We start from the raw sequence: 54,661 nt of genomic DNA, 5'->3' as shown, positions 1-54,661 counted from the left end.
ACTCACTGACAGACATACTCACTGACAGCACTTTCACTAACAGACACACTTACTTACAGACACATACACTGAAAGACATTCACTGACAGACACTCTCATTGACAGACACTGACATACACATACACTGACAGATACACACATACACTGACAGACACATTCACCTACAGATACACACACATACACTGACAGACGCACTCACTGACAGACGCACTCACTGACAGACAAACACATACACACTGACAGACACACACTAACAGACACACACACACTGACAGGCACACTCACACATTTACATATTCTTGCACACACACTCAAAAATGATTTTTATATATTGTGGTTATATTTTATTAGGCCTATCCAACCTCCCTACCTTTGAGAGAGCTGGTGTGGGTCCCGTCCCTGGGGTCCAGTTGGGGTCTTCTCCCTATAATCTTTCAGTTCCTCACTGCTCCCTCGCTCCTTGTTTAGTGATACTAGGGCCAAACTGGCGTCATATTGGAACTGCGAGCACATGATCAGCGCTCTCTAGCTGCCTGCCTCCTCTCTCCTCCCGGTTTATTTTGGCATTTACTGTTCTCGAGTACAATGATACCCTACACCTTTTGCTATAAACCTGCCCTTAAACGTATCCCTAATGTTGTCCCCTTATCTTATTCCTAATGTTGTCCACTAATCCTACTCCCAATGTTGTCCCCTAATCCCAGCTCCTAACCTCACCCCTTTAGGCATTCCTCTGCTTAGGTCAGTACCTACATAAGCAGAGGGATTTCCTAGCTCAAACATAAATACATAAATAACCCATAAATTAACATATTAAATAATACATAGTGTCATATAGTATTTAACTAAAGTAAAACATCCTTGCCAATAGAACTGACCATATGCCTATGCACAAAATTGCCCCAGAGGGTTCTCACCTCCCCCCTTGTCCACCAAATTCTCCTTTCCTTCCAATGCTTACCACTAGCAGGCTTCTAGCTAAATGGGAACGTCCAAATAGGTAACTTAGACGTTTACCCTATAAAGCAGGAGAGGTTGAGACCCAAAAGAAGTAGGAATGCCCAATCACCCAAACCCTGAGGGGAGCTGGACCTGTGGAGAGAAACATCAATTCAGAAGACCGGCAGGGCAGACATAGAAAACAAAGCACTCAGACTTTTACCTCCTGATCTACCTGAACTACCTGCGCCGGCATACCAAGTCGAGAGGACTCTGTCTCAGTCCTCCATACACCTTAAATCCACAAGTAATCCAACCCCAAGCGGAAGACCTGAATGAACTGAAAATGGGAGTAAAAGCTTCCATCCTCATGAATCAAGAGAGGGCCAGAGTAATTCTGGTGGAGGGCACAGTACTAGGTATACTAGGATACCTATATGTTAGGAGCTTTACCCCTTCCTATGATATTAATCTAACAAGTCAGTACATATGACTTTTTACCCTTATACCTAACATATGCTCACATTGGCCAATTGCATTTATTAAAGCCAGTTGTATGCATTTTTGTTTGATTTCCTGGTTTATTTGTAGATTATAGGAATTGCCTTATATGGTTTAAATAACGATATTTATAGCTATTCCTTCATATTGAAACATTTGGCAATGTTATTTCTATTATAACCATTTGTTAAATGCACTTTTACTGTAGCTATCTACCACTTTTCATTATAAGATACTGTTTTACATCCAGGGGCCTTGCTCTCTTTGTTGTGAGAACATTTTGGCTCTATGCTTTTTCTTTTCATGTTTAAACAGCAGCAATAGTTTTTATCCATAACTTTGAACTGTTTTTCCAGATTTAAGGTCTTAAGTTTTCAATGATCAAGGTCACATTATCTTGTACATTTTGTATGGTGACATTCGTTAATAGCCTTTAACCATATCTACAATATATGCTCACATGCCCATTAAATCACTAAATTTATAAAGGAGTAAGAACTCAAATGGTTAAATTACTCACGTTACTATTAGGTATTTTTGTTTGGATTGTTATAGACCAATCATATTTCACTAATGTTTATAAAATCTTAATTTATTCATTTTATTAGAATGTGTCTTTCAATTCTACGTTTCAAAGCTTAAAAAAAATTTCTGTTGAGATTTTGCATTCTACTTTGTGCCGCCACCCTCAGAGAGACATGGCAATGCCTTTATGTGAAGGTTATATGTAAAAAATATATAACTTCAAAGTAAAAGTGACAAACCAAATTTCTTCTATCTGAGGCTCCCTGGTTATCATCATGTGATAAACCTACACTGTCTGTTTGTACAACCTCTCAGTCCCTGTCCTAACTCTAACTTACTTTACCTGGCAAATATTTGCTTTGGGTCAGAACAAAGTTTATTATTTTACATTTTAAAAGAGAGAGATCTTATAAACTCCACCGTAACGTGAATTTCGCCTTATTTGGTGTTTAATACCATAAGAAGGCCAGAAGAGTTCTCTCTGGCTTCAGAGTTGAAAAATGCTGCGTCTTTCGTTTTTTCTTCTTTTATTATTTACTTCTGAAATTATAAGTTTTGACTTGTACATAGAAGAGTCGCCTGATTCTGATGTAAGTATGTTATAACATTAATTTAGCGCATAGTTCGTATTTTGGGTTATACATGTATAATTTTTATTATTGTTCCTCTAAATGGTTTTGCTACAATGGAATGTATCATTCTCAGATACATTTATTATAATTACATGAAAAAAGAAAAAGATAAAATAAGTGATATGAGTTTAAATAATTTTAGAATAATATTTTAATATTATATGCATTTTATGTATTTATATTATACTAATTTTCTATATTGTTATTTTATAATATGGAAAGCTTATAAGGCTGTTCAGGATGATACACTTGTTTTATATTTGTATTATATTTATATTTGTTTTAGTTACATTTTTTTCCTTTAAATCTTATTTAATACTAAAAAGCTTCCATGAAATACCAAGTTAACGTTCACAGTTTTGGCAATGAATTTCAGTCTAGTAGCACTGTCATCTTTATTTTGGATAAAATCCATATTCTTCTTTTGTTAAAATCTGTGTTTTAATCTGATGGACTACTGAGTCTTTTTTTTATAGCATTTTGATGTATTTTGTTATAGCAACACTTCTTTATTTTAATTTAATATTGAAAATATTTTTGATCTTTGAAATTTGTTTGAAATTAAATATGTGGTAATCTTCAAAAGGATATCTGGGTCTCTTAATAAAAAGATATCACTAATATATATGTACATATCTGTCTCTCAATGTTTCCTTGAGGTACATGAAGTTTAACCCCTTAAGGACACATGACGTGTGTGACACGTCATGATTCCCTTTTATTCCAGAAGTTTGGTCCTTAAGGGGTTAAAGGCAAGAAAACACAAGTATTTATTAGAATTCACTTGAGCTTCAGTAGATATAGTTACAAATTACAATGCATTGAAAATAGATGAGAGATAAATTAAATATTACATATTTGTATGTATATATACATACATACATACCATTTCTAACACATAAGGTGGCCTGCAATAACCATTAAAATATTATATTCACAACTAATTCTTAAATGAAATATTCAAATTGTTGCATAATCATTGTATATTCTTTAGTAACTCATCAAGTAATCTCACAGTCTGTTCATGCTTTGCAGGGACATTACATGAAAAATATGCACAAAACTTGACTATGTGTATATTTCATTTGAAATATTTCCCTATCCTATTGTCTATATTTTATTGTTTTCGAATATATATCGTAACTGAAGACAATAATAATGAAAAAATATTTTATATGAAAAGGAAATAGTGGTATTTTCCAATGCTTTAAATATGTCCTGGGATATAAATGTTATATTCTATAATAATAGTAATAATAGGTATTAAATTCAAATAGTAGAGTATCAAGTAAGCAAAGAAAAAGTCCTTCAATACTCACATCCTTCTGCTCAGTAATTGTGCCTTGAATGTTAATCGTTTTATTCTTTAGCTCATAATGATTTCGATTTATATTATTCTGTTTAGTATAGATCATTTCCCTGTAAGGCATTTCGCAGGAACTGATGGGGTAAAATGTATTTATGTTCAAGGCACAGTTACTGAGCAATAACTGGTTCTGAAGATGTAGTGGGAACACCATGTTTTTTTGTTTGCACATTATAGTGGTATCATAATCATGGTTATGTGGTCCTGGTCAGCTATGTCCTATGAATTTTCTACAGTAACTACCATCATTTATTCACATTTAGCCTGGTTATTGCTTGAATTGCATATAATGTACAGCATGCTTCACCTAAACAACCCAAGTGAAGTGGAAACAAAATATATAATAACTTAACATAATATAACCATACAGCTTCCCAAAGGTACCTCAGAGATAGCAACCTCTTATAGAACCATATATACTCATAAAACAATTGGGATATAGCTGTTAAAAAGTAAATGAACAGTACATGTCAATATGTCAACATAAATAAATAATGCCACTTTTACTGGTAGCACTCACTATAATGTGAAGCTAATAGGGAGCCTCTACCGATGGTATTGGGGGGCTAACGCCTTCTCTCCCTCTGTATGGACTGCTTTGCTGGAACCAGGATGTCACAGAAAGACAAATCAGGAATCCAAGGAAGGGTTGATAATTGCTTTATTTGGCAATAGGTATAAATAAAAGTATACCCAAAAGATTGAAAAATCACATAAAGATTTTTAAAAACGTAGAATAAAATAAGAGATAAAATGGTCCTACGCGTTTTGTCCAATGATTATGGACTTCCTCGGGGACCAACAATTGAATTGCATGTGCTTGAACCATTTGTGCCAAAAAATATAACTTTTTTGCATGATTATCATAGATTATTTAAATATTTGCTTCTCATTTAGGACTTCGGAGATCTCTTGGAAGAGTTTCAGACTAGCTTTAAAGATAGAGCAAGGGTAAGTCCCTAACTAAATACCTGTATGTAACCCATATTGAGTATGCTGGAAAGAAACGGCTTCATAATAGAATAATAGAGATATTTGACTATCTGCTAACCTTATGCATGTGTACTGCAATTTAACTTAATACTTTATGTGCAAGGTATAATATGATACACTCGTAGAGCAAAAATGTCACTGGGTGTTTTTTTTGTTTTTTGTTTGTTTTTGTTTTTTGCTTTGCATTTTATTCAAGCTTACAGGTGATAGATAGCTCCATATAAAATTAAAAAACTGTACAAAATAACATATTTCGATATCATTTTCTCTCTGCAATTCCTTGTTTTGGCAGTGCCACCTTAATGCATCTTATTTGTAATTAATAAAAATACATATTCATTAAAAATGTTTCATGTCATAATATGATTCATAGTCTATATTAGGATTTAGGTTTGGTCATAAGATGTGATATAGGGCGTGATTTTAGAAGGAACTTAAGTAACTGTATATGGGAGGAGCAGTGGTGAAACTAGTATATAGAGGCCCTGGTGCAAAGACATTTTTGGGCCCTCTATAGAGTAGGGATGGACATAGATCTCATCTGGCATTCAACTCTGATGCATTGCCAGTTTTAGATCTACAACTTGCCCATCCATTGTGGGAAAGTATATGTGTTAAGTGATTGATTGTTAAAGAATGCATGTTTTTGTATAGTGAGTTTGAGTGTTTATGTTGGCGTTTGAATGCATGGGTGTCTTTGTGTGTAGCGTCAGGGTTTCAATGCAGGGGACACATTTGTGTGTTGTGTTGGTGTTTCCATGCAGGTGTATGTTCACATATACACAGAAATTGCCACACAAAGATACACACACATACACTGCCACATAGAGATGAACACAGACACCTAAACACACAGATATGTTCTAAGAGATACACACTAACATTGACACAGATGATATATAGTGACAGATTGACACACATGATATATAGTGACAGATTGACACACATGATATATAGTGACAGATCGGACCCATATGCACATAACACACAGACTCATATACACTAATCAGAACCCAGCTCTTCTCTAACCCAGAGCTCTGTCTCCCCCATGCCACCATGTGAGCCTCCCTGCAGCCCTGATTGTATTTTGGCACCTGAACATCTGGCCAAGTTAACATGACCAGGAGGTCCCCATGAGGGCATAGTAATTCCACTGACCCGCTGGGGCCCTAGTGTTATTACATTGGCTGCGATGCTGCTAGTTCTGCACTTGGGGAGGGGCCATAAAATGTACACTTGGCTGAATCCCCAATCTTTTTCCACCCTAGAAACTCCCCTGTTTATATCACGTTTCATTATTACAGGCCTGATTTGTTGCTGGTCCTTGACAAAATAAAGGGAAAAAAAGAATCTGATTGTTGTGATACTGGCTGTATAAATATTTCTATGTTCTTATTATAACCACATAAGTGATCATTGTCACACTGGGGTGGGGGTAGTTCTAGTATTGAAAAAAAAACATAGCACATGCCAGAGTAAATAAATAACAAGTTTTTTTTAATGTTCCTTCCAATTTGGAGTTAATGTTTTGGACAAATTTCAGCCACTTGGCAGTATGCACTTGCTGGCAGTATCGTACAGGATGTTCCAAGCAGTCCTGTACCTATAACTAACATTTATTATACGATCCATAGAAACAAAGGATGAGTAATATATTACAGGTTGTTCTTATTGTTACATAAATTATAAACAGTTGAATTGTATGTAGCAATGGGTGCAAAGATTGTGTTACAATTCTAAGTTTTTGAATAATAATTTATTAAATGTTTTTTTTCCAATTACACAATTTCCCAATTAAATGTTTCTTGTTTTTTTTTTTATGATTACAACCTGTCATTTAGTGCAGTATTTTTAGCAAATGCTCACCTTAAAAGAAAATATTTGATGTTCACCGTAGTAAAATGTGTAGTTCAAAGCAACAGTATAGCGTTAATAATGCTATAGTGCCCTGTTGGCTGTTAAGTTCCCATGGTCCTCCTGCAGGGACATATATATATATATATATCTTATGATACCTATAAAACTATTGATGAGACTGAACCGCCTAATTCTGTTTCCCATTCTTTTTGCAGCGGAGTGTGAGTGAAGAAGATGATGTGCAGGTATGTGACAGCTGAATGTGCAAGGTCAACGTTAGATAACCTATCATGGTGTTATTTCTGTGACTGGAAGGTCACTGACCTGCTTCATGAGAAAAACATGTCTGTCACTAACTAGGCCCAGTGAAAAAAATCTGATTTTTTTAGGCAGACATTGGAAAAAAAAATAAGGTCAATGGTAAACGCATGTGTTTATGCTTCAACCAGTTCATATGTGATTTTACTGTACATATTTAGGAAAGGTCAACAACTAAATGAGAAATAATTCAATGCCTATAGTGTTTATGATGGAGTCCTTAATATATTAGATATTACGCTTAATATATTAGATATTTGTTTAATTCACTGAACTGGAAATTACAGTTTTAAACTGAAATCACAAACTTTAGGCAAAAACTGCTCATTAACAAAAAATCCCCAACTGAGCATTACTCGAAACTTGCCAATTTAAGCATACATTTTTAACTTTAGCATACAATTTTCAACTCTTTGATGTTTAGTGAATAAGTCCCACAGTTCTTGTCATCGATATTGACTACTAATTCCCAATACAGTTCTGCTGCTGGGTATAGGTATGTTGTGTATATGTAGTTATTGTCTGTAATTACATAGTTACATAGCTCTCGTCTGCTTTGCTGTTGATACAAAATAAACTTGGGTGAGGGGAGAAAATCATTACAGACCCCAGAATGACAGGCAGACTTCTCCTTTGATTAAGAACCTGTTACGTCACATAATAACAACCTCTTCCTGTTTATGAACAGTTCTCCAGATAATGGTTTGTATTGGCCCTGAATATATTTGTACAATACTATCATGTCCTCTCCGAGGCACTGTTTTTCTCAACTAAACAGATTTATAATGTGTTAACCTTTCTTCATAACTAAAATCTTCCATTCCCTTTATTCATTTTGTAGCATGCTTCTGTACTTTTACTAGTATCATAATATCCTTTTTTAGAACAGATGCCCAAAATTGCATAGCATATTTAAGAAGTGGTCTTACCATTGATTTATGAAGAGGCCAAATTATATTTTCATCCCAAGAATTATTCTTATTTATAAAGCGCCAACAAATTTCGCAGCACTGTACAATAGGTGGACTAACAGACATGTATTTGTAACAAGACATGCTGGACGCACTGGAGCAGAGGGTGTTGAGGGCATTGCTCAAACAGGCTTACATTCTAGAGGCTAATGCCCCTTTTTAACGTAATGGATGAGCAGAAATATATACAAATATTTATTAAATTGAACAGCATTGTTAGAAAAGGATAACTTTCCGGCTTCAGCGGCATAAGAGGAACATCTGGCTTTTTGTTTTCATAACAGGCCATTTCATCAGATGCAGTCTTGTTGCACAGCTATAAAGTTGAATCCACCATCACATCACATTTTGCCAATACCATGATCCGAAGCAAAGTGGTGAACAATGACAAAACCACACGGAGCCTTGCGTTTGACATCCAGATTCCCAAAGGTGCTTTCATCAATAACTTCACCATGTAAGTTCTGCAACTCCTGGGACTTGACTGTCCATCACATCGCTAACATTTCTCATCTTCACTAGGAAGAGTATGATGACCAGGAGTCTTATAATTATTGAGAGCTAGTATTAATAAGAACCTGTTATTGACTTTAGCTCTCTTAAAATAACCTAAAATTCCATCCATACTTTGTTCTTGCCGTTATCTTTGCAAATGTGTAGATTTGGATATTTAAAAATATCAAAATGTGTCTCGATTCCTTGCCAGACACTGAATGCTGAGGAATCGAGAGACAGGGAGAGCAGAGGAGACTTCCAATAGGACGCCCCTCTGCTCTCCACCTGTAGCTGTGGTTGCTATGTTGGCTCCCTAACCAGCGCTTATAGGCAGGGCTGGACTTGGAACGAAAAGCAGCCATGGAAAAAAATTTAATATCAGCCCAATAATGTGCTGCGCCAGCATAATGTGCAGATATAGAGGCGGAAAAAATAACTTGAAATTAAAAACTAAAAACTATTACTCTAACGTGAAATAAAGCACTCGTAGGGCTTCACTGTAAACAAAAGAGCAAATTTATTTTAAGCAGATGTGTATTTGCATATAATCAATGTTTCAGTCCAACTATCTTGACATATTAACCCCTTCAGGACCGCTGACGGTTCAGGACCGTCAGCGGTAAAACGTGCGTTTGGACCGCTGACGGTCCTGAACCGTCATAACGGTTTTGGGCTACTTACCTGATCGCCGTCGGTCCCACAGCGGCGATCAGCTCTCCTCCCGGTCCAGGGGGACTGCCTGTCTGCCCGGGCAGTCCCCCCTCGGCAGATCAGGACCCCACGGCCATGTGATCACTCGATCACATGACCGCAATAGGGGTCTTTGTATCTGCCTGCAGGGGGACTGTCTGTGCTGACAGGCAGTCTCCCTGCAAGTGTAAAATCATAAAATAAAGTTAAAAAAAAAAACAATCAGTGTAAAAAAAATTATAATATGTGTATATATATATGATATATATACATGTATTATATCTATATATACCTATATATAATATATGTATATGTATCATATATATAATGTCACACTAAGTGTATTTTTATATTTATATATACGTATATTAATATAAAAATACACTTATATTTAAATTACACACGAATATATACAATATATATAATAACTATATATATGGTATATATATATTATTATAAAATACAAATAATATGTTAATAAAAATAAATAACCAAAATTAAAAATAATTTTTAATAATTAAAAAAAAATTATATATATATATTCAATTTTATTCTAACAGTATTTTGATATTGATATATATATATTTATATCAAAATACACTTAGAATGTAATGATATATATATCTATGTATAAATAAATAAATAAAAATAATACGAAATATACATATGTCCACATACAAAATTACATTAATAATTTCATAAATATACACGTAGACGTCAAATATATAAATATGTATATATATTAAAATTCTACGTGCATATTTATGTAATATTTTTACCTAATTAAGTAATTTTAATGATTGCAATTTGAGGGACCTGCCTGCCAACCCAGGCCAAAAGTCCAGATAATTTAATTTGCTAGCACTGTGCTTAACCCTGTAACTTTCTATGACACCCTAAATCCTGTACATGGGGGTACTGTTTTACTCGGGAGACTTCGCTGAACACAAATATTAGTGTTTCAAAACAGTAAAACATATCACAGCGATGATATTGTCAGTGAAAGTGAAGTTTTTTGCATTTTTCACACACAAACAGCTCTTTCACTGAGGATATTATTGCTGTGATATATTTTACTGTTCTGATACACTGATATTTGTGTTCAGCGAAGTCTCCTGAGTATAACAGTACCCCACATGTAGAGGTTTTATAGTGTTTGTGAAAGTTACAGGGTCAAATATAAGGCTTGATTTTACTTTTTTTTTTTTTTATTGAAATTTGTCAGATTGGTTAGGTTGCCTTTGACAGCGTATGGTAGCCAAGGAATGAGAATTAGCCCCATGATGGCATACCATTTACAAAAGAAGACAACCCAAGGTATTGCAAATGGGGTATGTTCAGCCTTTTTTAGTAGCCACTTAGTCACAAACACCGGCCAAAGTTAGCGGTTTTTGCATTTTTAACACACAAACAAATATAAATGCTAACTTTGGCCAGTGTTTGGGACTAGGTGGCTACTAAAAAAGACTGGACATACCCCATTTTAAATACCCTGGGTTGTCTACTTTAAAAAATATGTACATGTTAGGTGTGTTTCGGGGATTTATGACAGATAACGGTGTAACAATGTCACTATTGATACATTTAAAATATATATATATTGAAACAGCAATTTCCTACTTGTATTTATAGGCCTATAACTTGCAAAAAAAAGCAATAAAGCAAGTAAACACTGGGTGTTTTTAAACTCGGGACAAAATTTTGAATCTATTTAGCAGTTTTTTTCATTAGCTTTTGTAGATAAGTAAAAGATTTTTCAAGTAAAAGTCCAAAAACATGTTTTTTTTTTTATTTTTCACCATATTTCATTATTTTTTTTAAATACAATATATGACATAATATAAATACTGGTATGTAAAGAAAGCCCTTCTTGTCGTGAAAAAAACAATATATAACTTGTATGGGAACCGTAAATGAGAGAGCGGAAAATTACAGCTAAACACAAACACCACAAAAGTGTTAAAACTGCTCTGGTCCTTAACGTACAAACATCGCAAAAACAGGCCGGTCCTGAAGGGGTTAAGAAAATATTGGTAATGTGACTGAAATGGTGAATGTATGCTGTGGCACAGCTGTAAAAAACAAATCATGTTATCTAGTTGATTTTAAAGTCCTATGAGTGTGTTCTGCACTTTGGCTGAGATCATCAAACTTGATGATCTCAGCCAATCCAATGCTTTCCCATATGAAAGCATTAAGAGGCTATTGTGTATAGGTGGCAAAACACTGCGTGGCCAATCAGTATCTCTATGGCGAGCATTCAGCACCTCTACGCAGACCCAATCTAATAAACTTTCTCCTGCCCCCCACTCTAATACACTGTACCCCATCTACTACACTTACCCTGAATCTAATATACTGCCCCCAATCTAATACACTACCCCCCTCCCACCACTCTAATACAGTGCCCTCCCTCCCCAATTTAATACACTGTCCCCTCTCTCCCACACTTTAATACACAGCCACCTCTCTCCACCACTTTAATACACTGCCCTCTCTCCATACCCCAATTTAATACACTTTTCTCTCCCTCCCCCAATTTAATACACTGCCCCCCCCCCACAGTTTAAGACACTGCCACCTACCTCTGCCACTAATACATTGCCCATCCCCCCAATTCAATACACTGTCCCCTCTCTTCATCCCCCAATTTAATACATTGTCCCCCCTCTCTCCAACCCCCAAATTTAATACACTGCTTTCCGTCCCCCCAATTAAATACACTAACAGAAGGTCCACCAATCCCCTCTTCCCCTACCTTAAGATGAGTTGTCTTCCAGTTCCAGCCCTGATCGTCTCTGCTCAAGCAGGCACTGTGAGCAGGAGGGAAGGGGGAGTGGCTGGTCTGCACTGCACGCTGCGCACTGTAGCACTGCCGCTGCGCACCCATGAGATATGACTTCATACGCTGTATGCGCATATCTGGCGCCCGGCATGGACAAGTGCTTTGTGTTCTTGTGGCCGCAGGAGCACTCGATCAGCCGTTGCAGCCACAGTGCAAAGTGGCCACAAGGCAGACGGCCTAGTGGGAAATTTCCCGGTGTGCCCGGTAGGTCAGTCCAGCCCTGTTTATAGGAAAGGAGTGCCGTGCTTTCACTCTGTTAAGATGCTGGCACGCTGTCGACAAAGCCAGTATGTCATCATCATGGAGGTTTGCCCTGCTTGTGGAAGTGTTGCCAACCAGGGCAAATCAACAAAGACTGAGGAGGCGTGCAGGCAGACCAGTGTAACACCCACCTTTGTAATTCGACAGTGGTGGGGGAGTGAACGATCAGATTTAAAGTTTCCCTTTAAAGATCTAATCCTTCATTATGACAATCTATTCTACATCAATATTGTGCTATCATTTTAAACAAATATTTTTTAAAATGTATATATAATTTCAAGTGCATTAGCCGTAATCTTTAATCCGTAAAGAAAATATTTCCATTCAATTCTGAATAGATCCTAGTAGTAAGAAGAGCGAACCTCAAGAGTGTTTAGTTAAAATGCTAAAATGTTAAGATCTTATCCTCTTCGTTACAAAAAACACCAAGCACATAATTACATGCAGTCCTTAACCTTATTTAGTAAAACATTATTTTTGAAAATGATGTGGCATGTGTTTTGTTTTACATTTAGGAATGTCAATGGAATCGTATTTAGTGGATCAATAAGGGAGAAGACAGAAGCAAGAAGTTTGTATTCCAGAGCTAGAGCAAGAAACAAAGCAGCCGGATTAATGAGGTATGTAGGATTAAGTCACTTTATAATTTTTTTAGGCATGCTTAAAGGGGCACTATAGCCACCAAAACTTTAGCTTGTTTTGGTCTGTACAGCAAGCCCATGTATTCTTGCCATTTAGAACTTAAATTACTTTTGTTTCTCTACATGAAGCCCCATCCTCTCCTCCCCTGACTGTGACTGACACAACCTACATAAAAAAGTGAAAATTTTTAATGTGATGTTAACTTACTTTAGAAATGTTTTATTTCCTGAGCTGTAGATTGAGTTTTAATCACACCAAGAATGGTTCAGCAGATTCTAGAAGGCTATTAAGAGACTATTAGGCTATTAAGAGAGCAGGAGATGACCGATTTTAGATGAAACAGACTGTGCAATAAAGGTTTAAACATTAGATCTCACTTTATAGGAAGTGTTTAGGAAGGTTTTGTGAGTTATGTGCAACAAAATGGCAGAAAATTGAGCAGTGAGACTGCAGGGGAATACACTATACACCAAAACAACTAAATTAGGTTAAAGTTGTTTTGGTGCCCATAGTGTTAAGATGTACAGACACAATGGAGGAGATTTATCAAAGAGTTCTAAAACTCCAGCAATCACCATGGAAACCAGTGGAACCACCAGGTATATTCCATTAGTGATCCATTTTACACATTTGCACCATTTTTTTAACAAAACACTGATAAATCTCCGTTGTTGTGTTCCCAAAATATAGCTTTATTGCATATTTGATTAGCTGAAAGACTTCTCACCTTGTCTGCCCCATTAGACAACGGCTTATCCTTCTGCAGTAGAATAAGTGCAACTTAAAGGGATCATGTGCCAGTGAATGCTATCTTGTAGCTGCTTTGCCAGCAAATTTCTGTTGTAGGTGTGGGAGCAAAGGAAAAAAATAGGAATAACACAAAAATCTACATGCAGGGTTAGTTAGTGACGTGAGAATTGTTGGAAATTTAAACAGAATTCAAAGCGAATTTCAAATGTAAGATCAAAATAGCTCAACTGGAAGCATAGCTGACTTGGGAAATTGCTCAGTTTGGATATTTTGGTATTGAATTTGAAATTCACTTTGAATTGCTAACAATTCTCACTTTAGGACCAACATAACTTAAACACTAACAAATTGTTTCAGACCTCACACTATGCAGTTAAATATGTGAATTCCAGGATGATGGGGAGCTAAAATAAAGCCATGCTCTATCAGCATTAAACATGTGTTAGGGTGACCACATTCACCTCCCTTAAGGACCAAACGTCTGGAATAAAAGGGAATAATGACATGTCACACATGTCATGTGTCCTTAAGGAGTTAAAGGAGTTTGTAAAATGCTTATGACAGGTGCAAATTAACATCACTGTTGCCTTCCTGGATCATTTAAATAAGTGATTAAAGACAGTGCTTCACAAATTAATTTAAACACATGAAGGAGAACCTGCCTCTCCTTTCTCATGTTTCCAATGTAAATACTCTAACTGACAACAAAAAAAATTCAGTATTGTAGAAAAATGTACACTGCAAAAAATACTACACTTGAAATATTTGACTATTTTGTCATAAATTTTGCTAATTGATTGTCAACTCAACAATTCTCTAAAAGCCCCCATAATGCTCTGTTTGTTTATGTAGAATATTTCTTTTTTAGCCCCTAATTTGTGGTTGAGCAGGTGAGAAATGTGATTCATGAGAAATAAATAAAGAGCACAGGTGAACTCTAACCATTCACTGATTAAGACATCCAAGAAATAAAGTGGAGAGTTTTTTTTAAAAAAAATTGTCATCATTAAAGGAGCTTAATTTTGCTCGCCTGAGATAATAGGTTATGGTGGGGGAAGTCTGTGGATAGTTAATACAATGTTAAACACATATCTGCACACCAGTCGAGCCATAAGACTTGCTTTTCCCACAGAAATCACAAATCTGCAGTGATGTTACTACGGCAAAAGATTCTGAGTGGGCATATGTAAATTAGTTTAGCAAAGAATCACATTTTTGCCTCATTCCATTTTAAACATTGGTTCCTTTGAGTCTGTGTTTGCTCTATACAACAGCTTTGAAACACAACTTAGGAAAAGATGCAAAGCCAGTGAACCACTCATGGACAGCTGTTTCATTGTTAATGCCTTGACTGGTGTGCAGATTTTTGTTTAACATTGTATTAATTATATATATAGTTTGTATATTGTATTTTTGTAATATTGTATCCTATTGTAACAATGCAATGTTTTGTGGACCCAGGACATACTTGAAAACAAGAGAAATCTCAATGTATCCATTCTGGTAAAATATTTTATAAATAAATAAATAAATATGCAAATGTAACTATATAAACCTTCTATAACTTTTGGATAACATACAAACGGTACAATGTTATACCAATTTGCAACAACACACTCCATGGGGTACTTGGCAAGAGAAAAACCAGTGGGCAGAAACACCAGCACATCAACCATCTCCGTAGAACTTCAGCCGCAAATCCCAGGTTTTATATTCACTAGACAAGTGATGCTCCATTTCTGTAAATGTATCCATCAGTTTGTTATTGTTAATTGTGTTGATTACAGCAACAGTATCAAACAGAGCCATTTAAAATGTAAGAACCAAATAGTAAAAGCATTTTAATAACTTTTTTTTGTAATGTGTGTGATAAACAGGACCAATTCTCTTGATATGGAAAAATTCAAAGCAGAGTTGACTGTACCCAGTGGAACTAAGGTGGAATTTGAAATTCATTACCAAGAAACCATTCGTCGGAATTTGGGAGTTTATCAGCATGTTGTCTATCTTCAGCCAGGCAGACTGGCAAAACATTTTGAGGTAAAAGGGTAAAATTTACGAGTGAAAAGTGTAAAAAATAAAACAAACAAAAAAATCACCTACAACATAGTATGCTTTGTCTCAAATCTAGTGTCTTTAATCATTGTAAATTCATATCATTACTCTGTAACTTATCAAAAGAATATTTAAGTTTATATTACATGACTATGATTTAATGTGCTATTAATAATGCATTAATAATTATATGCTAGTTAACTTAGTTATAATAACAAGGAGATTAGTCAGTGCTAGGAAATTATACTAAAGTTTTTCAAATGCTCTACTAATCATTCATTACAGATTAAGGCTTAGAGAATTTTAAACAACTAAAAAAACTTACAAATCTAAGAAATTGTTTTTGTGTGTGTGTGTGTGGGGGTGTTTATGGATCCTGTGGATATAAATGACATTGTTTCCAGGTTGATGCCATCTAAAATGTAGGAGAATGACAGGCAGACATTGCATCAATATGCAATTCAGAGCTCAGGGAATTCGCAATATTTCCAATAGCCATTACAAAAAGAGAGATTTATTAACATGCATTCAACAGAAAAATAGATGTCGGGAAACAAAATTGCCATGAAAAACGGTTTCTGTTGAATCCATGCTTTTACACTGTGATTGCTCCACTTTTGGACCTCTGCTCTTTTACGAGCATTTTTCTATAATTCTTCCCTTTCTCCCCATTTCTGTTCTCCAGGTGGACATCTACATCACGGAGCCTCAGGGTATCAGCTCTGTAAATGTGCCTGTAACAGTTTCGCCGAATTATGCGCCGCTCGTAAAGACAACCAAAGGAGAGAAAAAGGTAAGTAAACTGTCTTTAATTTTTAACTGAAGACAATATTTTCATGGCTCACTCCATAGCTGGAACATTTAATCTTATTTTCTCTGAAGATTTTCCTAAAAAGAAATTGTGAATCTTGAAATCCTAACTAATAATTATTTTCTTATACATTAAATCTGTAGTCTGATGCTCATTTCCCAGTCCATTCCTACCCTTCAATATTTTATTTTGTTGCAGGAGGTCAGTTGTTGGCAATTATAATACTTGATCAATAATGGTTTATATAGTTATACAAAATTAGCCTTCCATGGCATTGATCCCATGATACGAGAGCTGCATTTGATTGCTCTATAATGTCATCATACCAGTTTATATTATTATTATTAGTTTTGATTCATTTAAACAAGATTTAAACTGTGCAAGTTGACCATCTTTTTTAAAAGAAGTGAGATTCTCAACAGGAACAGCAAACCACAGCCCCCAAAATCCAATGAGGTCAAACTATTGTGGGTTGAAATTGTTGGGAATTACAAATCCCCATCATCTGGATCCCACAATGCTGTCTGTGCACTTCCTGATGGTTTATCAACTTTTCTTCTAGCTATGGTTCACTACAAGGAAGAGGTGGCAAATGCTGCTCGTTGTACATGCATGTGTGTGATTATTACAGTGTAGTGATTGTAGCATGCAACATAAAATGTATGAATGTGGTGGGTAGGGATATTTGGTGCATACAGAGTTCTACAGAGTCATTATTTTGTGCTACATGACTCATGTAGAGTCAACAGTATATAATTTAGCTTAAGGAACAGTGCACACGTAAAAATACATCTTTAAATTTGATAAGGCTACTTAAAATCACCTCATCTCGGCAAACAAATATGGGGATTCAGTATCATCATATGGCTATATTGTGTTAAGCCAACCACTACTTCATAGTACCCCAATATTGCTGGGTTTTACACTAATTCAAATGTTTTGTCATTATAACAACAGTGTATAATGTGTGAGAGCACAGGTAGAGTTAGATAGGCATTATACTTCCCATATCTACCATTGTCCTTATAATATAACCATATCCATCCCATTTTTCCCCATATCCAGTTTACCAATCACCACAATAACGTTACAATTCTCATTGCGCACTTTTTGAGCCAATATCATAGTATTTCATCAATATTATGTAACTATTAACTGTCACATTAATCTCTCTTTTATACAAGGCTCATATTTCCTTTAAACCATCTGTGGATGAGCAGCGAGAATATCCTGGATCTTCCGCTACAGCAGTGGATGGCAAACTCGTTGTACGATATGATGTTAAGCGGGAGCAGAGCAGCCAGCTACAGGTAAGCTTATTGTAGGAGCCACCATTCTAGTATGGCAGGAACATGGTCTTCTTGTGTGGATAAACATTGGTTTAATGGCTAATATAAACAAACAAAAGAAAACTGGGGATTCCTTGTGAACAGGCCAATTTAGAGTTAGCTGTCAAAAGCTCACAATTTGCATCTGTGCCTTTTTAAGCATTCACAGATATTGCAGACATAAAAAAAACATTGTAGTAAACTGTCAGAACGATCTGGAAATGGTAACAAACTGACACAGAAGCTGATGAACATCAGTTAGTGATAAACTGTAGTGGCTCACAGGTAGTGTATCTGACTGGCAACAGTGAGGACCAGAATTCAAATCCAGCCAGGCCTCCTGAAGTGGTGGCAACATCTGTCAGTCTGTAGAGAACGGGACAAACTGTGACATAAACGAGTAGAATGCGTCTAGAAACTGTAGTCATGTTCTCAAGGACTTTATATGAGATTTGGAGTTTATGTTCTTGAAATGTGCATTATTCATTCAAGGTCCATGACCTTGTGGCAAATATCTATAATGTTTTTTGGCTTTTTTTAAATGCTTCATTTATGGTATGCAGAAACCGACATAAGTGAAAAATCAACAAAATAATTTTGCACTATTTGCAACAATCATGAGCAATTATGAAAGAGATGCAGCAGGTATTGAATACTAGGAGTATTTGTTGTTGTTGTTTTTTTTGGGGGGGTTTTAAAGCAAAAGTATGCAACAACAATACAGTGTGTCTAAAGGAGCTGGATTGGCAGGATATAAAACAAAAAATAAAAACAAAAATAGAAAGAAAACATGGAGCCGTCAAAAATGGGTAACAGAAATAGAAAGGTCCACATCAGAGCCTGTAATGACTGATCTTTAAAAAAAAAAACTTTAAAAAAGACCAGGTGGGCCAATTTATACAGTAAAATTGAAGATTGAAGTGTTGGGGAGGTTTCAGGTACTTGTCACTGCAATGATGGGCTATGTGCCATCAGGAACTAAATGGGCGACTCCATGCACATCCTAAATCATCTGTCCAGAAATGTCAGGTAGTAGCAGGTAGCAATGGCTGTCCTAGCTCCTTGTGCATGGACTATTTAATGCACCACACTGTTGTGTTCCATTATTAGGGATCAAGGACTCCCCCCATCAGTCCCATAACAGCTTGTCGATAAGTTGTGACGAACTCCTCCATCGTAGAGATGGCCCCAGAGAGATCAGGATAACGAAATATCTCTCCTCGAAAGTGTAGGAGGATGAAATCCTAGCTATTTTCCTTATGCCTATTGGACTTCCACATCATAGGAACTTGAAGTTGTTAGGTGCACTGAAATGCCCATCAACTGACACAGAAGCAGTAGGTTTGTGTGACAGCATGGTGATGAATACATTTTCTTTTTTGATAATTAAAAAAGCCATTAAACTTACCTTTATTCTAGTGCCAACACACACTCCTCAATGCAGCCCAATCCTCCTCTGGTGAAATCATCAGTCTTGATGACTTTTGTCCAGATACTTATAATAGAGAAACATTGCAGACACATGGCACATATGCAGCAATCGCTTCGATCTACCAATACAATGCTTCTCTGTTTGCATGCTGACACAGACATCAAATAGATTTGGCTATTAAATCAATTTTACTCCAAGCATCTAATGGCAGCCACTAGAAGCCATGGAAATTCCAGAATGCAATCAGTGCTTTTTTGCAGAAATCTTACTGGAACAAAAACAAGGCTGCAGGGGCAGCATTTATGCCTCAAAAAAAATGTCATTAAGATGAAGTGATTATGTTGCTTAACTGTCCCTTTAAGCAGTCTATTAAAGACCAAAAGACCATTTATAATTTGACTTATTTATATGCTGATAAGTTATATGTTCATTAAAATAACATCTATATCTTAAAAGGTACACGCCAAGAACCATAACTACCCTAGTAGTCAATTATTACCTGGAGTAGAAAAGGTTCGCAACCTGCTTCCCCTCAGCTGGACTGTGATGGTTATGGTGCTTGGAGTGCTCCTTTTATTGAAAAGAAATGTCAGAAATGTTTACTTTTGCAAAAAATTAATTAATCCCAGTAATTTAATCTTTTTTTTTCTGATCTGTTAGGTGTTCAATGGATATTTTCTCCATTTCTTTGCACCAGAAAACTTGCCTCCTCTTCCAAAGAATATTTTATTTGTCATTGATGTCAGTGGTTCCATGTGGGGTCTGAAAATGAAACAGGTAACAAGGAAATATAAAAGGTCCTTTTTTTTCACATTTGTTTTTATTACATAACAAAGCACACGTGTACAAAATATATTCTATACATCACAAATGAAATGTTTTGCTACCATTACTTTTTAATTATACATTGGCTGGAATGGTAAAAGCAGTCCCAAATAACAACATATCAACAAAACAAATACCAACACCAAAGTGTTGGACAGATCTCGGTTCTGATAAAATGAAAATCTACGCATAATAGCTGATTCTAAAGTGTTATTTAAATTTCTTGTTACATAATTGCAATTTCCTCTGAATGACAAATAATTATAGCTAAATAGTTTGTGTAACCCCACAGTGTGCATAATAATGTGTAATGAATCTTCTTAGACAGTTGAGGCTATGAAAACTATTTTGGAAGACCTCAGGCCTGATGACCAATTCAGCATTATCGATTTCAACCACAATATTCGATGCTGGAAAGAGGAACTTGTTTATGCCTCTGATCTTGAAAAAGAGGATGCCAAGCAATATGTACAGAGAATACAGCCAAATGGAGGTAGGTAGAAATAACAATTGTAATAACTGAATTTTCTACAAAAACGCATTATTGGCTGTTGGGCTGGTAATATATATCTTATAGCACGCACATATATTTACACATATACAATACACAAGATCCAGCACACTCACACATCCACTAAACAGCAACCGCAAAGCTTACAGATTTTATTAGTTTTTATATAGTGTTACAGTAGAGATTGAAGCCGTATTAGTCCAGTGATGCCGAATTTTGGAAAGAAAAGCTTTCGGGAGAACATCCCTTTCTCAAGTCTAAAGTATTTCTGACAAAAACGACACATAGAATTCAAAGCTGAGTTTCGAGTTAAGGCAACATGAGTAAAGATAAGGCACAAGTCTGAAAGAAAATAGACACCATTCTCTCAGAGGGTCATATATATTGTGACAAACTGCCCTTTGCCACTGGGCATTGGAGAGTACTGATCGCTAGCCTCCTGCCCTGCGACTATGGCCCTGGAATGTATTGCCCTTTAGGATTTAGATTTGGGCATAATGGATTTTTGAATGCTGTTCCTGGCCCTTTAAATGCTTTGGAGCAGGGTTACAACTTTTAAACTGGCACTTCGAATGCAGTCGAAGTGCCAAAGTCGTCGCCATTCGACAAACGAACACATGGCGGCGGCCATTTTAACGTATTCGAACGCGGTCAGCGGTGTGTGCAGCCAAATCTATGGAACTGTTTGCGGCTACCCACTTGCACGAACACCGCTGACCCATACCTTCTTTGACACCGCGGCTGGAGACTAAGTCCCGTTCGAAGATTCGAACTCCCGTTCGAATGGGACTTAGTCAATTTCTCGGTGTAAAATAGACCGACCGCACAGCCCAAATCCATGGAACTGTTTTGGGCATGAAAATGTGCTTGCGGTCGGTCAAAAGAGACTTTTTAATATTTCTGGAACCACTGAACGGATTTTCACGAATTTTGAATATGTTGTTCCACAAGTTGTGTTGTTCATAAAAATGTAAGTTTTATTCATGTACGATGTAAAATGAAAGTTACAAAAATGTATAAAAAGTATAAGTTTTAGCTTGGAGATAATTGAGGAGATACAGTAAGAAACTCAATTATCTCCCAAGCAGAGGGGAGGGAATCTGTGGGATGTAACCATTATCTGATTGGTTAATGCCTAATTGCCTGTGGGCGTCTCCCTTGCAGTAAAAAAAGAGACGCCCACAGGCTTCTTGACCCTCAATACGTAGCCTTGTCTCGTTATTGGAGGGAACTGCTATATCACACTGGGGATTGCTATGCTCTGCATACTCCCTTGAGCTTTAATCACTTAGCTCTTGTTCCTGATACGCTCCCCTAGAGGAGAGGTCTTCCCCACACAAGCCTGGAGGACAGAAGCTGATTCCAGGGTGGATGGAAGAAGTCTGCGGTGGTTGTGGTGTCCAGTGCGGTGCTTGTGGTCCTCGGTGCAAGCTAGCCTCCATTAACGGAAGGAGTTCGTTACATATATATATTGTGTGAGAATTACAGAGTGAGGAAGGAAAGAGAGGGAAAAAAACACAAGCATATCATACCCGTCCCTCCAGGGGGCCGGCTGCAGCTGCGTGGGCCGCCACATACCTTCAAGGTCTGTGCACAGGTGCACCGGCCCGGGGCCCTTGGTTGCCGAGTTACCTGCAGGAGGGGAACACTGTGCTGTACTGCTCCTCTCCTGCCGCTGTATGAGAGAGCACTGCCTCTCAGACCGAGTACCGCGGCAAGCAGGTAGAGGAGGGGAGGGGGGTGAGACACATGCAGAATGTGGAGGGGGGAATGGGAAACATGGAGGGCCTGGAGGGGGCAGGAGTGAATGGGACACATGGATGGGCTCGGGGGGAATGGGACACAGAGTGGCTGGGGGGAGGTAATAGGACCCATGGAGGTACAGGGCAGAAGGAAGGAATGGGACAAATGGAGGGGCTGGGGAGGGAGAGGAAATGGGACACATGAAGGGGCTGGGGGGAGGTAAGGGGACACATGAAGGGGCTGGGGTGAGGGAAGAAGACAAATGGAGGTGCTGGGGTAGGAAATGAGACACATGAAGGTGCTAGAGGGGAAGGAAATGAGAAACATGAAGGGGCTTGGAGAAAGGGAATGAGACACATGGAGGGACTGGTGGGGGAATGAGACACATTGAGGGGCAGGGAGGAGGGATGAGACACATTGAGGGGCTGGGGGGGTCAGGAATGAGACACATGGGGGACCTTGGGCAGAGAATGAGACACATGGGGGGGGGTTGGAGTGATGGAATTAGACACATGGAGGAGCTGGGAGAGAAGAATGGAACATATTGAGGGCGGGCCCAGGGCAATTCTTGCACAATTGCTCATGGTTTTTAGTTGTGCCTCTGTTTCAACATATTTATATAAGTTGACATATTAACCATGGCAACTTATTTATGTATGGGTGGATTTATTTATTTAATAGTTCCTCTTATCCACGGAGCTTTATCAAATGTAGAAATTAGTTTCTGCTCTAAAATCAGGAAAAACAGGTAACCAGCCATTGCCTTAATGTTTGAAGTATTAATACAATTTTGTAATTTCATATTTCATATTCATTTTTGAAAGTAATACAAAAATACAGATTTAGACCACCCAGGTGCAGTGCATATATACAATAAAAAAGATAATTACTTCCTTTTTAGTTTGGTATAACAAAGGATTCCTCTCAATCCTCAATACATATGGAAAAATAGGATATACCTAAACCTATAAAGAAAGAAAGAAAAAGCTCATAGGGGGATAACGTAAATTCACAGATAGCCCCTTATTTCAATGTCACACTCACAAAATTGAAGTAATTTTCAGGCTCATCAATTTTGTAGGTTCTCACGAGTTCCTCATAATTAGGACGGTGAATGATGCATGTAAAAGATGAAAAATAACATAGTACAGCACTGTCATAAAGTATAAATCAGCTTTAATGGTTGCACTTACAGTGTAAAAGATGTAAAAAGGCACATCAATACAATTCTGTATGTCCCATCAGTATGGAGTAGGGTGATCCTCACAGAAGTATTAGGCAGAAAAAACAAATAATTTAAAATAACAAAAATATAAACAATTTAACTCTACGCATTTCGTCTGTAATGTCAGACTTCCTCAGAAGTAAAAAATCAAGTAAAGTGCTTCAAATCTTCTGGGAACTACAGCTGTCTTTTAAAAGTCCCTCCCGCCGGCTTTTCATTCTGTTCCTCCAATCCGCTGCTTTCAATTAGCTAAGCTTCAATTGCTCGTTCTCTATTTCCTTTTATGGAGTTCCGGAAAAGCGTCCGTGGAACGCATGTGCGTTTCACTGATCCGGAAATGCTCTCACTTCATCGTTCTGACGGGCTATGCGGAAGTTCTGTGTATAACTGGAGCGCATATGTGTTCCATTTCGTCCTTGTGCGATCCTCATATAAATTAGACAGTCCCAGAATTTGTAAAATGAAATTACAATGTGTTAGTCACTCATTGAACATAATCTTTAAACAGCATTTGTTACTGTAGCATTCGTATAAGTATACAATCATTTCCATTTATGATTACAATCGTAAAAGGTTTTAAAACATAAAATATAAAACATAAAACATGCATCATTCTTATAATCATTTTTTAAAGTCCATGCTGCTGATGTGAATATATCATAGGATTTATTTACTAAAGTGAGGATTCAAAGTGAATTTCAATTTATGGTCAAAATAGCAGAACTACATTCCTAACAGGGGTTTTAAATAAGATTGTTTGGTGAAGAAAGATATAGTTTAGTTCTTCAGTATGAAGCAAAAACGTTAATATTGAGACCAACAACATACCAAAATTTGGCCTAAACACTGTAATCCCCATATCAATAAATGGCATATTGACTGTTTAGTAAATTGACTCCTTAATAAAGTCTTTGCATTTGTGGTATTAAAGGACCACTCTAGGCACCCAGACCACTTCAGCTTAATGAGGTGGTCTGGGTGCCAGGTCCTTCTAGGGCTAACCCATTTTTTCATAAACATAGCAGTTTCAGAGAAACTGCTATGTTTATGAATGGGTTAAGCCTTCCCCCTATGTCCTCTAGTGGCTGTCTCAGGCGCTTGCGTGATTATTTTCACAGTGAGAGCACGCAAGCGTCCATAGGAAAGCATTATGAATGCTTTCCTATGTGACCGGCTGAATGCGCGCGCAGCTCTTTCCGCGCGTGCGCATTCAGCCGACGGGGAGGAGAAGAGGAGGATCGGAGGAGGAGAGCAGGAGGAGATCTCTCCGCCCAGCGCTGGAAAAAGGTAAGATTTAACCCCTTTCCCCTTTCAAGAGCCGGGCGGGAGGGGGTCCCTGAGGGTGGGGGCACCCTCAGGGCACTCTAGTGCCAGGAAAACGAGTATGCTTTCCTGGCACTAGAGTGGTCCTTTAAAATTATTAATCAATAAGACTTGTGCTGTTAAAGCAACATGCTTTCCTGACATTGTTTTGCAATATTTTTTTATATTATATCATATTTTATCAGGAACTAACATCAATGAAGCACTTCTCCGAGCTATATTTATACTGAAAGAAGCCAGCGACCTCGGCATGTTGGAGGCAAACTCTGTTTCTTTAATTGTCTTGGTGTCCGATGGAGATCCCACAGTGGGTAAGATAAAATATTATTAAAGAGGCTTCCAATCTATCTACTAAGAATAGTAAAGTGCCTGTTGGAAATAATCAATGGTATATTTTGTGCTTGTTCAGTGACGGAAAATTCAACAAATGCTGTAGGATTATATGCACTTAAAGGGGAACTGTAACTTCTTTGTAATTTACACTGAATATCAACTATAACTTGTGTTAAATGGGATAGTCTAGGCCAGGGGTGCCCAAAAAGTAGATCCCCAGATGTTGTAGAGCTCCAATTCCAATGATGCTTTCATGCCTTTAGAATGACAAAGCATCTTGAAAGCTGTAGTTTTAAAACATCTGTGGTTCTACATTTTGGACACCTCTGGTCTAGGCACTCACTATAATTATGTGGCAACAGTAAATCAACCAAGGAATCCCAAAAACCTTGTGTAAAATTATTTTCTCTTTTTTTAAAACTTATGTTAACTTTTTTTTTTTTTTACAAGGTATTACCTTTTTTTCTGTGTATAAGACGAGCCCTAATTTTTTAGCCCAAAATTAAAAAATCTATATTTTAAACATCAAAAAGAACAACTTTGATATTTTAGCAGTGAGTTCAGAGGAGAACAACACACTTCTGATTCTCATGCCTCCCCTGTGCTAGTGTACTCTGTGAAGTTAATGGCTCTATAGTACATGCTACTACTCCCACAATACAGCAGGTGGTGTGAGGGCATGCTGGACATCACAGTAGTATTCCCTCTGCTCCCTAATCCCAATTTCCTCGGCCATAAATATAGATCAGAAAGCAAGACCTACCTGAGGTGGAGTAAACCTTAATATGGCTGCTCCTTTTATTGCGTGGCATGTCTCTGGAACTCCGTTGGTGGTAAGTGCTGATGTCTGGTGCAGCTCCCATGCATATAGGGACCTCTTCCTCCTTGCCACAGCATTCAGAAGTGGATCGGCGGGAAGGAGGCCAGGTATGTGTGTGGGCCGTGGCACACTGAAACGCGGCAGGCACCATTTTAACTTGGGGCCCGCGGAAATTTTTTTTTTAACCTCTGCAATGACATTCCGTGTATAAGACGACCCCCATATTTAGAAAAAAAAATTTGCTATATTGTCTTTTAAGTGTGTAGTAAAGGTACACTGTAGACACTCAGACCACTTCAGCTCATTGAAGTGGTCTGGGTGCAAACTCCTATCACCCTTAACCCTGAGCATGCAATTACCTGCTAGGGTAACTCCTCATCTAGGGGATGTCTACCAGATGGATAGGCAACTTTTGGTCACCTAAACGAAGCCAACGTCAGCGGGGCAGAGCATGGGCAGAGCATGGGCAGAGCATGGGCAGAGCTGAGCCAGCGCCGAGGGACATCGTCGCTGGACCCGAGGGACATCGGCGCTGGGGGGTAGGGGAGTGAGGAGGGTGTAGCTATATTGCAAGAAAAACACTTTTTTTTCTGGCACTATAGTTTCCCTTTAAACATTTAGCAAATGACCTCATAATCCTGCAACTTCGCGCCACCATCTTAGCTCCCTGTCAATCATTGTTATAATCTTTTCACAGCCAGTATATAAAAAGCATACAGAGAAGAAGAGAATATTTCTATTCATCATCTTCATTTGAGATGTTTTTGCCTCACATCGCCCTGTCGAAACTATGTAATTGTGTCTTTAACACCACACAAATAAATATTTCATATATACAGGTATAAATAACATAATATAAAAATTCCTGGAAACCCCTAAAGTTAATTTAAAGTCACAAACAAAATAAGAGTATATTTGAAGACACAAACAAAATAAAAATAAAATTAGTGGACACAGAGTGAAGTAGGGAAGGGAACTATCAATCTTAATTCATATTTTTTTTTATCTTGATTTAAAATGCACGGTTAAATCCTCCCTTTTTCTTTCAGGTGAATTGAAGTTGTCTAAAATTCAGAAGAATGTTAAGACACATAACCGAGATGATTTCTCGCTGCACTCCCTTGGCATTGGGTTTGATGTGGACTATGATTTCTTAGAACGACTTGCCCAAGAGAACAATGGCATGGCTCAGAGGATTTATGGAAACCAGGACACTGCTTCCCAAATGAAGGTCAGGATTTCTACTATTCAGTATACGAATATATAATTATAAGAAAAGCTCAACTGAAAGTGGGTGAGAAGTAATTTGGTATAAAAAGTACTAAGTGCCCTTAAAGGAAAAAATCAGTACCCACACCGGATATATATATATATATATATATATATATATATATATACAATAGAGATAATAATGATCCCAAGGGGCACCAGGTTTGCACATAAAAAAAGTGTTTATTCATGCATTGAAAAAATACATCAATAGGTTTTGACAAAAAGAAAGTGCATAAAGTAGTGCATATCAAATCTATAATACAAATACCACAATAATAACAAAGCTCTAAATGCAAACACTCATTGAAAAGGTATACTGACCAAGAGCAGGAGAAATGAAAACCCCAACGTTTTGGCTCTGAAGCCTTCCTCTGGGGGATCCCCAACTTGAATAATTGTTCTTGAAAAATAGTTTGCAGCAATTTTATTACAGCGTTATTCACTTCTATTCTGTTTAACCCCTTCAGGACCGCTGACGGTTCAGGACCGTCAGCGGTAAAACGTGCGTTTGGACCGCTGACGGTCCTGAACCGTCATAACGGTTTTGGGCTACTTACCTGATCGCCGTCGGTCCCACGGCGGCGATCAGCTCTCCTCCCGGTCCAGGGGGACTGCCTGTCTGCCCGGGCAGTCCCCCCTCGGCAGATCAGGACCCCACGGCCATGTGATCACTCGATCACATGACCGCAATAGGGGTCTTTGTATCTGCCTGCAGGGGGACTGTCTGTGCTGACAGGCAGTCTCCCTGCAAGTGTAAAATCATAAAATAAAGTTAAAAAAAAAAACAATCAGTGTAAAAAAAATTATAATATGTGTATATATATATGATATATATACATGTATTATATCTATATATATAATATATGTATATGTATCATATATATAATGTCACACTATGTGTATTTTTATATTTCTATATACGTATATTAATATAAAAATACACTTATATTTAAATTACACACGAATATATACAATATATATAATAACTATATATATGGTATATATATATTATTATAAAATACAAATAATATGTTAATAAAAATAAATAACAAAAAATAAAAATAATTTTTAATAATTAAAAAAAATTATATATATATATTCAATTTTATTCTAACAGTATTTTGATATTGATATATATATATTTATATCAAAATACACTTAGAATGTAATGATATATATATCTATGTATAAATAAATAAATAAAAATAATACGAAATATACATATGTCCACATACAAAATTACATTAATAATTTCATAAATATACACGTAGACGTCAAATATATAAATATGTATATATATTAAAATTCTACGTGCATATTTATGTAATATTTTTACCTAATTAAGTAATTTTAATGATTGCAATTTGAGGGACCTGCCTGCCAACCCAGGCCAAAAGTCCAGATAATTTAATTTGCTAGCACTGTGCTTAACCCTGTAACTTTCTATGACACCCTAAATCCTGTACATGGGGGTACTGTTTTACTCGGGAGACTTCGCTGAACACAAATATTAGTGTTTCAAAACAGTAAAACATATCACAGCGATGATATTGTCAGTGAAAGTGAAGTTTTTTGCATTTTTCACACACAAATAGCTCTTTCACTGAGGATATTATTGCTGTGATATATTTTACTGTTCTGATACACTAATATTTGTGTTCAGCGAAGTCTCCTGAGTATAACAGTACCCCACATGTAGAGGTTTTATAGTGTTTGTGAAAGTTACAGGGTCAAATATAAGGCTTGATTTTTTTTATTGAAATTTGTCAGATTGGTTAGGTTGCCTTTGACAGCGTATGGTAGCCAAGGAATGAGAATTAGCCCCATGATGGCATACCATTTGCAAAAGAAGACAACCCAAGGTATTGCAAATGGGGTATGTTCAGCCTTTTTTAGTAGCCACTTAGTCACAAACACCGGCCAAAGTTAGCGTTTTTTGCATTTTTAACACACAAACAAATATAAATGCTAACTTTGGCCAGTGTTTGTGACTAGGTGGCTACTAAAAAAGACTGGACATACCCCATTTTAAATACCCTGGGTTGTCTACTTTAAAAAATATGTACATGTTAGGTGTGTTTCGGGGATTTATGACAGATAACGGTGTAACAATGTCACTATTGATACATTTAAAATATATATATATATTGAAACAGCAATTTCCTACTTGTATTTATAGGCCTATAACTTGCAAAAAAAAGCAATAAAGCATGTAAACACTGGGTGTTTTTAAACTCGGGACAAAATTTTGAATCTATTTAGCAGTTTTTTTCATTAGCTTTTGTAGATAAGTAAAAGATTTTTCAAGTAAAAGTCCAAAAACATGTTTTTGTTTTTTATTTTTCACCATATTTCATTATTTTTTTTAAATACAATATATGACATAATATAAATACTGGTATGTAAAGAAAGCCCTTCTTGTCTTGAAAAAAACAATATATAACTTGTATGGGAACCGTAAATGAGAGAGCGGAAAATTACAGCTAAACACAAACACCACAAAAGTGTTAAAACTGCTCTGGTCCTTAACGTACAAACATCGCAAAAACAGGCCGGTCCTGAAGGGGTTAAAAACTCGTTGTCCCTCCTGTATATGTGGGAGAGAGGGGATATTTTACCAAGCAGGTGGCCAGACATTATCCCAACCTTGGTTTTGGAAAGATGGAGTAACTAATTGTTTCATGAATCAGAATGTGTTCCCATCCACTAGTATTCTTGTTAAAAATGAAGGAATTGAACATTAAATCCAGTTTGCTCATGTTGTTGCATTATTACACAGCTAAGGCAAAGGGGGTGTCCAATCAGACGGACATTAAAATACCCCCTATTCTCTCACATATCATTGAACAGATATTTAAACAGGCTGGATCTGTCTGCCTGCATTGGATTTATGTAATGCATAAGCAGAGAAAGCTATACATGTTTTTGCCTACCCCAGTGATGACCAAATGGATGCTTTTTCTCCTGGTGAAAACATGGACCTTGGTGTTTAATCCCTAGATTCCACTGCTCACTAAAATAGTCTCCAATGTTATAGTATAACAAGGAAAGCTGGGCGGGAAAAAAAAGACTCATTTTCATCCAGTTTAATGAGTCTAGATACACACATCTGTTTATGCTGTTTGTCCAAAAGAAGACAAAAAACTACTTCCATTTGTGGAAACAAGGAAAAAGTCCTTCTTGATCCCAAAATGGCAATCAGAATCTTCTTGGATCAAGAGGTTGCCTACCCCGATATAGGGCTATTATATCTCCTCTGGAAGTAAGCAAATGCAGTTTTTTTTAGCTTCTCTTAAAACTGAAACCTTCTATTCCCCTTATTTATGTACTCACCTGCTTTTGTAGTCAATATTTCTTATAGAATCAGTTCCACAACTGCACCATATACTGCACCGGTGGCCTATGCATGTATCTCCAGGGGCCCGGTTGTGCACTGTGACCCTTTAACAGCGCGACCAGGCCCCTTTCATATCTGCAGCCAGTGCTGGGAGGGAGAGCCACTCACTTCTTCCCAGCTTACACTGAGTCGCATGGGGGGGAGAGGAGAAGGCAGAGTCTGAGAAGAGGGGGCAAGAGCCAGACTCTGCTTCCCAACTGACTCAACCAGCAGAAGCCACCATCCTCCACCCAAAATGTAGGAAATGCTTAGAGATATTACACCCACATTTATTATCTATAATTATTACCAAGTCCTTTTCATTTACACATTTTTCTAGCTCAACACTATTGCGGGTTTAAGTTGCTTATGTGATCTTCATCCCAAAAAACGCAACTTTTCATTTATCTACATTGAATTTCATCTGTCATTTGCCACCCTGTTCTCCTAAATGTATCCAAATCCCTATGCAAAGAAGCAATATCCTGCTCATACTGTATTACCTTACCTTGTGTCATCTGCATTCAATGGCACATGACCTTTCATGCCCATTTCAAGATCATTAATGAAGATTATAAAGAGAAGTGGATTGGGGACTGACCCCGTGGTACTCAACTTTCTACTCTTGTACAATATGATAATATCAATAGAAAATCAGATATACCTCCCATTATCTCAAACAAAATTAATAGGATGGCCTTTCTTACAAGTTAAGATATCTTTTAAAATAAATGAAATCCATTTTCACATTATAAGGGCATGTCAACTAAAGCCCTTGAATCATCTAAATAAATCAACCAACGCTATTGTTCATGGATGTCAAATGCCTACCAGTCTGCTACGGTTATATCCTTCTGCACGTGGAAACAGTGCTACGTAAACTTTTAAATTTTACATATTTAGTTGTTTAAAAAAAATCTGATAAATTGACAGTTTTCTTTTTTTGTTTGCCTCCAGGAATTTTACCAAAAGGTTTCCACTCCTCTGCTTAAAAACATTATATTCAACTATCCACTGGATGGAATTTCAGATTTGACCCAGAACTCATTTCACCATTATTTTGGAGGTGATGAGCTTGTTGTGGCTGGTAAACTCAAACCTGAAAGCATTTCACCACTGCAAAGTATGATTACGGCGAGCACTGTAAGTTTCTTTAAGTACTTGACATTTCACTTAAAATGTGTGACTTATAAATATATATGGTGCATAGCATGGTGCAGTAAACCTCTTGTGTGGACACGCAGGACCTACAGGAATAAAATCTTGAGTCTACAGTTTATTTTAGACAATTGTGTCAATGTGCTGATAAGCTTACTTACTATAACCAGGAACAGGCAATATTCCCTTTTTTAAAACTTTGCAACGTGATTCCTTTATGTGTAGACTGCAGATAGACTTGTACCTAAAAGCAACTAAAACAAAGGGGAAAAAGGTGGGCCTCCAGGTTCCTGCATCACTATTCGTTAGTATAATTCTGCGGTGGAGTTAGCCTAGAGCTCTCTGAAAGTCCACCTTAGGTAGCAAGGTAATAAGTATGCGACCAGATTGAGGTATATAGGTTCATTTCATCTCAAAATATAATTCTTTGACGTTACTACCCCATCTGAGTAAACCAGGTTCCAAGTAGTGAACTGACTTTTTTTTCCAAAACTGGGGGACTACCTGCTCAGCTATATTTAAAAGTTGAATCGTGATGGACCTTTTATTGTTTGTCCTAGGAGCGCGAGTAAGGTGCAGGACCATGGGGGCTTTGTAGGAAGGTCTGAACATTTTTGTAACATAGAATAAAATTCCAAACCATGATATGTGTTTGTAGGACCACTCTCTTTCCTTTTAAAAAGTAGAAAGCACAGGAACAAAATTCTGCTAGTAAAGATCAGATGGACTGTCTGTAAGCCAGATACCCAGATATTTTATTTTAAAATCTGACCATGGAAATGCAAAGCTCTGGCAGAGCGGGAGGGCATGCCTGCTCGGAGTGTCTTATGTGTCGTTTGTGCAATTATTCTTTAAGTGTCAAAGGTTACCAAATTTTGCAAACACTAAATATGGAAGGGAAATCTCAGGGTTGGATACCAAAAATAACAGGTCACCTGCGTAAGCAGCTATTTTATGATGAATCTGTCCCTCTACTATTCTGGTTATGTCACTGATAGTGGAAAGTGTTATATTTTTACCTGAAGACTCTTTTGTCTTTCTACAGGACTGGGCCACTGAATATATAGCATTCCAACCCTCAAATTATGCATCCTAAATTTACTTATATGTTTGTACACTTCATGCGTCAACAAGTCAATTGGAGGAAGTTTTCCTCATATTTTTATATCTTTGGTTTAAACCCTGCGCTCAAACTCCCACTACTCCTGGGCAGCAGCAATGGCTGTAGTATACATTAGCCCCAATGCATACAATAAAAAACAAAGAAAAAAGTTACTTGCGCACTATCCCAAATCCCTATACGCGTGAATTTTGTGGCAAATTTCAATGTAGTTTAGTCATAGTCATACGAAAGTTTAACCAGCACCTGAAAGTCTTGTTATTTTTCTGACCTATATCTTCACACAGGCAAATGCAGAGTTACTTTTAGATGTTACATCACAAGCAGAAGCTCTTAACGAGCTCTTTGAACAGAGTAAACATGCCTTCCCCGATTTTGCCAAGCAATACTGGGCCCAACTTACTATTAACCAGCTTTTAGCAGAGAGGTAAGTTACCACAAAACCACCAACCCTGGAATTTGGAAAGCATGTGGGGGAGGGTGGGGATGGGGGGGGGGGGGAGGAGGGTGTCTCTGTATAATTAAGGAAACCTAAGAAGATCAATAAGTAGTGAAAATGTGAAGATATTTTCTTTAATGAAAACTGATACTTACATACCTCCCAAGTGTCCCTCTTTACAACAGACCATCTCTGTATTGGACCAAAATCTATCTGTTTCTCCTTTCTAGCCTAATGTCACCTTTATTGGGGTTCCTCATATTTGGTGTGTATGACAGCATTTTGCAGCAATACAACTCATTGCAATGGGCCTGTAAACTGCAATAAATGGTTTTAGAAAAAAAAAAATAGAAAATATATTTTTGGTCTTGTTATAAATGACAAATGAATTGATATAAATAGCTAACTATTAGTGAACCAAGACACCTAAATTGTCCCAAAATAGCTCTACTTCCTGTTCACACTTCAAAGTCACACTATCTAAAATGAAAGTCTCCCTCTTTGACCATTTAGGCTTCTGGAAGGTATTAGTTTATTTTAAGAAAATTTCTTTAAACAAGGAGTCACGCACTAATTAGTGGAGCCCATTGGTGTCAAAAGGAAAAATGAAATTCAGTTACCAGAGTTAAGTTTATCACTTTTAATAGAATGCATTCCTACTTGGAAAAAATTAACACAGGTAACCGAGAACAATCAGGCTGCCTGACTGACAGCTCTAAGGGTTGAACATAGGGCTGTAGCAATATTTAAAAATCAATTTATTGGCACAGGGTGCTCTATCCTCCTCAAACTTAGCAATTCTGCAAAGTTGTGATGGTGCTTACAGTTATCTTTAAGGCACCAGGGAACCACTAACAAAGATATATTTTTAGAGGAAATGGATGTCATCTGAGGATATAGTACTGGGTTTGATGAGGACTTTAGCTTTTGACTAGAATGGTATTTTGATTGGTATACAGAGTACAGACATTTATTGGAATCATCCTGACGTAATTTTATTGCAATGAATATGAATAAATGCTCAGTTTATAGCATACATTGACTTATGTGCTGTGGTTTCCTACAGGAATTTAGCTACGACAGCTGAAGCCAAACGGAACATTACCAAGTCAATCCTGCAGCTGTCTATTGAACACCATTTTGTCACACCATTCACCTCTCTGCTGATAGAGAGTGAGGATGGAAGTGAAAGGATGTTGGCTGATGCTCCCAAAGACCCCAAAGGAGGCTGCTGTCAAAGTCAGTTTTTTTTTCAACTAATACTTGCTTACAGATTGCATTTTAGTAACATGTACTTCTAGAATTTAAATTAATATTTAAAGGGGCTCTCCAGATACCCACAAATTAGGTACGATATGATGGTTTTTTTTGTTTGTTTTTTAAATACCGTAAATGAATCTCTCCATCCATCCCACCCAACCTGCAGTGTTTCCATGTTTGTTCCACAAATACTGCTGTACAAGATGTTATTAAGCTGCACAGGGGTTGTAGTTGAAATGATAGTTTTCTGCAATAGCAATCTAACAATTGAACTACAACTCCCAGAAAACCACACTGCAACCACAAGAAGCTGATGTACAGCAATTATTAGATTTGTGCATTTGATTTCAAATGAATCGCTATTCATCCCAATTTTGGGTGATGAGCCATTCGTCCAAATTCCACAACTGGACACTTTTCAGTCTGTTTAACCCCTTAAGGACCAAACTTCTGGAATAAAAGGGAATCATGACATGTCACACATGTCATGTGTCCTTAAGGGGTTAAATCCTTTTTTTTTTTTTTGACAAATATAATTTTTGGCCATGCACAAGTGTAAAGGCCATCAATGATGCACATTCTCATAATGCATTGTTGATTCACTACCTATTGATTGATCCAATAAGAATTACACTTTATTTCTGCCTATAACTGCTAGGAATGTGGTTTTGGGAGTAAATGCTGTATGTTTAAAACACATCATACTTAAAAAAAAAAAAAAAGCAAATATGACATTTATATTAATGCCTATCTATGTCTCCTGAAACAGAATTAATTATGCATAACCAGGTGGTATAACTTGCCTGTCACACTGTTAATCAGTTCTAAGGAAATTAAATTTCAAATAGACAATCACGGCGTGAAGATCAATATACAAACCAGACTTGGCTTTTTACAATGATCCAATGACTCACCAATTGCAAGTAGATTAATATGTGCATTTTCGCTCCATTTTAGTACATCCAAATATTTTTTTTCTGAAACAAAATCAATCCCAACTGAAATGTAACTTGGATTAAATTTGGTTTGTCCAAACCAATTTTTTATTTTGGATGGCTCGATTTGGACAAACCAATTTTTTTATTTTGGATGGATCGATTTGGACAAACCAATTTTTTTTTTGCCATGCACAAGTCTAGTAATTACTACCATTAGATCAGTCTAGCTATAAAAAAGCTAAGAGGGCATAATGACTGGTTGAGTTACTACCTGAACTGGGCAGAGTTCACTTCAGAAGTTGTAAAGTTTGATGATTTACAGCAAATATAAGTATTTCAAATGTGAATGTTTTTTTATTTTTATGCAAAAGGTGCATAAGACAGAAGATCATCACCTGAGGGAAGATAGACAGTAAGGGAGACAAGTGGGGTTGTCAGATGGATAAAGTTTTAACAGGATAATAAATCCATTTTCCTTTACATATTTCGATTCATTATCATCACTATTGTGTTTTCCTAATCCACCTGTTTTTTTTCAAGTAAAACCTGCCACAAGGAAAGTTATTGCTATTTTCTTTGCTAAATGTACCTGTAAAATACATTAGCTCACATAAAGGCCACCTGACAGCCACTGGAATTTTCACTACATCTTGTGGCTGTCAGATGTTCTATGTCAACTAATATATTTTGTTGGTAAATTTAGCAACAAAACTAACTTTCATAACTTTTATTGTGGGAGTTTTTTTATGTGCAACAGTACTAGAAAAACGTAATAGTTTGCGTGCTACACACTAAATTTTCCCACTTCACCAAATTTAAAATCTGTGCCGTGTGGTGGCCAGGAGTGCCCTAATGTCACCCCGTGCAAATCATGATGGAACCATTTCAAAATAGTTTGACTTCTTGCCAGCTGGGCACCTTTCCTTGCCGCTCAGCTTGAAGCTCTCAAGACTCAGCTCATTCACATTTGGGAGGTGCTAGGGAGCTTCTGGCACCATAACCACACAGTGCACTCTAGTGAGTACAGTGCTTGCAGTGTTCCTTAATGGCTAGAGTGTGACTATGTATACATGTTAGTGTGCATCAGTGTTAGTACTTGTCTGTATATGTGAACTAGTTTGCATCTTTTTTTTGTAAATATGTTTTTTATTTGTGTTGTCAAAGTTAAGTACGTAATAGTGGGACTCGCAGGTCTCAGAAGACATATTACGGTTGATAACAGTATGAGCAACATGCATCAGCATTGGTAGCAGAACGTGCGGGTATGCTCTCGGTCTCGCAGGCCCACAATGTTCACAAACACGCAGGTCCCTTATAATTTTTAGTTTTGTACATATGATTTTTAGCTTCACCAATTCTTACTGTTTACATAGGCGTTAACCCAAGCGTCGGAGCGGGAGACTTATCAGTCTCTGTTCAGTACCTCTGTTGCTGTTTATGTGTCAAGGTTATTCGAGAGTGTGTGGGCGATCGGTTACCCTTTGTTTGGTGCGGTGTTTAGGCTCACGTGTCGCGTGCGAGTTAGCACTTTGTCCCTGTTGGTTATGGACCTTAGCCTACGTGAGACCTACTGTGTATGAGAATGTTATGCCGATGTCTGGGTGTGCTTGAGTTATTGTTTCGTGTGGCCTATGTCATCTACTCAGTATGTTGCTGCGTTTCGTCTGGAGTGTCAGTTCTCGTTATTATGGGTGTGGTCAGTCTGTCCCTCTGTGTTTTTTTTTTTTTTTTTTTCCTGCCCCCTCCAACCCCCTTCCTGCCATATTGTTGTTCCCCGTTCAGTTCATAGTGTGGCTATGCTGCCCCACAAAGTTTAGGGACTCGTGTACGTGCTCTCGTGTTGCTTTGGCCCTTCACCACGGAAGGGGTGGAACGTCCCCTGGTGGTTTCCTCCCTGTTTCGCTTTTTGTAATCTCCATCTCCTTGGCCCAGTCTTCTGTCAAGCCATGTATTCGTTTGCTGGTGTCCGTCTGTTTATGGTAGCATGAGTGTGAGTAGGCCTGATTTCACGTTTTGTTGTGTGCCCGTAGTCCTATCAAATGGTGGCGTGTCTGCTCCATCTGTATATCTTGTCATTTGTTTCAAGTCTTCTTACTGCTTATCCTTTTCCCTTGACCTGTTGTGTGGTTTAGTAAGAGCTTTTTTGCGTGTCTGTAGTTGTTCATATTATTTATTTATTTATTATTTATTTATTTTTATATATATTTTTTTTCTGTTACATTTTCTTTGGTTGCCCAGTGTGTGTTTCTTGTGTGTGTTGCTTCTTTGTGTGCCCCGTGGTTTTTGTGTTAGCCATGTGTCCCCCACTTTGGAGTTTGTGTCTCTCTGCTCTAGTCTTGTTTCATATCCGCTTCTAGTGTGATAGCTCCCGTTTCTTCTTTACCTTTATGTTATGTGTTTGTGTATATCTTCTTCCCTTGAGGGGGGGAGGGGGGAGGCTGTCTGTCTCCTCCCGTGACGCGTCCAGGTCCCCTCTTATGCTCGCTCCTGTCACTCTCAGTTGGGTCCACTCTTTCTGTGTCATGTCTTACGTGATATACAATATCCAGGGCGTCCACAATTCTGTGTGTTTATCTTCCCTGCCTATTGTTCCTGCTATTTTGGCTTCTGCCCTTCTTATGTCTTCTACTTTATTCTTCCATTGTTCTATTGTGGGTATATGTTCTTTCCTCCAGTGCAATGGAATTAGGGATTTAGCCGCATTTAGCAGGTGTCTCAGGATTGACTTTTTGTAAGAGGGTATGGGTCGTTCTGTGTGGTGTATGAGGGCAGCCCCCATTGTCAGCTCTGTAGGGTCTCCTAGGATGTGTCAAATTTCCTGTTCAATGTTCCCCCAGTACGGTTTTATTTTACCACAGTCCCACCAGATGTGCTTCAAGGTTCTGGGGCCGTTTCCGCATATCCAGCAGATGTTCGGGATTGTTGGTGTGTAGCGGTTAATCAGGGAGGGTGTGTGATACCAGTGCGTGAGAAGCTTATAGTTTACTTCCTGGTAGTGGGAGCTAGTGGAGCTTTTGTGTTGCAGTATTAAGATCTTTTCCCACTGGGCATCCGAAAAGGATTCCTCCGTCCATTCCTCCCATTGCCTTTTGTATAAGGTGTTTTCTGTTCGGTGTCCTGTCAGTATGCTTTGATATATCGTGGAGACCCTCCCTTCCGTCTCTGGTGTCTGTGTGCATAGGTTCTCGAACCATGTTAGGTCCCTATGTATTTTGGCTCTATGTGGTAGATTGTGGTAGTAGTGAGTCAGTTGGGCGTAATGGAATTGGTGCATCAGCGTGTGTGGCCTCTCCTCCGATATTTCTCGCAGTGGTTTCACTCCCGTGTTGCTTAGAGTTGCGTATATAGGTATGTATCCATCTTGGTTATCCATCAGCCAAGCCGTTGGTGGGAGGCTGTCGCCTAGGTTAGGGTTGTATGTGATCGGTATCAGCGGGCTGGATTTGGGTGAGATCTGCTGTCCTTTCCTCAACGTATTCCAGTGTCTTAGGGTGTGTGTGAGAGGGGATTCCTCCCCTAATAATATCTGTGCGTCTGATTCTCCATGCCAAATCAGTGTATGCAGTCTTTTATCAGTGGTGTCCCTCCAGAGTGTTACCCATCTTTTGTTAGGCGTGTCCGTGTGGAGTTCCTTGAGTCTCTGCAGTACCGTTGCCTGGTGATATCGTCTGATGTCAGGTAGGGCTAGTCCCCCCCAGCTTCTTGGTAAGCAGAGTTTGTCATCGCCAATGCGGGCCTTCTTGCTCTCCATATGTATTGTGTGATTGCTGTTTTGAGTGTCGTGAAGAATGTTTGCGGTATCACCTGTGGAGCCGTGTGAAATATGTAGAGTAGCCTGGGTAAAACATTCACCTTTACCACTGCAATTCTCCCCAGCCAAGATATGTGGGGGTAATGCCATCTTTTGAGGTCCCCGAGGATGGTCTTCAGTATGTGGTTATGGGGTTTGCATCTTTTTTTATCGTAGTCTATGTATGTGTACTTGCACTTGTTTGTGTGCTAGTCTGTATGCATGTATGTTTTTAATTGATTTGGTAAGCATGTATGTATGTATATAAGTAGGTAATTAGATGTATATGAATAGATAATTTTATATATATATATATATATATTTATATATATAGGTGTGTAGATCATTATATGTGTGCAAGTGGCTAGTTGTGTATGTCATGTAAACCCATACATGTGATCATGTATGTGTTTGTGTGGATAAGGGCACCGCAAAACTTTCTCAACCAGGATCTGCGCAACATATGGGCATTTCTGAAAGTAACCTAATATCTGTGGATCCTTAGCTGATCCCGGTATGGGAAATAAATATGCTGCTTACATTTTTTATTTTTTAATGTTTTCCCTGTTTCAAAAGGCTCTTCTTGAATATATCAGTCTTTCATAACACTTATTAAGAAGCATATCGATATGATGGGTGAGCTCAACTCAGTATGGCCGCACCACTAAAATGATGAGACACCTTGTTTTTTGCAGCAAATAATAAAGTTAAATATGCATTTGTAAATGTGACTTTTTCTTTTAAACAGCACTGATCGTGGGTAAAAAGCATATTCAAACTCAACCTCAAAGTAAACCATTAATTCTGCCAACATCATCACCTACTTCTGAAGTGAAAGGGTCAGTGACAGATATAATGATTATCACCACACCACCAAACAATGAAGACCATGCTATCCGTCTGCATCAGAATCTACGCTATACCCCTTTTAAGCCACCTATAGTAGGTAAGCCTAAATATACATGTATGTATGTATATATATATATATAGATAGATAGATACATAGATCTAAAAATTGAAAGTTTATTAACAAATTGCATCAAGTTGTCCAAGTTCGTTGGATGTCATAGACAATTTGCTGAACTGAGTACAAGGCAGGTTATTAGTAGAAGTCCTCCAGTACAAGATTTTTGTATCATTGGGTGTGTTTGTTGTTGATTGAGGAGAACTTTCAGGTCGGTCAATGCAGAAAATACTTCCAACTGTTAAAGACGAGGTTACTTTTACCACTTTGATTCTCACTGCTGCCTGCAACCATTCAGGCAGCACTAGTAATACTTCTGCCCCACTGGGCAGCCTGCTCCCTTGTCTGTTTATCTCCAGCCCGGATGGTGGGCTGACAATGTTGGCAAATATGATATAAGTGTAGTGAGAATTAAAAGAGCTGATGTCCCGAACCTCTAAATAGGCAATTGGTGGACACTGCCAGTGTGTTAGCATTAATATACATTATTCAACATTTTCTGGATAGTGTCACCTTTAAAGATGACTTGCCATGTTTGGGTTTTTAGGAAAAAAGATTTTTTTTCTTGAAAAACATCTATAGGATTGTTTTTCTATTTGATCTGTCACCTATGGTTATGCATGCAGATTAGCCAACAGATTTAACCACTCTTATGATAATATAAGTAGGATTTTCTTTGTTGAGTCCTTTCTTCTGTGAACAAATAAGAATATTTCAACTTATTGAACGCCTAAGCTTCTGATACAGCTAACAGGGTAATTGGGATAATACAAAGTCTTATATAATAATGCATGTACCTACAATTAAAAATTACATAAGGATACTACAGAATATATAAACTGACAGTCCATATTCACATTGTTTTCTTCAGTTGATGATGACCCACATTTCATCATAAATTTACCAATGAGCGATCTTGACGTCTGTTTTAATATTGATACTCAGCCTGGGAATATTTTGAACCTATTTTCCGATCCTGAATTAGGTAAGTGAAAAATATGCCCATGCATTCTCACCCATATTGACACTGCAAACAATTACTCCCCTGTGTATATAAGTATTCTTTTTCACGCATTACATAATTTTGTATTTTTTATTTTTATGTACACCACATACTAATTACTGATCACTTTTTTGGCATAATTTTGGTTTTGTCGCTAAAAAGATGACTCGTATTTGCCAGTTTACAAGAAAAAAGTTGTTTTTATTTAAAGAAATAAAAATGTTATTGCTTTTGTTTATGTAGGAATTGGAGTTAATGGAAAAATAGTATCTGCAAAGAAAGAAAAGAATAGCAAACTAAACACCTATTTTGGTACCATCGGCATGTATTTCAAGCAACACAACATGAAGATTGAAATCAGCACAGAGAAAATAACTGTGAAAGATGAATCTTACACCCACACAATGCCCTGGTCTGAATCCTGCAGCATGATGATCAGTAGGTGAGTACTGGCCTAGATCAATTTTTATATGATGATTTCAAGATTGTTATAGGACATAGAAAACACTCAAGATTATCTATCGAAAATGAACTCTGTTTGTGATGCTAGATTTTAATCTGCAAATCTGGCTCTGTGCAATTTAACCTTTATGCATTCTGGACTGGCCATCGGGCACACCGGGCAAATGCCCGGTGGGCCACAATGGCCATAGGTCGAGGCCGGCAGGGGAGGTCCCAGGATCTCCCCTGCCGGTCTATGCAGGGCCGGCACTATCCGAGCGCCGGCCCCGCTGTTTGCCATGATGGGCCGGTGAGGAGATCAAAGATTTCCCTCACTGGCCCACTTGCGCAGTCATGCGGCTGGGGAGGGAGAGGAGGACCCGGCGGAGCTCTATCTTGCAGCTCCACCGGGTTCCTCTCGCGAGATACGGAGCGTTGCCATGGCAACGCCCCGATCTCGCGAGAGTGAACTCTAGCCCGCAGGCTAGAGTTCACTCACCACTGGACCACCGATGGCGTGCAAGTGCCGGTCTCCCCCCTCTCTCTCTGCTTGGTACCAGCGTGCCGGTCCCCTCCCTCCCAGACTAAAGGTAAGAAGGGATGGGGGAACATAATGCCTGCTCACTAGATCTCCTATGCACATTCTGGGTCCTTCAAACACTATATACGCACACACACTAGACTCACTAGACACACATTCTCTACAGCCCCTAGCCACATATGCATCACATTACACCACAAACACAACACGACTAAAACCGACCTTATTACACAATACCACACCACAATCAGCTCACTCTACACACTCGCAATCCCACAAGCAGGCTCCAAACACATGCACAATACTCTTTCCTGGCATTTTTGTCTCCTGGTATCCATTTATAGAGACACCAGAGACAAGTTGCAAGGAAACACAGTGCAAGCATGTTATTAAATTTGCTTGCGCCGTGCAGAACAAATACAGGGCTTTTTTTCTCATGCTAGAGCTCTTCAGCAGAGCTCTGCGCATGGTCTGCCCCGGAAGAGCATTGAACCAACATGCTCACTTTGAGAGGGGGCGTGTTTGTCATTATTGATGACAAAACACACCTCCTCTGCCCCGCCCCCTTCTTAGTGGGCCGTTGTGATAAAAAAATGCCCGGGCCGAATTTTTTTCCCAGTCCGGCCCTGATTCAGTCCATAAGAAAATGTTTAAACAGTGATCTGCATGGAGCTAATTGGAAGGGTCCTGGCCAAAACTCTTCCAGCATGTCACTTGTTATATGCACAGTATATTTGGCATGCCCCCTGCTCCTGTCAACAATGCCAAATTCAACTTTCCCAGTCCCATGCAACCGAAATGGGTGGGATGAGGAATCAGTTTTAGGAGCAGTTTGAACATTACTGAGATATATACGCAGACTAAGCATTTCCATAAACAACACAAATTATGACATGCCCAGTTACTCTCAACAGCTTTTGCAGAGAGTCATAAACAGCTGTTTCTTTGGTATGGACATTTTAGAGTTAAAGGGACACTCCAGACCCCTAAAGCACTTTAGCTTGCTGAAAATATTTATGTGTAACGAATGTATCTGCTTTATTTAATTTTGAGAAAATTTGCAGATTTCAATAGGAATTGACGCTTTTCAACATGACCTTGCTACACCCCTTGGCTGTCAATCAGACAACCGGTCCTGTTACTTCCTGGTTTGGTTAGCTCAGAGAAACTAAATTCAGGAGGCAGCAATGGCTCAGAGCACCTGCCTTGCAAAGACTTCTCACTGAGCTACATTAGGAAGTCTGTGATTGGACAGCCACAGAAATCTCAGCTGGGTTAGATGGGGAGGACTTGCAAAAGGCATTACTGCAACTTTTACATATTGTTTTAAGATATACCTCAATGAAAAAATGCATAAGTAAATGCATGCTAGTTTTAATTTGAGGTTTATCTACTGAACAGTGATTTTTATTTGTTTTGTATTTTAGCAGTGGAGTGTCCCTTTAACACCCCGCAGGAAAAAGTAATTAGTCTTTACCTGTGCCAATAGATTTTTTTATATTATTATTTGTAATTTTAAAAAAAATATTTGACCTTCTATTTCATTGTATTTTGGACTTCATTGTTGACATACATACATACATTGTTGACATAGATACCTTGTGTGCCAGAGTCCTGACTAAATGCAAATTACTTGCCTTCAATTTTCAGCCTTACTTTGACTGTGAAGAGGAATAGCAATTTCACAATTACAGTGAATGAGAATCTGTCATTCCTGATTATTCTTCACCGTGTCTGGAAGAATCATCCAATTAATGTAGATTTCCTTGGACTTTATGCTCCTTTTGATAACAAGTTCTCCTCTTCAGTCCATGGCTTAATAGGTATGTACCCTTTACAAGATATAGTATGATGGTCTTGTTTAGTAAGCATTCAGTAAATGATTAATGCAGTACCCCTCTGCAACCAACAATCTTTCGGTAACAGCTATAACATCATTCCTACAGAATTGTTAATATAGCAGTGAGGCACATGAAATAACAGATCCCCAATTCTTCCCACTGCTTTTAAAGTGATTTCCAAAACCACCACTCCTTGCTAGTGCATCCCATGCAGTATAGCAAAATTCCAGAGCATATCCTCGCTTGTCTCTCTGAGAAAGGAGGAGAGCATGGATCTGTGTACAAATCTTCTTTAATGTGGTCCTTCGTGGACATTCTACATACAACTATATCATATCCCAGCATTCGGTCTGTAATATACAGAGATATGTGCCAAGGCATGAGAACATCTAAGCTCCAATGTAAAATCTATTTGTTAGGTGCAATGTCCTGTTCACCATTGGTATTTTAAATTATATGGAACATAAAATATGAAACTGAAATTCATTGATTCTCTCCCTTTTTTTTATCCAGGCCAGTTTATGCATGAGCCAATAGCAACTGTCCATGATATAAGGTCTGGGCAGGATCCACAAAAGCCCATTGCTACAATGAATGTTAAAGGAGAGACACTTACTGTGACAAGGTGAGTGACAAATTTACTAATCCACTTCTGATTATTTCTTCCAGTGTAACTGTGTGGTGAGATTCAGAGGTGTTTATTCACTAAATCCTGTATTCTAGTACACGATTGAGGCAAAAAATTAAACATTTAGAACCAAATAGCTGATTTGGAAACATGCTCCAACTCAGCTTTAGTTACAAAAAATACACAGATAGGATAAGCGCTAGAGTGTCAACTGAGTATAGATATGATAGCAGGCAGCAAGCACTAATAGTAAGGGTCACCCTCAACCCCTTACTGAAAGATATAGAGAAAACAACATATACAAAATATGATGCAGAGCGTATGGAACTAGGTGCAGGACATACAACAATAATGTATATGGTATATCACTCACATTTGAGAGAGCTATAAGACCAGCTCTGAGTTTAGCAGCATGCAGCAGTACAATCCCCACTGATGGATATGTAGATCTGGGGGCTTGTCCCTCAATGTGTAGTTTGATATATAAAAGATAAAAACGTCAAACAATAGTGCTCACTGTAAACAATATATTGATGGTTGTAAGAGTAAGAATATTCTACTGACATGTAGTGGAGCAGTAGATGCTGCTCCGATGGTAGCTTTAGCTTGTTTTAGCCTGAATTTTGCCATTTCATTTTTAATTCACTAATGTTTAGCATTGAGTGCATAAAACGCTTAGTGATGATTTTAAAGCGGATCTGTTGCTTCAAAGTTTTTCAATAAAGAAAAAAGAATCTTTATGAAAAGCTGACCGTAGACTGCGTCATGGACATGTCAGTTGCACAGTTCTTTGAAAACAGGTCCCCTTTATATATTGCCCAGAGCTTGATTGTACACAAGTTTACTATAAATTTATTTTGTCTTGCTATGCATGAACAAGCTTTTAAATATATATTTATATAAATTATATATATATATATACACATCATTACATATTGTGTGATTCAGTGCCATATATAGGAATAAAAGGTTTTATTACATACACATTGCTAAAGTACCTGGACGCTGAGGTCCTCATATTGTTGTGAAGCTGGCTTTGCCAAGAGAAAAGCCCAGCAACAGTCAAGACATTATCTGGGTGTATGGGCTGAATGGAAAAGCCTACGCCCGGGGACAGATGGCGGTAGAAGTTGGGACTCTCCATTAATGGGCATCGGCTAGATGATGCATGAAGCCTATCTACAGTTAGGCTGTTTTATTGTTGAACTCACTGTTCACAATGTTCCTTCTGCCCAAGCTGTTTTTTCTAGCTGTATGAGTACCTTGCTCACCTATGCTAATGTGTAAACTAATAGAACTACATTCTAGCTGTTTTGTTTTTTTTATGTTGTGAAAAGTGCAATACCATCTATACTTCCTCTATTATTCACTTTTCTAAACTAACATCAAATACTCTTGTGAAATGTTCTTGCAAAAATAAATATGTTTATGGCTTGTACGACTTGCTCAGAAAAGAAGAAAAGGTTTAACTACCTACCTATTCATACCTCAAAAAAAAAATCATATTACCAAGCTTCAAGAGGCAATTAGTCCTGGCATAGCTTCTGTGCCTACTAAATTTTCCAACATTAAAATCAAGGTTTAAAAAAATAGAAAACCTGCTCTTTATATATCTGATCACTAGGCTATATAGAATTATGTAAAAAGCAATATACATGCCTTACACCAATTACAACTGTTAGTAATCTGAGCTTTTTTTTTTTATTGCATTTTGCAGAGGGGTGCAGAAGGAGTATCAGACAAATGGTGGGGAAGCAAATGATGTCCCCTGTTGGTTTGTGCACAATAACGGAAAGGGTTTCATTGATGGACATTACAAGGACTACATTGTATCCAGTCTGTACGGCTTTCTCAAACGCCCTTGAAAAGCATTACCCACAGCCAGATCTTTTATCAAATGGAAGGAGGATAACAAATCATCTATTTTATTGTAGTACATTATTTTGAAAGAGCAAATATTTTCCAGTATTGTAGGAATCCTTGTTAGGGAAGCGTGTTACTCATTAACCAGGAAATATTCCAAAGTGGAGCATCCATATTTCAAATTGAAATGACAAATCACTTTTGGCTTTCATGTCTAAGTGGAATTTACAACCAAACAAGGGTCTGGGAACAAGTGGTTTATCAAAGCCAATTTACTGTATACACCTGTAATCAATATTAATAAACTTACAATGTTTACCATTATAATAAGCCATGTGTCCTTTTACTTTTCTTTTTTACATTTATTTTAGTATTTTATCATTTTAATTTTAGAACCCAATCTAATATGCTATGCATGATAACAGGTGAACAAAATTCTAATTTTGACAAAACCGTTGATACAAAATCTGTATACATCAATCTATAGTAATGGTTGGATCAATCTCAGCAAACTACATGTGATGTTTCAAGCATAGTGCATTGTGTAAAAGAAAATAAATTATAAAAGAGTGTACCGTTTTGACAGCATCTTATTTTCTAGCTCCTCCTCGTTTGCCTATCAGTTGTAGTATCCATAAAAGTTTGTTCCACATCCCTGTTTTCATTTTATTCTTCTTGCAATGTATTTTTTCTTTTTATTTAGATAACATATTTGTCTGTGGCTAATTCATATAGGAATATTCACTAAAGTGAGAATTTAAAGGGAGTTTTAAACATAAGGCCATAGTAGCCAAGCTGTAAGCATAGTTAGAGGCTTAGAAAATGCTTCAATTTTGGCCACGAGTGACTTTAATTAAGAAATAATTTGGCAGATCTGAAATCAGGTGAGTGGGAGCATGGCCAGCTGGCAGACGTGTTCATGAAGCAATCAGTGGCATAGACATCAGTCCAAGTCACAAAAAACATGTCCACCAGGATAACAGGTTGCGGCTCTTTAGCATCGCGACCAGACCCCTTTAATGTCAGTGCTGGAAGAAAGTGATTTCTTGTCACTTCCTACCATCTTGCAGCCTGCGCAGAGGCTGGGAGGACGGAGGAGGCACAGAGAGGGAAGACGACTGCCTAAGACTCCCATCATCTTCAGGCAGCCCAGAAAGCCACTCTCCTGCATCAAAATGGTATAGAAACAGGGGAGTGCCTAAAAATATGTAAATTGCAACTGTGAGTCTATGTGTATGTGTGTCAGTGTGGTTATATGCATGCATGTGTGTCTGTAATGTCAGTGTGTATGTGTATCTGTGTGTAGCTGCATATGTATATGTGTGCATACATCCCAGCATTCAAATTCAAACATCAAACACACCCCTCTAGACTCAACACTTACACCTGCCTTGCATGAGACCCACATGTCTCTTCACTTATTTGTTGAAAACTGCATTTTTCCCTTATGTTTTGTTTTATCTGTGTGAGAAAAATAGGTATCAAAAGAGGTGAGAACGGGCAACAGCTGAATTAGCCTGCCCCAGACGATTTTATCTGTGTACTAACCTATCCTACAATGGTTCAAGCATTATGTGAACTCTTTACTTGAAAATGTATTAATAAAAAAGAAACTTACAAACACACACCTCCAATTAAATGCCAAAACTACATACAAATACAACATAATACCAACACACAATCCTGTATTAAAACGCCAACATTGTATACAAACACATTCAAACATCAAAACTATACACAAATACACCCCTTCATACCAACACTAACAACTTATACAAACACACCTCTGCATTCAAACACACTACACACAAGTATGCCACTGCTTTCAAGTGGCAACAGTACATACAAACACACAACTGCATTGAAATGTCAATGCTACACACCCCTACATTCACATGCACGCCATATGCTTACATTCAAACACACAAAAACTGCCCACAAAAACAAAATCCTGCAATGATTGTCAAATGGTAGATTCCCACATTGCAACGCATCTTGGGAGATGTATGATCCTACCTTTTGGCCACCCTTGCACTGGGGAGGGCCAAAAAACTTTCTTGCACCAGGGCTCCATCTCGATCCATCACTGACTCTAAGTGTACCGAAAACACAGCAAAACAGGTGCTCATTGTGCACTTTCCATCAATCATACCAACACCAGATGACAGAGCCAGGCTGATCAGGAGGGAAAATCAGGGGTCATCCAAACTTTTTCTCATTTGTGTTAACCATGAATCAACAATTATCCACACACAAAAAAAACCCAACAAATTAGATGGACTGATTGTTACATAAAAGTAAAACACAAATAAATTCCCACTGTGCTCCTCATCAATTTGCTGTTGGTAACATCCATTATTCAGGACCTCCGTCAGGGAAGTACCTATAAATGTGTAAGGGTTCGCCACTAAGGAGCAGAGCTGCAATCAGGGAGAGATAGCCAGTACTCCATAAAGAGGCCAGGCTGTTCATTCGTCTTGTGTGCAGCATCTGTAGTAGGAAATTATGATAAATCACTTCCATGTGGTGCAAAAAGAAACCACACAGGATAGAAAAGAAAACATGCACGTCTTGGGGACTCAGAGCAACTCACTTCCCCCCGGATCCCAGGGAAGTCACCCTCCTCCAGCAAAAATGTAAGCAAAGAGGAGGGTGCCCAATACAAGCATAGCTGGTATAATATTTGTGTCAGCCTTTATATATGTATGGCAGTGTGCATCACTTTATGTATATGGTTAGCAGTGTGCATTTGTGTTTGTATGTATGTGGCAGTGTTTTTCTGTATGTGACCCAGGACATACTTGAAAATTAGAGAAATCTCAATGTAGCCTTCCTGGTAAAATATTTTAAATACATAAGTGTGCATCTGCAAAGTGTGGGAATGTGTGAGAGTGGGAAAGTGTATTTGTGTGTATGGGGTGGGCATGCATTGGCGAGGCCCGGCATTGATTTTGTAAGAAAATTCTGAGGGTAGTGGTGCCTTTAACAATATCTGCATGGTAATGTTGCAACTTGACAGTGGCAGGTTCACCTATGAGCACAGATTATGATTAAAGACACACTTCAGACCCCTAAATCACTTTAGCTTAAAGGAACACTATAGTCACCTAAATTACTTTAGCTAAATAAAGCAGTTTTAGTGTATAGATCATTCCCCTGCAATTTCACTGCTCAATTCACTGTCATTTAGGAGTTAAATAACTTTGTTTCTGTTTATGCAGCCCTAGCCACACCTCCCCTGGCTATGATTGACAGAGCCTGCATGAAAAAAAAAACTGGTTTCACTTTCAAACAGATGTAATTTACCTTAAATAATTGTATCTCAATCTCTAAATTGAACTTTAATCACATACAGGAGGCTCTTGCAGGGTCTAGCAAGCTATTAAAAGGATAAGAAAATCTAGCAAGCTATTAAGGGGATAAGAAAATCTTAATTAAACAGAACTTGCATTAAAGAAAGCCTAAATAGGGCTCTCTTAACAGGAAGTGTTTATGGAAGGCTGTGCAAGTCACATGCAGGGAGGTGTGACTAGGGTTCATAAACAAAGGGATTTAACTCCTAAATGGCAGAGGATTGAGCAGTGAGTCTGCAAGGGCATGTTCTATACACCAAAACTGCTTCATTAAGCTAAAGTTGTTCAGTGTCCCTTTAAGTGCTATGTGTGATGAGTGTCCTTTAATTTTAATTTTCCAAAAAAAGATTACAGCAGAAATTGGTACTTTTATAAATGAACTGTTACACTTTCTAATGAATCTGTTCCATTTGAAAGCAAAAACAAATGTTTTGGGTTTAAAATGACTTCTCCTTACATTATATTTATTAGTATAACACAAATACACACATACACACACACACAAAATAGTAATTGAAAATGTGAATGATAAATATTTGCTGCAGTGGTTTCTAAGGTGGTAATTTTCTAACTTAAGATTCACAGGAGCCAGGAGCATTACTACAAAAACAAACTAAACAAAGTACTACTATATGCTTCAAACTAACCTGAACCAGAACAATAACCAACAAAGAGCCAATTACTTTAAAACATTTCTCAGCGGGGCGGAGCCTGACTGGCAAGAGGAGCAGACATGTGTGTCTGGAGCTCCTGCTAAACAAGCGGAAAAAAACAACCTTAACTCCGGCTAAACCGTGATTACACCCCACCGACGGGCAGCTAAGAGCCCAGAGGGGACTAAGCGTCTAACCCTCAGACTCTACTGAGCGGATTAAGCACGGGAGACCGAAAAGACACTGCTGCGGCCTACCACACCGAAACTGGGGAGGCAGACGACCTTCCTGCTTCCTGGTATCCAGCTAGAGCAAGCAATCTCCTACCCCCCCCAACTGGACCGGAGGGGGTTATCCCGGTCCCTACTCGACTGCACACATCGAGGGGCACAGCACCGACATACAGACCCAGCACAAGGTTTTAACAAGCAAGGAAAGACAAACCAAAATGGCGACTGTCGCATGGCCTGCTGAGCCGACACACAAGCAGCGCGCACCAGCTCTCTGCTCTGCAGACCGCATGTTGAGGCGGCTAAATATGCACTTCCAAAGTCTGTAGACCGCTCTGGAGACACACCTGTTACCCGAACCGCTCCAACCCCAAGTCTGTGAACAGGGTGGCGGGAGACGAAGGGTGCAGAGAACTCCCTCGGGCCTAACGCACTCAAATAAGCCTGCACTTCCTAACGCTAGCCCACCTGGGCCGAGGGCCGCCAAGGGCTTGACCCGAAAACGTCGTCCACACGGACGGAAGGAGGACCGCCACAGAAGGCGACAGACCACCAGATCCCCCCGTTACCCCTGCTATGGGACAGACCCGGCCCATGGAGGAGCCCGGGTCAGTGGTTTAAAGACGTCGGCCTTAACCCCGGCCTGGGGCTGGAGGGAGGACCCACCTCGCCCCCCGCCGAACAGCCGCCTCCGTACCCTCCTCTGCCTCATACCTTCCACGGCGGGGAATATACAAACCATCACAAACCCTGCATATCTCCAGCAACCGGCCAGGTCGAACAGGTCAGCCACGGAAGGCTCACCGCACCGCAGCACGCGACAGGCAGACAAAGCCACAATTGCACCAGCGGATCACTACTCCCCGGCAGAGAGAAGAAGAGGACAAGGCACCGGGCACTCAGAGCCGCAGGGTAATGCGCAAGCAGCTTGCTGGACCTTGGCAACCAAGCTATGGCGGCCTACCACAAAGGGGCATCGGCTGAGTGGCCCACTGGGACTTTAAATACCCAGGCAAGAATTACGGCACCCAAAACCCGATAATGCCCTATTTACCTCTATCTTTACTGCTAATGCTGTTTAATTTATAATTGTCTCAACCTTGATAGCTATACCTGTCACCATAATGTGAATAGAGGGGCCTCACTTAACATGTCCACAAAGTTATATTAGCAACGTTATATCTAGTGTTTTCTCCTATGTGGCTATCAACTTATAATATCTAATAGTGGGCTCCACCCTTGCTATACAGAGGCTTTAGAAGGGCTACTATCTGCCTCCCTACCTTAGCCTGCTTGCCCCACACTAAAAGATCCTAGCATAGAGCATATGTTGTCTTAGGCGTTGTTTCCTATTGTGTCATAGCTAAATATTTACATCACCTGCCCTCACAAGCAGCACAAGTGAACATACTTAACAAGCGACATCAATATATATTAAAATAAGCAGCAGAATCTAATGCATAGTTAATATACCCACTTGTTGGAATGACTACTCGCCCTAGCCGGGTTAGCACTGTAAGATAGATAAGCAATGTTTTAACTTGACCTATATATTTAATCTTCTGTTGTTTCGTGTTATGCTGTTTGACCTAACCTTGTACCATGGACTACACCAGAGACAAGACGTGCCCCCACAGGCACAAATGCAGCAACGCAGCACGAGCTCATGGACTATGCATGAAACTAAGCAAACGCCTCTGAGTCAGGCTATGTTCGTTATAGGCCCTGGCATATTTGTTTTATGTTTTCTATTGTCTTAAAACCCACAGGGCAGCACAACATTAGAGACGAAGATCTAAGACATGTAATTTTTAAGGTCAATCTTCATATGTTATAACGCGACTGCCTTCACATTATCTAGCTACCACCTAGCAAATGACGGGCTCTGGGTGCATAAATCTGTAGCCACCCCTCACCAGGTTTAGACTAGCCTGTTTCTGCAACTGTACACATATGTTAACACTCTATGCAAGATGTCGCTCACTAACTTACTGCCTGTAGTTTACTGTTTATAATTAAGCACGTCACAGCATGTACCCTAGCTATGCCTTCACAAGCACAATTTCTACAAAGTACAGCCTAGAACAAACGATAACCCTATATGTCTTAGTACCTTATTGCAATATACTCTGTTGCACAAACAGCGAGAACCACTTAGAGATAACCCTAACCAATTGCGCAGTCTTATTGAAGAAGATGTTTATGCTATAGTTATCAGCGGAGTTTAACAATTTATTATTATTTTTACACTCACGAAATAGGATGCAACTTTCTGTTACTCGATTATAATATAAAAATGTGCAATGTTTTTCCCTGCCGAACCAATGTACAATATTGTCGACACTCTACACGCCCTAGCTGTTATGGCAGAGCATGATGTTTGTGATTCTCCATGCACAATAAAATAAAGAATTTAAAAAAAAAAAAAAAACATTTCTCAGCAAGCAAGTCTTGTACAATTTTCAAAATTTGTCCCAAAAGATATATGGAATGTACCGTAGGCAGAGCCTGAAATTGTGGCAAGGGTTACCTGGACTATAAATACACAGGCCTCCCCTTCCTCTGTGTCGATACTTCCTGGTTCACCCCACCCACCGCTCACTTTATCAAGCCATTCAAGTTTGGTGGGCCCCCCTTTTATAGGCCTACCTGAACATCAGTTTCGGCACACCACAACTGAGTTACACCACCACTACTATAACTCTGCTTATTGTCCCTGACTACAAACAGGCCCGGACTGGCCATCGGGCACACCGGGAAAGGTTGGCCGCAGTGGCATCACAGGATCTCCCCTGCAGGTCCATGCAAGGCCAGCACTATCCGAGCACCGGCCCTGCTGCATTCCATGACGGGCCAGTGGGGAGATCAAAGATCTCCCTCACCGGCCCACATGCAGTGTAATGTGGCCGCCGGCGGGGGAGAAAAGAAGGGACACAGGAGAGGAACCCGGAGGAGCTCTATCTTGCAGCTCCACCAGGTTCCCCTCACGAGATTTGGAGCGTTGCCATGGCAACGCTCCGGGTCTCGCAAGAGTGAACTCTAGCCCTACAGGCTACAGTTCACTCACCACTAGCACTACCAAGGATGGCAGGAGCACTCCCAGGCTACAGGTAAGAAGGGAGGGGGGGATATAATCCCTGACACTCACACGCACATAGCACCCTCACGCAAACACAGCACCCATCACTCACACACAGTACACAATACTCTTTCCTTTGTCTCCTGGTATCCTATCTATGGAGACACCAGAGACAAATTTCAAGCAAACACAATGCAATCATGTTATTAAATTTGCTTGCCCTGTGCAGGACAAATACAGGGTCTTTTTCTCATACTAGAGCTCTTCAGCAGAGCTCTGCGCATGGTCTGCCCTGGAAGAACATTGAACCAACATGCTCACTTTGTGATGGGGCGTGCTTGTCATTGGTGATGATAAAACACACCCTATTTGGCCCTGCCCCCTTTTTGGGGGGCACTGTAATTTAAAAAATGCACGGGCCTAATTTTCTTCTCAGTCTGGCCCAGACTACAAGTACATATTTAATATATATATAGGCAGAAAACAAATTGAGAGTCTCCCTTTTATCCCATGTTGTGAAA

The 54,661-nt window shown here is 38.6% G+C and overlaps 1 protein-coding gene across 1 annotated transcript; it reads left to right on the top strand.

Moving 5' to 3' along the window:
- The first annotated feature begins 2,378 nt into the window (after positions 1-2,378).
- ITIH2 (inter-alpha-trypsin inhibitor heavy chain 2) lies at positions 2,379-47,155 on the top strand. The gene is made up of 21 exons (XM_063448278.1): positions 2,379-2,555; positions 4,861-4,914; positions 7,029-7,058; positions 8,387-8,559; positions 12,909-13,013; positions 15,663-15,825; positions 16,526-16,633; positions 17,836-17,961; positions 20,072-20,188; positions 20,561-20,729; positions 25,224-25,349; positions 27,241-27,422; positions 31,797-31,982; positions 33,405-33,544; positions 34,623-34,795; positions 40,293-40,490; positions 41,380-41,493; positions 41,755-41,953; positions 44,144-44,316; positions 44,848-44,959; positions 46,680-47,155. Exons 1-21 carry the CDS (start codon positions 2,466-2,468, stop codon positions 46,825-46,827), a joined length of 2,886 nt encoding a protein of 961 aa, XP_063304348.1. The 5' UTR covers positions 2,379-2,465; the 3' UTR covers positions 46,828-47,155.
- Positions 47,156-54,661: the final 7,506 nt, after the last annotated feature.

The sequence above is a fragment of the Pelobates fuscus genome, chromosome 3 (genome assembly GCF_036172605.1).
Source record: "Pelobates fuscus isolate aPelFus1 chromosome 3, aPelFus1.pri, whole genome shotgun sequence".
Taxonomy (NCBI): Eukaryota; Metazoa; Chordata; class Amphibia; order Anura; family Pelobatidae; genus Pelobates; species Pelobates fuscus.
This window is presented reverse-complemented; position numbering and strand designations above follow the sequence as displayed.

Coding starts and splice junctions, on each gene's coding strand:
- ITIH2 (XM_063448278.1), top strand. CDS start 2,466: ATGCTGCGTCTTTCGTTTTTTCTTCTTTTATTATTTACTTCTGAAATT. Junction 13,014..15,662: donor AAAGCAGCCGGATTAATGAG/GTATGTAGGATT, acceptor TGTGATAAACAG/GACCAATTCTCTTGATATGG. Junction 41,494..41,754: donor ATTTTCCGATCCTGAATTAG/GTAAGTGAAAAA, acceptor TTGTTTATGTAG/GAATTGGAGTTAATGGAAAA.